This window comes from Molossus molossus, unplaced genomic scaffold (assembly GCF_014108415.1).
Source record: "Molossus molossus isolate mMolMol1 unplaced genomic scaffold, mMolMol1.p scaffold_m16_p_14, whole genome shotgun sequence".
Taxonomy (NCBI): domain Eukaryota; kingdom Metazoa; phylum Chordata; class Mammalia; order Chiroptera; family Molossidae; genus Molossus; species Molossus molossus.
Genome location: NW_023425349.1, coordinates 57,907,860 through 57,979,948, shown reverse-complemented (window position 1 = coordinate 57,979,948; position 72,089 = coordinate 57,907,860). Strand labels below are relative to the sequence as shown.

General features: G+C 39.2%; 1 pseudogene; it reads right to left on the bottom strand.

Moving 5' to 3' along the window:
- Positions 1–46,875: 46,875 nt before the first annotated feature.
- Positions 46,876–48,082, bottom strand: LOC118630191 (annotated as a pseudogene).
- Positions 48,083–72,089: the final 24,007 nt, after the last annotated feature.

Genomic DNA, 72,089 nt, shown 5'->3' with positions numbered 1-72,089 from the left:
TCTGCATTCCCACCAGCAGTGTATTAGAGTCCCCTTTTCTCCACACCCTCGCCAACACTTGTTGTTTGATGATTTGTTGATGGTGGCCATTCTGACAGGTGTGAGGTGATACCTCGTTGTTTTAATTTGCATCTCTCTGATGATTAGTGATGTTGAGCATTTCTTCATATGTCTCTTGGCCATTTGTATGTCCTGTTTGGAGAGGTGTCTATTCAGCTCCTCTGCCCATTTTTTAATTGGGTTCTTTGTCTTCCTTTTGTGGAGTTGTATGAGCACTCTATATATATTGGAAATTAACCCCTTATCTGATACATCATTGGCAATGATGTTCTCCCATACAGTGGGTTGCCTTTCCATTTTGATGATTGTTTCTTTTGCTGTGAAGAAGCTTTTGAGTTTGATGTAGTCCCATGTGTTCATTTTCTCCTTTGTTTCTGTTGCCTTAGGTGATGTATCAGTGAAAATTCTGCTCCGTATGATGTCTGAAATTTTGTTGCCTACATTTTCTTCTAGAATTTTTATGGATTCATGGGTCACATTTAAGTCTTTTATCCATTTTGAGTTTATTTGTGTGTATGGTGTAAGTTGATGGTCTAGTTTCATTTTTTTGCATGTAGCTGTCCAATTTTCCCAACACCATTTATTAAAGAGGCTGTCTTTACTCCACTGTATGCTCTTGCCACCTTTGGTCAAATATTAATTGAGCGTATTGCCTTGGGTCCATTTCTGGGTTTTCAGTTCTGTTCCACTGGTCTATATGCCTGTTCTTGTGCCAGTACCAGGCTGTTTTGGTTACAGTCGCTTTGTAGTATAACCTGATATCTGGTATTGTGATCCCACCTACTTTGTTCTTCTTTTTCAAGATTGCTGTGGCTATTCGGGGTCTTTTTTGGTTCCATATGAACTTTTGAAGTATTTGTTCTAGTTCTATGAAATATGTCGTTGGTATTTTGATGGGGATTGCATTGAATCTATAGATTGCTTTGGGTAGTATGGACATTTTAATGATGTTAATTCTTCCAATCCATGAACAGGGTATGTGCTTCCACTTTTTTATATCTTCCTCTATTTCTTTTTTCAATGACCTGTAGTTTTCTGCAAATAGGTCCTTTACTTCTTTGGTTAAGTTTATTCCTAGGTATCGTAATTTTTTTGGCGCGATGGTAAATGGGATTGTTTTTTCAGTTTCTCTTTCTGTGAGTTCATCATTGATGTACAAGAATGCCGTCGATTTATTGACGTTAATTTTGTATCCTGCTACTTTGCCAAATTCATTTATTAAGTCTTATAGATTTTTGATGGAGTCTTTAGGGTTTTCTAGGTACAATATCATGTCATCTGCAAATAAGGACAGTTTCACTTCCTCTTTTCCAATTTGGATCCCTTTTATTTTTTCTTCATGTCTGATTGCTGTGGCTAAGACTTCCAGTACAATGTTATGTTCCCTTCTTCTTAAAGAAGACCCTTGCCCTGGCCGGTTTGTCTCAGCAGTTAGAGCATTGGCCCGTGGACCAGAGAGTCCCAGGGTTTGGTTCGGGCTAAGGACATGTACCTCGGTTGCAGTTTGTCCCCGGCCCCGGTTGGGGTTGTGTGGGTGGCAACCACTCAATGTGTCTCTCTCACATTGATGTTTCTCTCTCTCTTCCTCCCTCTCTTTCTCCTGCTCTATTTGAAGATAAATGCATGTGTCCTCAGGCAAGGATAAGAAAAAAGAAATCTCTTTACCATTTCATATAATACTAGTCTGCTGGTGATGAATTCCTTTAGCTTTTTCTTGTCTGGGAAGCTCTTTATATGTCCTTCGATTCTAAATGATAGCTTTGCTGGGTAGAATAATCTTGGGTGTAGGTCCTTACTTCTTATCACTTTGAATATTTCTTGCCACTTTCTTCTGGCCTGCAAAGTTTCTGTTGAGAAATCAACTTCCAGTCTTATGGGAGCTCCCTTGTAGGTAACTAACTGCTTTTCTTTTGCTGCTTTTGTCCTTAACCTTTTGCATTTCAATTATGATGTGCCTTGGTGCAGGCCTCTTTGGGTTCATCTTGTTTGGGACTCTCTGTGCTTCCTGGACTTGTATGTCTGTTTCCTTCACCAAGTTAGGGAAGTTTTCTGTCATTATTTTTTCAAATAGGTTTTTGATTTCTAGTTCTCTCTCTTCTCCTTCTGGCACCCCCATGATGCAAATATTGGTATGCTTGAAGTTCTACCAAAGGTTCTTTATGCTATCTTTATTTATTTTTTATTCTTTTTTGCTGTTCTGATTGGGTGTTTTTTGCTTCCTTATATTCCAAGTTGCTGATTTGATTCTTGGGTTCATCTACTCTACTGTTCATTCCCTTTAAATTATTCTTTATATTAGTTAGTGTATCCTTCATTTCTTTCTTTCTTTTTTTATCCTCACCCAAGGACATTTTTTATCTTTTGTTCTGATAGAGTGGGAGGGAGAGAGAGGAAGAGAGAGAGAGAGAGAGCGAGAGAGAGAGAGGCATTGATGTGAAAGAGACACATTGAGTGGCTGCCACCCACACAACCAACCAGGGCCGGGGACAAACTGCAACTGAGGTACGTGCCCTTAGTGGGAACAGAACCCAGGTCTCTCTGGACCGCAGGTCGATGCTCTAACCGCTGAGCCAAACCGGCCAGGGCTGTATCCTTCATTTTTAATTGTTGTTTTTTTGTTGTTGTTAATCCTCACTTGAGGATATTTTTTCATTGATTTTTAGATAGAGTAGAAGAGAGAGAGGAAGAGAGAGAGAGAGAGAGAGAGAGAGAGAGAGAGAGAGAGAGAAACAGTGATGTGAGAGAGACACATCAATTGGTTGCCTTCCACATGACCCTGACTGGGGCCAGGGATCAAACTTGCAACCCAGGTTTGACCAGAATTGAACCTGTGACCCTTTAATCTGTGGGCCAATGCTCTAACTGCTAAGCCAAACTGGCCAGGGCTTTGATTGGTTCTTTTATATGGTTTTTATATCCTTTTTCATGCTGTTCAAGTTCTCACTAAGTTCCTTGAGCATCCTTATAACCATTGTCTTCAACTTTGTATTTGGTAATTTGCTTGCTTCTATTTCATTTAGTTCTTTTTCTGGAGATTTCTCCTCCTGTTTCATTTGGGACCTGTTTATTTATCTGCATTTTGGCTGCTTCCTTTTGTTTGTTTCTATGTATTAGGTAGAGCTGCTACATCTCCCAGACTTGGTAGAGTGGCCTTGTGTAGTAGGTGTCCTATAGGGCCCAGTGGTGCAGCCTGTCACCTGCACTGGATGCTCCAGGTATGTCTCTGTGTGGGCTGTCTGCACTGTCCTGTTGTAGTTTCGTCTTGATTGCTGTTGACGTCACTGGGAAGGATTGACCCCCAGGCCTATCAGCTGTGAGGACCAGCTGTGACTACAGTGAAGGAGCTGCTATGTAGGAGCTGACCCTGTGGAGCAGGACTTTTTTCAGTGGGGCTTTTGTGCTTTCCCAGTTTTTGCCTTGAGTGTGTAACTCATGGAGGTGGTAGGGTTGTAATCTGGTGTGGTCTGAAGCTATCTGCTGGATGCACTGGCTCTAGACCTCCTGGAAGATGCAAGGTCAGCCACTGCCTGTGTCCTGCCTGGTGCAACTCGGCAGGAGCCACAGAGTGATTTGCAGATGACTGCTACTTGTGCTGGGCTTGGAGGTGCCCCAGAGAGGCCAAGCTGCAAACCAAGGCTGTGCTGGGCCTGTGGCTACTTAGCAAGAGGTACAGGGTACACAGAGGCCAGCTGCTGCTTGTTTGAGAGATTTTAGAAAAGTCCATTGCATGAGCCAAGACAGGCCATTTGTATGGAAATGCCACTGGAAATGGCTGGGTGGGCCTACAAGTTGGGAAGGGAGGGGTCTCAGGGAATCACCAGGGTGGGGTGAACAATGGGAGCCAGGTTGATGGAGACTCAGCTATGGCACCTGCCTGCGTGCTCTTTGGGCAGGGGGCTCTCAGAAAAGGAAAAATAGCTTCTGCCAGCACTTTTGTCTGGCAGAAAGCTTCCCTCTCCCAGCTCTCTCCTTGATGCCAGGCAATTCAGTTCCTCTCCTTATATTCCTGGTTCCTTTCAAGTGCTGGAACTCTGAGGGAGTGAGTCTGAGTAAGTTTGTGTGTGAGCCTTTTATGAGGAACTGCCTGGGACTCTAGCAGCCTTCTGTCTCACTCAGCCACAATCCCTGCTGGTTTTTACAGCCAGAAGTTATGGCGACTTCTCTTCCTGGCTCTGGAGCCCTGGGCTGGGAGGCCTAATGTGGGGCTGAGACCCCTTGCTCCTCAGGGGGTACATCAGTAGCTGAGATATTCCTCTCAATTTTTATCTGCCACTTGTGGGTGTGGGACCAGCCCATTTTGATTCTCTGCCCCTCCTACCAGGCTTGATGTGTTTTTTTCTTTAAATCTCTAGTTGTAGGACTTCCATTCAGATAGATTTCAGGTGGTTCTGATTGATGGTTGTTCTGTAGTTTAGTTGTAATTCTGACGTGATTGCGAGGGGATTCAAGTGCTGCATTGACCTATGCTGTCATCTTGACTGGGAGTCAAAGCTTTTGATTTCTGAATTGTTTTAGATTTATATGAAAGTCGCAAAGACAGTACAGAGAGTTCCTATATCTTCACACCCAGTTTCCCTTCTTATTAACATTTTATATTCTCATGATACATTTGTCACATCTAAGGAACAAACATCGGTATATTCTGTCAAAATTCTACAATTTGCATTTCCTGGTTGCTTTTTCTCCTCTTAATGTCCTTTTTTTTTTTTTTTTTTCCAGAATCTAATCCACAATACCACATTACATTTGGTCCTAATGTCTTCTTAGCTTCCTCTATCCTGTGACAGGTTTTTGGACTTACCTTGTTTTTGATCACCTGGACAGTTTTGGGTAGTGTTGGTCAAGTATTTTGTGGAATGTCTATCAGTTTGAGCCGTCTGATGTTTTTCTCATGGTTAGACAGGGATTATGTATTTGGAGAAGGATGACCAAGAGAAGAGTGCCATTCTCATCACATTATATCAAGGATATATGCTAAACTCCTCACTGAGTTTACATACTTTTTAAATATTGTTAGTTAAATAGCTGGGTGGTGAGAGCAGAGATGTTGTAGTTCAAAGACTGAATTAAAATTGTAACTGTCACTTACTAGTGTGTGACTTGGGATAGTTACTCAGTGTCTCTATTTCTTAGTTTCTTCATCTGTATAGTGAGAATAATAATAGTATCTGCCTCATTAAATTAGTAAATAACATGAAAAGCACTTAGAGCAGTGTCTGCACAGAGGAAGTAGGAAGTGTCTGCACAAAGTAAGTTTTAACTACTACTGGCTAACATGAGATTTGTATATTTCTATTATGGATGTCTTCCTGTCTCTCTTTACCTCAGAAAATTAAACTATTGGTGTTTAGTGATAAAAATGAAATTACAAACAACTTAGGTTTTAAACTTTGAACATGGGAAGATCTTTGTCTTACTGTTTCTTAGAGTTTTGAAGTATCCCTAAAATACTGTATTTTCCATTAAAATTTATATTGTCTGTCAATGAGAATCTTTTGCAGGAGACTCCTTTGGTATTTTCATTTTCATTTTGTTTATATAATTCAGTCATTAAACTAGTGCTATATTCACTTACAATTTCAAAATTCTCTTCATAGTAATGGTTCTTTTAGCCATTGATCCACTGATATATTTCTAGTTTCCTAGGCCAGGAGTATAATTTTGATTAATAATCTATAAAATAGAGTTATTACTGTTTTCTTCCCTTTGACCTAAGCAAAAGGATCCCATGTGTTTCAGCATTTATCAGTATTACAAATGAAGATTTAATATTGTTCACTGCATAAGTTAATTGTTGATTTTAACACTTACAAAAGAGGAAGACAACTGTATTTACAAATCTGTATGTCAGTTTTCTGGTGCTTTTTCCAGTTTTCTATTTGCAATTTTGTAATACTTTTGAATACTGAATCTGAGTATTAAAATATATTCTTTTGCAGTTGGGATTTCTAAAAATTTCATTGGAAACTTCACAAAATCTTTTATTCAAACCTAAATATACATATTTTAAAATATTTTTCTCTATTTCTTTTTTTTTTTTTCTGGAAATCTTATCACCCTTGTTGTTAGTTTCTTTTCTTTTTACTTTGTTTCTTGGACAGTAAAGTAGAGGCATTTACAAATGAGAATCTGTATGTGTACGTATCTATATGTGAGTGCATACATGCATGTGTGTGCAAGTGAGTGTCCATACATAGGCATGCTCATGTGTTGGGTCAACAAAGAGAACTGCATTTACCTTTAGCAGCAGAAGACATTTTTACTGAATATCACTCACATACTCTTTTAAGCACTTCACATATTGTTATCTCATTTGATGCTGACCATAATCCTATGAAGTTGTTACCATTATTGTTTCCATTTCTACAGATGAGTAAACTGAGACATAGGTTAAGTAAACCATCCAAATTCACAGAGCTAATAGTGGCAGGGCTGGAATTCAAACCTAGGTCTAGGTCTATTTGACTCCATCTTTACCATTTCATGTTTCTTGGAACATCCCCATTATTCTTTTTTCTCTTGAGATATGGCATATATAACTCTTATAATATCTTTATGTGTATATTGTAGAAATATATCCCTCTAGACTTAATTTAAAAAATAGAGATAAACATACATAAAGTGGCCGAATCTTGCAAATATAACTCAAGGTACTTATACATATGTACACACCCATATAACCCCCCTCAGATCAAGATAGAGTATTTCTGTCACTCCAGAAAACTATCTCATACCCCTTTCCAATCATAGCCACACCTCCCTAGACATACAGGTAGTTGCTGATCTGGCCTCTATAAATATAAATTTTGTCTGTTTTTGAACAGTGTATACATTGAATCATATAATAAGCACTCTTTTTATGTGTGGCTTCTTTTATTTAAAATTATGTCTGAGATTCATTTATGTTATGTGTTTATTTTGTTATGTTTTTTATTGCTATGTATAATATCCTTTTAAAGCTAACATTTCCTTCTAGCTACAAAAGTAATACATTTTCAAAGCAGAGAATTTGGAAAATAGGAAAAAGCACAGAAAGGAAAATAAAAATGACTAGTAACTCCACTACCCAGAGAAAATTATTGCTAATGCTTTTGTTTTTACCCTGCATGCCTTTTATTTTTCTGTGCACAGAGGTTTACTAGATTTGGATTATATATACATTTTTGTTTTTATAACCTGTTATTTTCTCTTAACAGTTTATCATGAACATTTTCCATGTTATTAAAAACATATTTTTTAATGATTAAAATTTTTTAAACCAATTTTATTATGTATTTATTTATTTATTTTTATTTCTTTATTTTTTATCCTCACCTGAGGACATTTTTCCATTTTTTGTTCAGATAGAGTGGAAGGGAGAGAGAGGGAGAGAAAGAGAGAGAGAGAAACATCGACGTGAAAGGGACACATCGATTGGCTGCCACCCACTCGACCAACCAGGGCCAGGGACAAACTGCAACCGAGGTACACGCCCTTAGCGGGAACCAAACCCGGGTCTCTCCAGACCGCAGGCCAACACTCTGACCGCTGAGCAAAATCGGCCAGGGCCAATTTTATTTTTTAAATTGTGGACTTTCTTTTTGGCGATAAGGGAATATGTGAAGCATTCAGAAGACAAAATTCAAAAGGTGCAAAAATGTGTGTAATAAAAAATCTCTCCTATACTTATCCTGGTTCCCCCGCACCCTGCTCTCCCATCCCCTACCCCAGGATCCAGTGTTACCATTTTCCAGTGTAGCCTTCTGGAGCTATTCTGTGCACATAGAAAAAAAATATATATATACATGTTATTTTTTACCCTTCTTATGCACAAATGTTTTGTGCACTATTTGCCCCATGCTTTCTTTACTTAATAAGGTTTCTTAGCGATGACTCCACATCAGTATCAAGAACATCTTTGTCCTTTAACATATGATAAAATGCTTATTTTACTCATAATAAGTGAAATACAAATTACAGCTACACTGCAAGATCATTTTTCATCTGGTTGGCAAAAATAAAATGGCAATGCCCTGGCTGGTTTGGCTCAGCAGTTAGAGTTTTGGCCTGCAGACCAATGAGTCTGGGTTAGGTTCTGGTCAAAGGCATGTACCTCAGTTGCGGTATGTCCCCTGCCCTGGTCGGGTTGCGTGGGGGAGGGGGGCGGGAGGCAACCGGTCGATGTGTCTCTCTCACATTGGTGTTTCTCTCTCTCCCTCTCTCTTTCTCTCTCTCTCTCTCTCTCTCCCACTCTATCTGATGATAAATAGAAAAGTATCCTTAGGTGAGGATTAAAAATAATAATAATAAAATAAAATGGCATTATTTATTGTCAAGGGTATAGGAAATAATAACAATAACCCTCACAGTAATTTTGTGAAGTAGGTTCTATTTTTATGCCCATTTTATAGAAGAGGAAGCTAATGCACAAAAAGTTTAAATAACTTACCCAGGGCACTTTTATACAATACTGGGGCGGAAGCATAAAGCAAAGTGTCAAGAGCTGAGCTGGAGAGAGCTGAGCTGCTAAAATGAAAGTAACAGTCAAGGCTTTCATTAGTTACTGCTCTAGTATAAAGCAAGAGACCAACTAAGAAAAAGCGCAGGTTCCCCTAGTGTTTCATTCTTCCCCATGGAACAACACCTGGTGAGGGTCAGGTGGATCAGTGCAGGTGTGAGGCTCTGCCAAGGGAGCCCTGAACAAAAGGCTCCTGCCATTTTATGAACCCAGGGGCTGGGAGGAGAGATTGGGGAAGGGGGAAGGAATGGAAAAATAGTACTCACTGAGTCCTGAGTCAGAGTGGAGAAAAATGTCTTCAAAGTTCCTCTTCCTCCCTCTCATAATGAGGTCTCAGCAGAGATGCCTTGGAAGATCCCTGATAAAGAGGCTTCCAAATGGAGGTGCCTGAGTTAGGAATGCAGATATGTGTAAGAGCATGGTTGGCTGGGGGGCCTGAGTCCTTGACTACAACTCTCTCTGAGACTGTAGTACACTGTCTGTGCCCCAAGTCTGACACGGGAGGGCAGCTTTTCCTGAGAAACCTGCCAGGTAAAGCCTTTGTAATTGCCTGTGGTCAGACCTGAGAGATCACACATTGGTTTTTGGCCAGGGGTCAGATTCCTCACTAAGATTAGAAACAATTTAAATATTCTTCAGTGAGGTATTGGTTGAACAGTGAAACATGAGTTTCAGCGACAGCAGAGTCAGAATCTTAGTCAGAAATAGATGATTTACCTAAAATGAATAAGTGAAGAGAATTTACAATGGGTTGAGGTATAGTGTAGCACTCAGAGCTAGCAACAGGGGAAGCACTTACTACCCCTAAGCCTTAATGGGTATAAGAGGGAATGGGTATAGGAGGGAATTGTTACAGAAACCACTTGAGAGCTCAGGCCTATGGTAGAGGCAAATAAAACTATAGCCCTGCAGGGCGGGAGCAGGAGGAATAAGTACCCTGACCTCTTTCCTTCCCTGCTTTGATCACAATAGTCATCTCTTGCTGATACGTTCTGTTTGCTAAACAAAACCTGAAGCCAGAAAGCAAGGGAACCTGTTTGATGCAGTCTATAAAGATGAACTTTTCAGGGCACAAAATAGGAAGGAAAAGAGTAGAGAAAGTGAGATTGAAGCTGCAGAGGCAAACAAAACATCTAGCTCAATGATATTGTACAAATATGTAATTGTTTATCATCTGTTGTTGAGCATTTAGTTTGCTTCCAGATTTGCTTTTATAAGCTTTCTTTCTTTCTTTTTTTTTTAAATTTTATTTTTGTTACAGATGTTTCTCCTTTTTTACCCCATTGACACCCTTTGCCCCATCCCCCCCACTCCGTTCCCGGTTTTGTTGTCCATGTCCATTGGTTTTGCGTACATGCATATAAGTTCTGTGGTTTATCTCTTCCCTCCCTCTACCACCCCCTCTTCTGAGGGTTGTCAGTCTGTACCCTACTTCCACGTATCTGGATCTACCCTATTCCTCAGACTGTTATGTTCATTATATTTCACAAATAAGTGAGATCATGTGGTATTTGTCTTTTTATGCTTGGTTTGTTTCACTTAGGATAATACTTTCCAGGTCCCTCCATGTCGTCTCGAAGGATAAGAGATCTTTCTTTCTTACAGCTACATAGTACTCCATTGTGTATATGTACCACTGCTTTTCTATCCATTCGTCTACTGATGGACACTTGGGCTGTTTCCAGATCTTAGCTATTGTAAATAGTGCTGCTATGAACATGGGGGTACATATATTCTTTCTGATTGGTGTTTCAGGCCTCTTAGGGTATATTCCTAGAAGTGGAATTACTGGATCAAATGGCAGTTCAGTTTTTAATTTTTTGAGGAAACACCATATTGTTTTCCATAGTGTTTGCACCAGTCTGCATTCCCACCAACAGTGTACTAGAGTCCCCTTTTCTCCACACGCTCGCCAACACTTGTTTGATGATTTGTTGATGACAGGTGTGAGGTGATACATCATAGTTGTATTAATTTGCATCTCTCTGATGATTAGTGACCTTGAGCATTTCTTCCTATGTCTCTCCGCCATTTATATGTCTTGTCTGGAGAGGTCTCTATTCAGCTCTTCTGCCCATTTTTTAATTGGGTTCTTTGTCTTCCTTTGTTGAGTTGTGTGAGTACTCTATATATTTGAGAAATTAACCCCTTATCTGATGTGTCATTGGCAATTATGCTCTCCCATACAGTGGAGTGCCTTTTCATTTTGATGGTTGTCGTTTTTCCGTGCAGAAGCTTTTTAGTTTGATGTAGTCCCATGTGTTCATTTTCTCCTTTGTTTCTGTTGCCTTAGGTGATGTATCAGTGACAATTCTGCTACGTATGATGTCTGAAATTTTGTTGCCTACATTTTCTTCTAGAATTTTTATGGATTCATGAGTCACATTTAAGTCTTTTATCCATTTTGAGTTTATTTTTGTGTATCGTGTAAGCTGATGGTCTAGTTTCATTTTTTTGCATGTAGCTGTCAAATTTTCCCAACATCATTTATTAAGGACGCTGTCTTTACTCCACTGTATGCTCTTGCCACCTTTGTCAAATATTAATTGAGCATATTGACTTGGGTCCATTTCCGGGTTCTCTGCTCTCTTCCACTGGTCTGTCTGCCTGTTCTTGTGCCAGTACCAGGCTGTTTTGATTACAGTGGCTATGTAGTATAACCTGAATTCTGGTAATGTGATTTCTCCAACTTTGTTCTTTTTCAAGACTGCTGTGGCTATTTGAGGTCTTTTTGGGTTCCATATGAACTTCTGAAGTATTTGTTCTAGTTCTGTGAAATATGTCGTTGGTATTTTGATGGGGATTGAATTGAATCCATAGATTGCATGGGTAGTATGGACATTTTAATGATGTTAATTCTTCCAATCCATGAACAAGGTATGTGCTTCCACTTTTATATATCTTCCTCTATTTCTTTTTTCAATGACCTGTAGTTTTCTGCGAATAGGTACTTTATTTCTTTGGTTAAGTTTATTCCTAGGTATCTTAATTTTTTTGCCGCGATGGTAAATGGGATTGTTCTTTTAGTTTCTTTTTCTGTAAGTTCTTCATTGGTGTATAAGAATGCTGTCGATTTCTTGACATTAATTTTGTATCCTACTGCTTTGCCAAATTCATTTATTAAGTCTAGTAAATTTCTGATGGAATCTTTGGGGTTTTCTACGTATAGTATCATGTCATCTGTGAATAATGACAGTTTCACTTCCTCCTTTCCATTTGGATCTGTTTTATTTTTTCTTCCTGTCTGATTGCTGTGGCTAAGGCTTCCAGTACTATATTAAATAGGAGTGGTGAAAGTGGGCATCCTTGTCTTGTTCCTGTTCTTAAGGGAAATGCTTTTAATTTTTGCCCATTGAGTATGATGTTGGCTGTGGGTCTTTCATATATGGCCTTTCTGCTTCTTTTTTTTTAATCTTCACCCAAGGACATTTTTCCATTTTTTTGTTCAGACAGAGTGTGAGGGCTGACAGGGCTGGGGACAAACTGCAACTGAGGTACGTGCCCTTAGCAGGAACCGAACCCGCGTCTCTCTGGATAACAGGCCAATGCTTTAACCACTGAGGCAAACTGGTCAGGGCTATATATGGCCTTTCTTATGTCAAGATATGATCCCTCTATTCCCAGATTGCTGAGTGTTTTTTATCAGAAATGGGTGCTGGATTTTGTTGAATGCTTTTTCAGCATCTGTTTATATGGTCATATGGTTTTTATCTTTCATTTTCTTTATGTGGTGTATCACATTTATTGATTTGCAAATATTGTACTAGCCTTGCATCGCTGGGATGAATCTCACTTGGTCATGGTGAATAATTTTTTTGATGTTTTGCTGTATTCGATTTGCTAGTATTTTATTCAGAATTTTGGCATCTATGTTCATCAGGGATATTGGCCTGTGGTGTTCTTTCTTTGTAGTGTCTTTTTCTGCTTTTGGAATTAGAATTATGCTGGCCTCATAAAATGAGTTTGGAAGTCTTCCTTCTTGAATTTTTTGAAATAGTTTGAGGAGAATGGGTATTAGTTCTTCTTTGAATGTTCAGTAAAATTACCCCATAAAGCCATCCGGGCCTGGGCTTTTGTTTGTGGGAGAGTCTTGATTACATCTTCAATTTCTTTTGTTGTTATCGCTCTGTTCAAGTTTTCTATCTTTTCCAGGTTCAATTTTGGGAGACTATGTGTTTCTAGAAATCTGTCCATTTCGCTTAGATTGTCGAATTTGTTGCCGTATAATTGTTCATAATATTTGTTAACAATCCTTTGTATTTCTGTGGTGTCAGTTATTACTTTTCCTGTTTCATTTCTGATTTTGTGTATTTGGGTTCTCTCTTTGTTTCTTGGTGAGTCTAGCTAAGGGTCCATCAATCTTGTTTACCTTTTCAAAGAACCAGCTCTTTGTTTCATTGATCCTTTGAATTGTTTTTTTTTGGTCTCCATGTCATTCATTTCTGCTCTGATCTTTACTATTTTCTTCCTTCTACTTGCTCTGGGGTTTTCTTTTTGTTTGATTTCTAGTTCTTTAAGTTGTGAGGTTAAATAGTCTGTTAGAAATTTTTCTTGTTTCTTGAGGTAGGCCTGTAGTGCTATGAACTTCCCTCTCAGAACTGCTTTCGCTGCATCCCATAGATTGTGTGTTGTTTTGTGTCCATTTGCATTGGTTTCTAGGAAGTTTTTAATTTCTTCCTTGATCTCCATGGTAACCCATTCATTGTTCAATAACATGCTATTTAGCTTACATGTGTTCAAATGTCCTTGCATGTTTTTGTTGCAATTGATTTCTAGTTTCATGCCATTGTGATCTGAGAAGATGCTTGATATGCTTTCAATCTTCTTGAACTTGTAGAGAGTTAGTTTGTGCCCTAACATTTGATCTATCTTTGAGAATGTCCCATGTGCACTTGAGAAGAATGTGAATTCTGCAGTTTTGGGATGTAATTCTCTGTAGATATCTATTAAATCCATTTGTTCTAGCACTTCATTTAGAATCTGTGTTTCCTTGTTAATTTTTTGTCTAGAAGATCTATCCAGTGATTTCAGTGGGGTATTGAAGTCCCCTGTTATAATTGTATTGCTGTTGATTTCTCCTTTGAAGTCCTCCAGACGATTTTATTATATGTTGGTGCTCCTATATTGGGTGCATATGTTTACCAAGGTTATATCATCCTGTTGGATAGATCCTTTCAATATTATGTAATGGCCTTCTTTGTCTCTAGATAAATCTACTTTATCAGATATCAGTATTGCTACCCAGTGGTTTTTGCTTTCTGATTGGTTGAAAGGTTTTTGCCATCCCTTCACTTTCAACCTATGAGTCTTTTCTTGTGAGGTGGGTCTCTTGTAAACAACAGATATATGAGTCATGCTTTGTTACTCAGTCAGCTACTCTGTGTCTTTTTATTGGAGCATTCAAACCATTCACATTTAAGGTGATAATTGATATGTACTTATTTATTGCCATTTTTGTTTAGTGTGGTTCTATTTTTCTTCCTATTTCTTCTACTAATTACAGCAGTCCTTTTAGCATTATCTTGCAGTGCTGGTTTGGTGTTACTATATTCTCTTAGCCTTTTTTTGTCTGGAAAGTCTTTATTTGACCTCCTATTTTGAATGATAGCCTTGCTGGATAGAGTAGTCTTGGATTCATATCCTTGTTTTTCATGACCTTGATTACTTTATGCCACTTCCTTCTGGCCTATAGTGTTTCTGTTGAGAAGTCAGCTGAGAGCCTTATGGGGTTTCCTTTGTAGATAACCTGTTGCTTATCTCTTGCTGCCTTCAGGATTCTCTCTTTGTCTTTAAATTTTGGCATGTTAATTACTATGTGTCTTGGTGTGGGCCTCTTTGGGTTCTTCTTACTTGGGGCTCTCTGTGCTTCTTGAACTTGAATGCCTTCTTTCTTCACCAAGTTAGGAAAGTTTTCTGTCGCTATTTCTTCAAATATATTCTCTCACCCTTGTCCATTTTATTCCTCTTTGGGAACTCCTATGATGCGAATGTTATTACGTTTCCAGTTGTCCCACAGTTCTCTTAGGCTCTCTTCCTGTTTTTAAATTGTTTTTTCCTTTTAGTTTTCTGATTGGTTGATTTTTTCTATCCTGCCTTCTAATTCACTGATCTGGTCCTCAACTTTCTTTACTCTGCTGGTTATTCCTTCCAATGTGTTCTTAATTTCTGCTATGTCATTCTTCATTTCCACTTGGTTGTTTTTTAATGTGTCTGTATCTTTAATCATGGTGCTGTTCTTATTCATGCTGATGAGCTTCCTCAAGTGTATAGCTCTGAACTCTACCTCTGATAATTTACTTAGGTGCATCTCATTGATCTCATCTTCGATAGAGTTCTCTTGTTCTTTCATTTGGGATTTGTTTCTTGGTTTCACCATTTTGGCTACCTCAGTGGGTTTTGGGGCCTGCCTAATTTTCCCTGTGGGTGTTGGTGTTCTGCTATTTGTGGCTTCCTCTACCAGGATTAGATGAACCTGGGTGGGCCCACGTTAAAAACCACTGTCAAGTCTTACTCTTCTTGGCAGATTTGCAAGCCTAGGGAAGGTTCAGTTATCCTCTAGCTTTCTCCTGGTGTTAGTTACTCATTGCCTTGGAATATAGCCCTGGTGTTCTGCATAAGAGGATATCCAGAGGATGGGATAGATGCCGGTTGTTAATGAGCCTCAATTTGCATTTCTTTGCCTCACCTGGGAAAGGCTTAATCTCCAAAGGGTGGGGCTGCTGCTTTTCCCCACAGCTCTGTGAAGGAGCACAATGGTCACCATCCTTTGTGGCTGCAACTCAGGAAAAACTCTCAGTGCCCTCCAAATCCTGGGTGTCCCCACAGAGTTCCAGCTCAGTCTGCCCTCCCTCTGTCGTAGCCCCTAGGTGAGTGGCTGTGGCTATATTAGTGCTCTGTCAGGGCTCTGAGCTGTGGAGTGAGCTTGGTCTTTATTCCCCAAGGGCGCTGCTCATAGCTAAGACTGCTGCTGTTCGTGGGCTCACAATCCGCCACCCTCTTGCACCTCCGCATATCCTACCAGTGTCCCTGGTTATATGGTCCTGTGCTGCTACTTTTCTGTTGCTTTTTTCTGAGGATTTGTCTTTATTTTAGTTGTAATTCCTGTTTGGTCCTGGGAGATCATCTTTGTAGCTTCTATTCACTCTGCCTCCATTTTCACATCCTCTATGTCTATCTTGTGCACAGCTGGGTTGCACAGGCCTTCATGGTGCCCCAGCACCTATAGGTCCCACAGGTAACTAGATCGCACTGTCCCTTTGGGGTCCTGGCTCTATGCCTATGTTATGGGCTGTTGGGTTGCACAGGCCTCTCTGGTGCTTCAGTACCCCACAGGCCCCATTGGTGACTAGATTGCGCGGTCCTTGCTGTGTTGCGCACATTCCTCTCTGGTGCTTCAGCACCCTGCAGGTCCCGCAGGTAATTGGATGGCACAGTCCCTGATGGGTTGCACAGGCCTCTCTGGTGTCCCCGCACCCAGCAGTTCCCGAGGGTGGGCAGCTGGATTGTACCAGTCTCTCTCTGGGTCTGGCTTTCCAGTGCACTTGTGAGCTGCTGGACTGCACAGGCTTCTGTGGAGCCCCAGGTCCCGCTGCTGGAGCCTGGGGAGTGCAGCTGCCCCGTGGGGTTCAACTCCTGCTCAGCTTTTGCTGTAGTTTTTTGGGGATGGGTCTTAGCTGCTGGTCTGTGCTTCTGTTGCCTGGGGATGGATGTCTGCTCCCCAGCCTCTGTTGCTGGGGGTATATCTGGACTCTAATTGGGCTGCTATTATGGGGGATGGTGCTGGGCTCTGGGCTGTCTGTGGCTTCCATGACCAGCACCTTGGGAGCTCCACTACTGTGCACCGGTTGTGTTGACACAGAGTGTCCACTGGTCTGATGGTTCCAGGTGTGCTGGTGGGCTCAGGTTGCTGGGCCCTAGCTGCTCCCACTGCCTCCTCCCCGGGAAGACCCGGGATTTTCTAAAATGGTGGAACCTCCCTGCAGCTCAGGGAGAAGCGCCCTGAAGGGCTGCTTATTGGAGTAGCTGGCTGCTCTGTTCACAGCACAGTAACTTTCTGCTCCGTGGTTCTGCACTGCTCGGATTTGGTCGTCCACCTTCACGTCTACTCACACTCTCTCACACACTTGCTCACTCTCTCACGCACTCACCCTCCCTCTGATCCTGCCCACCACCATCTTCTGACCCTCAATTAGAGTCTTTAAGTTACTGTAAGAGACATATATGCATAACCAATGAACATAAACAACAATGCAATGGGCGGTGGTGGGTGGGGGATCCAGAAGAGGGTGTCAATGGGGGAAATATAGAAACATCTGTAACAAAAATAATTTAATTAATAAAAAAAGGAAATATTGTTTTAGTCTTTCATCATCTTATAATTTTATTTTTGTCCATCCTTTTAAATTTTTTCCATGTATACATTATTTTATACTTTCAACTTATCTTACTATGTTCATAAAGTTAATCTTTAATTTTGTAGTTCAGTCCATATTCAGAAATTATGTCAGAATAGAATTCACTTCATGTGAACTGAATAAAGAAAGATAAAATATGTCTAAATAGAGATGGCCAAATAGTATAAAATGTTGACATTCATAATCATTATAAATTTGTTCACATTCAATGTTGTACTAAATAATACCCAATATGACTATGGGGTAATTAACTTGATAAATGGACCTTAAAGTGTAACCTGGAATAAAAATGAGTTTAGTAGTATAAAGAAAATATAAAAATAGAGAAGCAAGGAGTCTATGAAAGAACAGACTATCTAGCTAATCAATGGTATAGAATAAGTCATTCAGAAATAAGCCTTAGAATGTATGGTAATTTAATGTGTGGAAAAGGAGGTACTTTTTTTTTTTTTTATCCTCACCTGAGGACATTTTTGCATTTATCTTCAAATAGAGCGGGAGGGAGAGAGGGAGGAAGAGAGAGAGAAAGATCGATGTGAGAGAGACACATGGAGTAGTTGCCACCCGCACTATCCCAATCAGGCTGGGGACAAACTGCAACTGAGGTACATGTCCTTAGTGGGAACTGAACCCGGGACTCTAAGGTCCATGGGCTGACGCTCTAACCACTTAGCCAAACCAGCCAGGACAAGGAGGTACTTTTTATTAGCAGGGAAATATATAATTAGTCAATAAATGATAATGAGATTATTAGAAAGCTACATGAGAAGAAAAGTCCATTTAGATACTTATCACACAACAGACAACAAAATAATTTGAGATAGAATTAAATGTAAAAACTAGAACCAGGACTTTTGTTTTCACACATGCAGGATTTCATCACCACTAAGATCTCTCTAATGTTATCCCTATATAGTCACCCCTTCCCCCTTGCTCTATCATTCATAACCCCTGGAAATCACTAATTTGTTTTTCATTTCTGTAATTTTGTCATTTCAGGAATGTTATATAAAAGAAATTATACAGTGTGGTGTTTTATTTTGTTTGTTTGTTTGCTTTTTTGATCCTCACCTGAGTATATTTTTCTGTTTATCATCAGATACAGTGGGAGAGAGGGAGAGGAAGGGAGAGAGAGAGACAGAGCCAGAGAGACAGAGCCAGAGAGAGAAACATTGATGTGAAAGAGAGACATTGTCTGGTTGCCTCCCACACGACCCCGACCAGGGCCAGGGACAAACCACAACCGAGGTACGTGCCCTTGACCAGAATCGAACCCAAGACTCATTGGTCCTCGGGCTGATACTCTATCTGCTGAGCCAAACTGGCCAGGACTACAGTGTGATGTTTTTTTAAAAAGTTACTGTAAAAGAGAAACAAAGATATTCGCTGGTCAGCAGACGGGTCTATCAGATATCTAACTGTAAATTAAGCAGGCTCAAACCCTGTATTGGAATCCTGAGTTAGGACTGATGGCCACAAGTCATAGGAACATGGAATTTAGAGCTGATAGGAATCTTAGAGGCTTTCCAACATTTTGTCTGTGATCCATAGTAACAGATACATTTTATATTGTGTTCCTGAAAACATACATACAGAGACACACACTCATGCAACGCATATGTGTACATTTATTTATTTTATCAAATAACCTCTGATACAGTTTCTTGTTATATTTAAATTTGTGTGTGTGTGTGTGTGTGTGTGTGTGTGTGTGGGGTACATGCCCCTAGCAGGAACCAAACCTGGGACTCTCTGGTCCGCAGGCCGATGCTCAACTGCTGAGTCAAACTGGCCAGGGCTATATTTAAATTTTTAAAAATTTTTGTCATGACCCATTAATCTATTGTATAACTACTGTGTTATAACTTGCCACTTGAGAAACACCAATCTAGTGCAGTCACTTTACAAATAAGAAAAACAAACTTGGGGAGGTAAAACTTGTCCAAAATCACAAAGCTATAAAGAATGGACCTCAGAGCTAGAACTCAGATCTCAGACTTTTAATCTAAGGATCTGTTCATCATTGCCTACTGTATAAATATGGGTTTGTTCTATTGCTCTTAGCCAGTTTTCTCTCAGGACAAATGACCTATTTGTATATACTGAATCACCAATCCAGTTGAAACATCTTGAAGGGCACAAATGTCTTTTCCCTAAACGAACCACTAGATGGAAGTGTAAACTCTTCTGATGGCGGACTGTTCAACTTGAGCCAAGGTGAATTCAGATTTGTATATTTGCATCCCTAACTTATACTGCTTTATAGATTGGCATTTCTCTGTGGATAAGCTGAGTTTTATGCCCATCCTGAAGAAAATGTTTTACACGATTTTACAAGCAGAATATATTTTGTTATTTGGTATTTCTTTTTTTCATTTGTGTGGAAGAGAGATGTAGAAAAACAAACACAGACATATGTTTCCAGAATCCCCAAAAGGACCCTCTTGTTTTGTATTCAATATGCTTTTCTTTTCCATATTTTTATTTTATAGGACTTTAAATAATCATTATATGTTATTTCTATTAATCCAAATTGAAGAGTAAATTTCTTTTAATGTAGGAAATCTATGTGAGTCCTTTTGGGTTTGAAATAAGTGAACAAAACCCCCAAACAACTTAATATGTATCATCTCCTAAGAAAGAAAGTCAGTACTCTGCTTCACACATTTGTCTTTCCTTAGCTGCAGCAAGGTTGGCAGACTGATCCATGCATGTATTAGGAACTTCTAAGGGAGGTCAGCATGAAAACATTGCTGTTTGTTGGGGTTTGGGGTTTAATCGGCGGAATAATTGAGCCCTTCCTCAACCACACCTTCCTCACAGCTTAAGCTGGGAAAAAAAGAGGGAATCAGATGTCTATCTTTACACTGATTTTTTCCCATCCCTCTTTCCTTGTCCTACTCAAGTTCTTAAAAAAAAAATAATTAAGGATGTCGGAAAGAGAGAAAAGAGTAAGAAATATGATGGTTAATTTTATATCATTGTGGCTGGGCCATGGTGGTCAAACATTATTCTGGATGTTTTTGTGAGGGTATTTTTTTGGATGAGATTAACATTTAAATTGGTAGACTAAGAATCAGAGGTTACCCTCTATAATGTGTGTGGGTGAGCCTCATCCAATCAGTTGAAAGCCCTAATAGAACAAAGATGGACAACTCGCCCTCATTCTCCCCCAGATAAGAAGGAATTCTGCCAGCAGACTACCTTTGGACTCAAACTGCAACCCTTCCCTGAGTCTCCAGCATGCTGGACTACCCATCATATTTTTGGATTTGCCAAGCCTTCACAATCACATGAGCCAAGAGTTAATTATGTAAAAAATATATAGATATAGATATAGATATAGATATAGATATAGATATAGATATAGATATAGATATAGATATAGATATAGATATAGATATAGATATATTGGTTCTGTTTCTTTGGAGAATTCTGACTAATATAAGAGATAAAGGGATAGGTAAGATAGGGCACTTCACAGCTTACAAATTAATAACTCAAAGCAAATGGAAAGACAAATAGAACATTGTCTATTATTTCCTCTATTTCTCTCTCACAATTTCCTCTTCTCTGAATCCTTGACAAATGAATGGACTAATTCTATTTTCTGTGCCATTATATTCTCAGTGCTTAAATATTTGTTGATTGACTGAATGAATGGTTAGGAGTTTTAATTGTATAACAGGGGGAAGGACTGAATATTCAATGTCATAGTGGCAAGAAAATATATGACAAGTTTTGGGAGTGATGCAGGGTTGAAGGTGTTTGGGGATTGGATGGATAGAAATAGATCTAGAATGGTAGCCTACTGAGAATTAAGGCTTTATCCTTATGAGCAGCAAAGAGCTATGAGACAGTTTTAAAAAAAGATCATATCCATGTTTGTCCCTGAGAATGATTCCCAGGATTTTATGAAGTTTTAGCAAAGCTCAAAGGCTTTTATTTTTATTGTATTTTAGGTCATCTTAAATCCAAATGTACTCTTTTGCCTCTGCCTGTTTTAAGTCTTACTAGTTAACTTTTTGGTCCCCTGGCACAAATTGATCAGAAAAACATGGGTCTGGGATCTATATTGAATCCTGGGTTTATCACTTGGAGACCTTATGATATTGAGCAACTGCTTTACTTCTCAGCAGCACAGTTTCTTCAACTTAAATATTGGCAAACCCCATTTTGAAATGTTGAAAGCATTTCCTTTAAGATCAAGAACAAGAGGAGAGAGTCTATCATCTCCTTTCTTTCAATATTTTACTGAAGGTTCTAGCCATTGTGATATGGCAAGAAAAAAAGAATAAAGTATATCAAGGTGGAAAAATTAGTCAATAGGTAATTTATTTGAATTAATAAGAAAATGTAGCATGCCTATTGGGCACAATATAAATATACTAAAAAGTCATTACATTTCCATACAATAGCAACAGATAGTATAATTTAATAACATTTACAATAGCATTAATAAATAGTAAGTTCTTTCACCTCTCCAAACAGGACATACAAATGGCCAAGAGACATATGAAGAAATGCTCAACATCACTAATCATCAGAGAGATGCAAATTAAAACAACAATGAGTTATCACCTTACACCTGTCAGAATGGCCACCATCAACAAATCATCAAACAACAAGTGTTGGTGAGCGTGTGGAGAAAAGGGGACTCTAGTACACTGCTGGTGGGAATGCAGACTGGTGCAGCCACTATGGAAAACACTATGGTGTTACCTCAAAAAATTAAAAATTGAACTTTCATTTGACTCAGTGACCCCACTTCTAGGAATATACCCTAAGAAGCCTGAAACACCATTCAGAGAGAATATATGTATCCCCATGTTCATAGCAGCACTGTTTACACTAACTAAGATCTGGAAACAGCCCAAGTGTCCATCAGTAGACGAATGGATAAAAAAGCAGTGGTACATATACAGAATGGAGTACTATGCAGCGGTAAGAAAGAAAGATCTCTTATCCTTTAAGACTACATGGAGGGACCTGGAAAGTATCATCCTAAGTGAAACAAGCCAAACAGAGAAAAACAAGTATCATATGATCTCACTTATTTGTGGAATATAATGAACATAACAGTTTGAGGAATGGGGTAGTCCCAGAGACGTGGAAGTGGGGTACAGACTGACAATCCCCAGAAGAGGGGCTGGTGGGGGAGAGATAAACCACAGAACTTATATGCATGTATGCATGAACAATGGACATGGACAACAAAGCTGGTGACAGGGCATGGAGGGAGGGGGAGGGGGGAATCAGTAGGGGAAAAAGGAGAAACATCTGTAACAAAAATTAAATAATAATAAAAAAAATTGCTGTAAAAATAAATAAATAAATAGTAAGTTCTAGGAAGAAACCTAAGAGGTGTCCACTTTATGGCAGAAATTATAAAACTTTATTGAAGTCTTTTGAAAATACCTAAATAGAGAAATGTAGCACATTCATGGGTTAAATGACATATAATAAAGAATTCACTCTCCCCAAGTGATCTATAGATTCAGTGCAATTCCAATGAAAATTCCAGTTGTATATTTAAACCTAATGAGCCAATTCTAAAATTAGGTGGAAATGCAAAGGACTAACAATAGATAAGCAAATCCTGAAGAAGTGTAAGACTGGAGAACTTGTTTTATAAAAAACAAACAAACAAAAAAAACTACAAGATTTATAAAGCTGTTAGTTCAAAGACAGACAAAAATGGAACAGAATAGAGAGATAAGAAGTAGATCCATACATGGTACATAGAAACTTAAAGCAAATCAGTGGGGGAAAGAATGAATGTGTGATGCTGGGAAAATTGATTATTCATGTGATAAAAGTAAATTCTAGATGCAGTAAGATTCAAACTGAAAAGCAAATTTATGAAATTGTTAGAAGCAATATAGAAAAATATCTTGGAGTATGGAAGGATTTCTTCAATAAGATACATAAAGAATAAACCATAAAGGAAAATATTTATAAGTTCAACTATATTAAAATTTCTGTTTACTAAAAATAAAGAGTGAGCATACAAGACACAGATTAGGAGAAGCCATTTGCAACGGAAAAACTGACAGGATATATATTACTTCTACACATCAGTTAGAAAAAAATTCAATAGAAAAATGGAAAAAAAAAAACTTGAGCAGGCATTTCACAGAAAAATAAAGCTGCAGAGCCAATTAAGCTATTTAAAAATGTTCTACCTCATTAGCAGTTTAGGAAATGCATATTAAAATCATAACATAATACCATGTCACCGTACCCATGAGCCTGACAAAAATCCAAAACTCTAACAATAAATAGTATGAAGCAGGAGGAGCAAATAATATGAAGCAGGAGGAACACATATACTGTGGGTGGGAATGTAACTTGGTATAACCACTTTGTTTTGTGTGTGTGTGTGTTTTAAAGGTTAAGTTTATTTTATTTTATTTTAATTTTTTTATGTAATTAATTTATTTTTGTTACAGATGTTTCTCCTTTTTCCCCTACTGATTCCCCCCTTCCCCACCCTCCCCGTCCTGTCCCCAGCTTTGTTGTCCATGTCCATTGTTCATGCATACATACACATAAGTTCTGTGGTTTATCTCTCTCCCCCAACTCCTTTTCTGGGGATTGTCAGTCTGTACTTCACTTCCACATGTTTGGGACTACCCCATTCCAACACTGGTATATTCATTATATTCCACAAATAAGTGAGATCATATGATACTTGTTCTTCTCTGTTTGGCTTGTTTCGCTTAGGATGATACTTTCCAGGTCCCTCCATGTAGTCTCAAAGGATAAGAGCTCTTTCTTTCTTACAGCTGCATAGTACTCATTGTGTGTGTGTGTGTGTGTGTGTGTGTGTGTGTGTGTGTATGTATATATATATATATATATATATATATATATATATATATATATCTCACTGCTTTTTTATCCATTCGTCTGATGGACACTTGGGCTGTTTCCAGATCTTAGCTATTGTAAATAGTGCTGCTACAAACATGGGGGTACATATATTCTTTCTGACTGGTGTTTCAGGCTTCTTAGGGTATATTCCTAGAAGTGGGATCACTGGGTCAAACTCAAAAGCTTCTGCACAGCAAATGATACAATCATCAAAATGGAAAGGCAGCCCATGGAATGGGAGAGCATAATTGCCAATGATATATCAGATAAGGGGTTAATATCTAAAATATATAGAGTACTCATACAACTCAAACAAAAGGAAGACAAGGAACCCAATTAAAAAGTGGGCAGAGGAACTAAATAGACACCTCTCCAAACAGGACATACAAATGGCTGATAGGCATATGAAGAAATGCTCAACATCACTAATCATCAGAGAGATGCAAACTAAAACAACAATGAGGTATCACCTTATACCTGTCAGAATGGCCGCCATCAACAAATCATCAAACAACAAGTGTTGGCGAGGGTGTGGAGAAAAGGGGACTCTAGTACACTGCTGGTGGGAGTGCAGACTGGTGCAGCCACTATGGAAAACACTATGGTGTTACCTCAAAAAATTAAAAATTGAACTTTCATTTGACCCAGTGATCCCACTTCTAAGTATAACCACTTTGGAATAAAAATAATAATAATACGTTTGATTCATCAGTCCCACTACTAAAGAAATTCTGGCACCTCTGTACTAGAAGACATGTGAAGGAAGTATAGGAATGTTCATAGCAGTGCAGTTTGTAATAGCAAAAAACAGAAAATTACTATTCATGAACAAGGTGGAAGATGGTGTGTATGACTGTCCCAAGTGTTATATAGTTCATGAACAGTATTTGCTATACCATCTAAAAGGAAGATTCAAAATAACTCAGATTGTTTCTTTTTTCTTTTTTTTATTGAATTTATTGGGGTAACACTGGTTAATAAAATTATACAGGCTTCAGGTGCACAGTTCCACACATATCATCTATACACTGTATTGTGTGTTCACCACCCCATGTCAAATCTCTATCACCATTTATCCCCTCTTTATCCTCCTCCACCCGCTCTGTGTGATTACTGCACTATTGTTTTCTTTTTCTCAATCCCTCCACCCTCACCTCAAATTATTTCTTAAACCTAACAAATAGCTACATGGTCCATTATGTCCTTCCCCCACCCCCACCTTTCACATTAAAAATAATTCACAGTTCTTTAGGGATAAAGAGTATAGTGTCAACAATTGGCTAAAGAGAGGAATAATTTGCTGACTTAAATTTCTGCATGCTGGAAAGTCTAGAGTGGGTGTATAAAAGAAAAGACTTTAGCCCAGCCCAGCCGGTGTGGCTCAGTGGTTGAGTGTTGACCCATGCACCAAGATGTCACCAGTTCGATTCCTGGTCAGGGCACATGCCCAGGTTGTAGGCCCAATCTTCAGTGGGGGGCATGCAGGAGGTGGTCAGTTGATGTTCTCTCTCATGGGTGTTTCTATCTCTCTCTCCCTCTCCCTTCGTCTCTCTCTAAAAAATCAATAAAGAAAAGAAAGTCTTTTAAAAAAGAAAAGACTTTAAAAACAATTTGAAGACCAACATTGAAATTGATTTGGCAGTCTCTAAGTTGCACATCTACTTTATATTAATTATGAAGCTGACATACACCCTAATAAAACGAGAGCTATGCAGAGGGTGTGGTCATTTGTTTTTGCAGTGATAACAGACTGAATGTCTGAAAAGACTGCCTTTTTCTCATAGCTAAGCCTGCAGGAGTAATTAATGAAAACAGCTGCTGCTGTAGGAGTTGTTCATTCCCCATCTATTAAATCATAATGGTGTTTTAAGTGAAGGTAGCAATGCCAGGGTGAATGTTTTCTCTCTGGTGCATGGGTCGATGCTCAACCACTACACAACACTGGCTGGGCTAAATGTTTTCTCTTTCTAGCTCGCAGTTTTAGCATAGTTAATAGTACTTTTTAAAAGCCTGTTTTTTTTGTTTGTTTGTTTTTTTTGTGTTTTGTTTTTTTTTTACCAGCATCATTGGAATATTTACATTTTACCCAGTTTTTCTCATCCATCACTCAGGTAGAAACTACTTTTCTGTTTTTTGTTTGTTTTATCCAAGAGAAAGAAAAAAAGTAAAGGAAACCCTGATGGGGGCTGGGGGGAAAAGAGACTTGGGGAGGGGGAGAAGAGTTTGTTTCATATTCCAGGGAGAGAAAATACTGCTGAAGTTTTAGGTTGTGTTATGCAAAACAACAACCCCAAGAAAACAACAGTGAAAACCTGAACATGTCAGACATGCCTGGCCTCTGTCACTAACTAGGCTCTGATGCTATACAACATTGAGAAAGCTGCTTAATCTTTCTACGGCTTGGTTTCTTCATTTGTGAACTAGGCAGAGTAATAGAGCTACCTTGCAGGATTGTTGTGAGAATATGATAATGCTTGTAAAGCTTGTAGCCTAGCACATGGTAGGTACACAATAAACCTTAGATTGGGGGTCCCTAGGTCCTGAGTTCAGCAATCCATTTTATTTGTCAAAAGGTTGCTCTGAATTTTTAATAGGTTATGAATCTGTTGCTCAGCATTCCAAAGCACATGGTTTTGGAAAACATTTGCAGCTAGGTTGAGCTTGCTAGTGACTTATTTTCAAAACTAAAGTGAGATGAATATGCTAAAGGTGCAATTTCAAATGGCAATATCAAAGTGGTATAAGTAGTAGGAAATGTATCGGAAGAGCTTCTTTTCTAGTAGAATTGTTTGTTTAAATTGAACAATTTTCTGGAAACCAAATATGAAATCCTACCCTTTGTATGATATTTTCACGAAACACTTTATACAGTTAGACAAGCACCTTCACATTGTTGACATAAGTGGAGCCATATAAAAATAGAACTAGAACAACCATTTCAGAGGAATTGCCTTGTATATCTTACTCTTTGAACCTTAGGAATGTTTGAAATGGGCAGAATAACTTTTGGACTGGACCAAATTAACACTGTCTTATAAACAAACTAGCAGGAAAGCAGACATCCTGACCACGAGCACTGATAATGTGGATGTGCTGTAGAATCAGTAAACAGCCATGTATAGCTAAAGAGTAACTCAGCCTGTTAACACGAATAGAAATTTCCTTTTTTATATTATGTAATTCTTTCCCTTTCCTAGCTCATAAAAACCCCTTGATACAGCCTGAAACAGGAATGCTATTTGGGTTTCAGCCTGAATCAGAGCTTCCTGGATTACAGTCCTTTGATCCCAAATAAATGCTTGTTGTCTCTCACTGTGGACTTTTCTTTTTCACAGTGGCTATTTATTTATTTACTTTTAATTCTTACTCAAGGATATTTTTATTTATTTTAAAGAGAGAAAGTGCGGGGGCGGGGGGGAGAGAAGAGAGAAACATCAATTGGTTGTCTCCCAGATGTGTCCCAGCTGGGGATGGGACCCACAACCTTTTTTTAGTTGTATAGGATGATGCTCCAGCCAACTGAGACAACTGGCCAAGGGTACATTTTTTTCAAAAACTGCAATAATAGTCCTGACTGGTTTGGCTAAGTGGTTAGAGCGTTGGCCTGTGGACCAAGGAGTCGCAGGTTCAATTCTGGTCAAGGGCACATACCTCAGTTGCAGTTCGATCCCCAGCCCTGATTAGGGTCATGCAGGAGGCAACCAATCGATGTGTCTCTCTCATATCAATGTTTCTCTCTCTCTCCCTCCCTCTCTCCCACTCTATCTGAAAATCAATGAAAAATATCCTTGGGTGAGGACTAAAAAAAAAAAAAGACCCTATCCAGCTATTTATATATCTGACTGTGCCATACCCTACAGCATTAATGGGACAATGAACTTCTGAAGTAATATATCTTGAATGGATTTTTCTCCCAGCTACCCTGTCTAAAACAATAACTCCCTTTATCAAACAATTGGCAAATCTAATTGCCAAAGGTAGAAAAAGTACACAAGAATTAACAGGGTATGACCCTCAGATTTTACATTTACTTCTTATTCAGGAACAATTTGATTTCCCAGGCAATAGATTTTCACGTAGCTCTAGCAGATTTTATTGGGGGAAATTAACTATTTTCTTCCAGCAAATAAATTCTTACAAAATATTCCTCAATTACACCTTAGCATGGTGCAAAAAATCAGTCATACCCCATTACTTGGGGCTAACACTGTATTTATTGATAGATCAGGTAAGTCCCCAAAGCAGGTGTAGCCTGTAAAAAACATGAGGAATGGAGAAATATGAACTGCTTTGAGCCTGGGTCAACTCAGTGTGTTAAATTATGGGCTGCAATATTAGCAATTTACAGAAGAGCCCTTAAATATAGTTAGTGATTCACAATGTGTAAAGTGTTACAAAGAATAGAGCAAGCCTTTATAAGCCTTTAGCTGATCAGCATCTATTGATCTTATTCTTATCTCTCCAAACTTTGATAGACCAACATAATCATCTTATTTTTATAACCCATATTTGATCTCATTCTACACTTTCTGGACCTTTAACACAAGGAAATCAGCAGGTAGATGCCATCGTAGCAGCAACTCTTGCATTTCATCAAGCACAAATTTTGCATGCCTTTTTTCACCAGAGTACTCGAGCACTCCTGAAAACCTTTCATTTGACCCTTTTGCAAGTTAAAGATATCATTAAAGCTTGCCCAGATTGCCAACTCTTGGGAGGGACTGCAACATTGGCAGGAGTCAATCCTTGGGGTTTAACCCCTAATGCCTTATGGCAAACAGATATCACACATATTCCATCCTTTGGTCGTTTCCAGTAGGTACATGTTACCGTTGATACCCATTCCAATTTTCTGCATGCAACCGCCACTACTGGGGGAAAAACCAAAGGCGTTAAGCATCACTGGCTGTCCTGTTTTGCATGTTTGGGGGTGCCACTAGAAATTCAAACAGGTAATGGGCCAGCCTATATATCTCAAAGCATTAAATTATTTCTCCAACAATGGAGCATTGAGCATAAAACTGGCATTTCCTGTAACCCTACAGGACAAGCTATTGTTGAATGTGTTCATGCTACTTTAAAATTACAAATGAAAAAAACAAAAAAGGGAGAATATGGGTGAACCCTCTGTGAATCAGCTTTCTCTGGCAATCTATACTCATAACTTTTTTCATTGAGATCACTTTGGAACCAGAGCTGCGGAGCGACATTTTTTTTTCTTTTTCTTATTCTCATCCGAGGACATTTTTCCATTTTTTGTTCAGATAGAGCGGGAGGGAAAGAGAGGAAGAGAGAGAGAGAAACATCGACGTGAAAGGGACACATCGAGTGGCTGCCACCCGCACGACCAACCAGGGCCGGGGACAAACTGCAACGGAGGTACGTGCCCTTAGCGGGAACCGAACCCGGGTCTCTCTGGACCACAGGCCCATGCTCCAACCGCTGAGCCAAACCGGCCAGGGCCAGAGCGACATTTTTAACAAAAAGCTTCTGCCACAGGGCCCAAACCTTTGGTCCAGCACAGAGATTCACAGCAGGGGCCTGAATGGCAAGGTCCTGCAGAGCTATTGGCATGGGGGCAAGCGTATGCTTGTGTTTTGCCTCCTACAGGTCCTAAGTGATTGGCGGCTCAGTGGATAAGATCTTACCATGAGTTGGAGGGACCTGCCCTTAAACCCAGTTTCTCAAATGGCACAGCTGACCTTGAATGCTAACCGTAACACTCATGCTCGGTCTCGGGTTTCCTCTCAAACCTTTCCTGGGGTTACCTGGGGAAGCTTTAAACAGCTGCAGTGACATTCTGAGGAAATTCTAGCTAGAGTGGGGGCTCTTCCTACCCCAGAGAATACTTTTTTGGCTTCTTATCTGTAATCTCCACACAGTCTGGGGTAGGTATTTTATGCTGCTTGTTTATATTATTGAGTCCTATAGCAGCTGAACAACACGTATATTGGGCTTATATTATTGATCCCCTTTATTCTGCCCTGTCACTTGGTGGGATTCAGAAGCCCTGTTATCTAGCAATGACACTTGCTGGACAGGAGGAACTTGGCTTCTTCCAGATGGGTCGCTACAAGAGAATGAGGTTTGGTTCCAGGCCAATACTACTATTTCATTTTTATCAGAGCAATCCCTCATTTGTTTGTCCATTCATGAAATCCCTGACTGTGTTCCCATACAATTACAGTAGCATTTGTACTATAAGCCAGCCACATCAGGCCAGGCTGCTAACTTGACCTTTATCACAGGCATTGGGGTCAGAGCACAGACTGTCTCTCATAATTCCAAATCCCCTGCGTCTATCCCCATCCGCACTACATTTCAAGGAACCACCCTTGAGTCCCTAGCTCCATATTGGAAGCCTTGTCGCTTGAGAGAAGAATGGTCTACAACTAGTCCTAATTGGAGCATTATTATTGAGGACTGGGGTCCTCAAGGACATTTGTCCAGCAATCATCGTGAGTTAAACTTTTTTGCATCCTCCAGTGCCTCTATTTCATGGTCCAATGGAGGTCTCTTGGGACCTGTTCTCAGGGCTATCTATAAAAACCATTACGGCCCTTGGCACACAGGAATATGGAAACTGGATTTGCCTTTCTTTAAGAGGTATATGTCACATGGAAATTACACCCATAATAGCAATTTTGCTATGACATTGACTACTAATCATATTGATTCTGTAATAATTTGCAGCTCTCATCCATATATGTTTTTGGCTGCTTCTTCTATATCTCTGAAAGTGATAATAGAGTTAACATTTCTGTTAATCAAGCTTATTATCTAAGCTGCATTACTTATGAAAATATTACAACATTTAATATTACTAGCATTATTTTCATTTGCTGAAGAGCAGAGGTATTAATACCAGTAAACCTTACTCGAGCATGGGAAGGTGAATCTGGCTTAACACAATTAACTAAAGCAGTAGGACACCCTCATAAAAAAAAAGGTTCATTGGGTGGCTTATAGCATTCATAATTTCAGCAATAGTCATTGCTGCTACTGCAGCTGTTTCAGTCATGGCCTTGGCAGAATCGGTCCAAACGGCACATACAGAGGCTGAAGTAATGACCAATGTTACTAAAGATATGGTTTCCCAAACAGAGATTGATCAAGGGATTCTAGCTTGATTAGATGCCTTAGAATCAGCTGTATTTTGGCTGGGAGAGTATGAAGCGGCATTGGCCACTCGCTCTATGTTACACTGTGATTGGGAGTTTAGTCATAGTATGTGTGTAACTGCACTATGTTGGAATGCCACCTCCCACAATTGGACAGTGGTCAAGCAACACCTACAAAGAGCATTTGTTGGCAACCTTGGAGGGCAAATAACTAATCTGAAAAGAGTTCTGCAGACACAGTTAGTAGATATATATCAGCTTACTCAACAGAATGTTTTGAAGGCAATCTCAGATAATGCCCAATGACTCAATCCAAAGCATTGGTTGAAGGGTTTCAATCTTAGAATCTGGATTTTTACTGCTATTGTTTTCTTATTTGTATTGTCCTCATAGTACTCGGAGGGCTCTGGTGAATGGTGTCCTCTATGCAGAAGACTGAAAAGCGAGTAATGATGCCCCTGACCATCGCAGCTGTGGCAATTCCTCAATTTCAAGAAAACAAAAAAGGGGGAAATGTAGGGTTGGAGGTTTGGTGGATGAACAAAATGTAACCTTGAGATATGCATTCTTGTGGCCCAGCCAGCCAAGGACACAAGTATGTGTAAGAAATATTGGGTTGGAAAGCTGCCCACCAAGGGAGTGGATGTGTGGCCAGAACAGTAAGAAAGCTGGGTCAGCAGAGATGCTATCTCAAGGACATGAGGCACGCCCTGGCCGGTTTGGCTCAGCGGTTAGAGCGTTGGCCTGCGGTCCGGAGAGACCCGGGTTCGGTTCCCGCTAAGGGCACGTACCTCGGTTGCAGTTTGTCCCCGGCCCTGGTTGGTCGTGCGGGTGGCAGCCACTCGATGTGTCCCTTTCACGTCGATGTTTCTCTCTCTCTCTCCCTCTCTCCCCACCTCTCTCTCCCTCCCACTCTATCTGTACAAAAATTGGAAAAATGTCCTCGGGTGAGGATAAAAAAAAAACAAAAAACAAATCAAGGACATGAGGCACAGTGAACCAAGGGAACTGCTTTGCAAATAAATTGGGCTGCATCCAGAGATCGAGAGCATTTGCTCCCTTGTGATGCTCCCCCTCCAAGTTGCTTCTGCTTGTAGTTCATTGCATTGCAGGCCGAGAGTCAGCAGCTGTTGGCATGTCAGTGGGAGGGATTTACTCAGGCTGATCAGCTGAAAGGACTAGCTGTGCCTCTGACCACCTTGGAGAATCAGCTGTGTAGGGCCCACCACACAGAGCAAGACTTACTTCAGCAGGGCTCTGGTACCCACTAAGCCCACCCCTTGAGTGTATTGCTTGTGGAGGTGGTTGCGTGGTGGTGCTTCAATGTGGTCTGAAGCTATCCATTGGGTTTGTTGGCTCTGGAGCCTCCTGGGAGGTGCAGGCCAATGTCAGCTACTGCCTGTGTTCTACTTGGGGCCACCAGGCATAAGTTACAAAGCTATATGCAGATGGCTGCTTCTTGTGCTAAGCTTGAAGGTGCCAAGGCAAGACCAAGCTGTGAACCAAGGCCTGCTGCTGTTAGTTCTGGGCCTGGGGCCACTTATCAAGAGGTATGGGGCTCACTAAGGCCAGATGCTGCTTGTTTGAGAGATTTTAGGACAATCTGAAGCATGAACCCAGACAGGTCATTCCAATGGTAAAGTCGCTGGAAATAGCTTGGGTGGGCCCAAAAGTTGGGTGGAGCAGGCCTCGGGGAATCACCGGGGCAGGGCAAACAGTATGAGCCAGGTTTCTGGAGTCCCAGATATGGCACCCATCTGCCATCCCTGAAAGGGAAGGCTCACCAAAGGAGCAATTGCCTCCACCAGCACTTCCGTCAGGGAGAAAGTTGCCCTCCAGCACTTGCTGTGATGCCAAACAACTCAGATCTTCCCCATATGTCTGTGGTGCCTTTCAAGCTGCCTTCTCAGTGCTGGGGCCCAGAGGGAGCAAGTTCAAGCAAGTCCATGCAAGGGCCCTTTAAGAGGAACTGCCTGGGACTACAGAAACCTCAGCCTCCCTCAATCTCAATTCCCAATGGTTTTTACAGTCAGAAGTTATGGGGAATTGTCTTCCTGGCACTGGAACCCTGAGTTTGGGGGTCTGGTGTGAGACTGGGACCCATTGCTCCTTGGGGAGGACCTTCACAGCCAAGGTATCCTTCCTGATTTTTTTTTTTTTTTTTTTTTTTTATCCTCACCTGAGGATATTTTTCCATTCTTTGTACAGATAGAGTGGGAGGGAGAGAGAGGAAGGGAGAGAGAGAGAGAAACATCGACGTGAAAGGGACACATCGAGTGGCTGCCACCCGCACGACCCAACCAGGGCCGGGGACAAACTGCAACCGAAGTACGTGCCCTTAGCGGGAACCGAACCCGGGTCTCTCCGGACCGCAGGCCGACGCTCTAACCGCTGAGCCAAACCAGCCAGGGCCCTGATTTTTATCCTCTATGTGTGGGTGTGCAACCAGCCCTTCTGAGCATCCACCCCTCCTACCAGTTTTGATGTGGCTTCTTTAATTTTGTAGTTGTAAGACTTCTAATCAGCTAAATTTCAGGTGGTTCTGAATTGTTCTGTATTTTAGTTGTAATTTTTTTGCATGATTTTATTTTATTTTATTTTTTATTAATTAATTTTTGTTACAGATATTTCTCCTTTTCCCCCCACTGATTCTCCTTTCCCCCTCCCTCCCAGCCCTGTCCCCAGCTTTGTTGTCCATGTCCATTGTTCATGCATACATGCATATAAGTTCTGTGGTTTATCTCTCCCCCACCATCCCCTCTTCTGGGGATTGTCAGTCTGTACCCCACTTCCATGTCTCTGGGACTACCCCATTCCTCAGACTATTATGTTCATTATATTCCACAAATAAGTGAGATCATATGATACTTTTGTTTCTCTGTTTGGCTTGTTTCACTTAGGATAATACTTTCCAGATCCCTCCATGTCATCTCAAAGGATAAGAGATCTTTCTTTCTTACAGCTGCATAGTACTCCATTCTGTATATGTACCACTGTTTTTTTATCTATTCGTCTACTGATGGACACTTGGGCTGTTTCCAGATCTTAGCTATTGTAAATAGTGCTGCTACAAACATGGGGGTACATATATTCTTTCTGAATGGTGTTTCAGGCTTCTTAGGGTATATTCCTAGAAGTGGGATCACTGGGTCAAATGGAAGTTCAATTTTTAATTTTTTGAGGTAACACCATATTGTTTTCCAGAGTGGCTGCACCAGTCTGCATTCCCACCAGCAGTGTACTAGAGTCCCTTTTTCTCCACACCCTCGCCAACACTTGTTGTTTGATGATTTGTTGATGGCGGCCATTCTGACAGGTTGTTTTAATTTGCATCTTTCTGATGATTAGTGATGCTGAGCATTTCTTCGTATGTCTCTTAGCCATTTGTATGTCCTGTTTGCAGAGGTGTCTATTTAGTTCCTCTGCCCATTTTTAATTGGTTTTTTTGTCTTCCTTTTGTTGAGTTGTATGAGTTTTCTATATATATTGGAAATTAACCCCTTATCTGATATTTCATTGGCAATTATGCTCTCCCATACAGTGGGTAGCCTTTCCATTTTGATGATTGTATCTTTCGCTGTGCAGAAGCTTTTTAGTTTGATGTAGTCCCATGTGTTCATTTTTTCCTTTGTTTCTGTTGCCTTAGGTGATGTATCAGTGCAAATTCTGCTGCGTATGATGTCTGAAATTTTGTTGCCTACAGTTTCTTCTAGAATTTTTATGGATTCATGAGTCACATTTAAGTCTTTTATCCATTTTGAGTTTATCCTTGCGTTGGGTGTAAGTTGATGGTCTAGTTTCATTTTTCTGCATGTAGCTGTCCAATTTTCCCAGCACCATTTATTAAAGAGGCTGTCCTTACTCCACTGTATGCTCTTGCCACCTTTGTCAAATAGTAATTGAGCATATTGCCTTGGGTCTATTTCTGGGTTCTCTGTTCTGTTCCACTGGTCTATATGCCTGTTCTTGTGCCAGTACCAGGCTGTTTTGATTACAGTGGCTTTGTAGTATAACCTGAAATCTGGTAATGTGATCCACCCAACTTTGTTCTTCTTTTTCAAGATTGCTGTGGCTATTCGAGGTCTTTTTTGGTTCCATATGAACTTTTGAAGTACTTGTTGTAATTCTGTGAAGTATGCCGTTGGTATTTTGATGGGGATTGCATTGAATCTATAGATTGCTTTGGGTAATATGGACATTTTAATTATGTTAATTCTTCCAATCCATGAACAGGGAATATGCTTCCATGTGGCATATTCTTTTTTCAATGACCTGTAGTTTTCTGAGAATAGGTCCTTTATTTCTTTGGTTAAGTTTATTCCTAGGTATCTTAATTTTTTTGCTGCAATGGTAAATGGGATTGTTTTCTTAGTTTCTCTTTCTGTGAGTTCATCATTGGTGTATAAGAATGCCATCGATTTCTTGATGTTAATTTTGTATCCTGCTACTTTGCCAAATTCATTTATTAAGTCTAGTAAATTTTTGATGGAGTCTTTGGGGTTTTCTACATATAATATCATGTCTTCTGCAAATAATGATAGTTTTACTTTCTTCTTTCCAATTTGGGTCTCTTTTATATTTTCTTCCTGTCTGATTGCTGTGGCTAAGATTTCCAGTACTATGTTAAATAAGAGTGGTGAAAGTGGGCATCCTTGCCTTGTTCTAGTTGTAATTTTGATATGGTTGTGAGTGCCATGTTAACCTACACTGCTACCTTGACTGGAAGTCAGCCTGTTTTACTAATTGATTTTTATATATTTAATCTGACCAAGAGGTCCAGGGGTCCCAGGGCCTGAATTCTTTATAAATCTAAACATGGTGAAGGTGGAAGAGGAGGGCTTATGATTAATAACCATTATTGTAACTACTTCTTTGTACTATGGGTAGAACCAGCTCCACGTAAGGCTTCCAACTTCATCATTCTTATGCCATTTTTTAGGGTGCAGAGCAATACATGTGCCGGTCCCTTGAAAGTTTTCATTGGTTGAGGGAAAAAATTGTAAAACTTTTATTTGGGCAATAAAACCACCAAAGTTTTGTTGGGTCATATTCTAGAAAATAAATATTTGTTTTAAATCTAAAATAGTAGGACAGAAATGGCAATTCATAAAGTTTGGTTAATCTCCCCCCAGGCTCCTGAGAAGATCAAATATAATTTTTGTGCCAAGAGTCAGAGTTGTGAAGTTGCCATCAGACCCAAGTATCTACAGATCATGGACTTAATATGGATTGTAGAATTTTCAGAATTCTCTAGTTTAACTTTTTTGTTTTTCAGGTGAGGAAATCATCCCATTGTCTAACATATTGTTTACACTTATTAAGTATATGTTGAGTGAATGAATTAAGTGACTTACCTAAGGTGTCAGAGTCAGAGTCAGAGTCAGCATCAGAACTCAGTGGCACACTGAGCCTGACAATCATTCCTCTGTGCAGATACCTATCAATCCTGAGAGTGTGTACTTGTTTGCACACTGAGGTTAGAGATCTCTAAGGACATAGGGGCATCCAATGTCACTGAAGAAGACTCAGTCAGAGAAAGTTACTCAAAATAGGAAGTAGATCTATTTATTCCTGGTCTGTCAAAATCACTCACAAGACCCCATGAAAAGTAGATCATTTGCTCGAGAGGTTTAGTAAAATTTTTAAGATGGTCTGAACTGTGAAGCATGAAAAGCTAGCAGATGATTTCTAACAGTAGGAACTTTGGCTTATCTTGAATTTTCGCTAAAAACAAAAATGTTTTAATGAGGGGGGTGTATGCCAGAGTCCCTGCAGAAAGTGAGAGCTGAAGGGGATCAGGAAACTGGCATCTGGGTTCTTGCATGGATTTGGGGATTGAACCATTGGGTTCTTTGTGCAGTCTGCAATGCAAGGGGCCGGTCCCCCAGGGCAGGCTGGATTCTGGGAGGGAGATTTTTACAGTAGACTCATGACAAGCTACTTGAAAGTCTCCTGTCTAATACCCCAGTGGCAGTCTGGCTGCCCCCACCTGTCCAGAGGATTGGGTGGTTCCAATTCCAAATTTCTGCCTTTCTCCCTGGTTGCTAGGAGCAACATCTTCATCTTGGTGGAGCAGAGTATATGGCAACCTTCCCTGATTCTGGGCATTACCCCTTTCCAGAGGTAAGGGGAGGCAGAATCTGCCCTGGACACACCATCTACTTCCCTGATGTTTTCTGTACAATCGAGGCTCCTTCCTTCCACCAACATACCTGAGTTCTCTTTTTCAGTATTTAGAAAAATCTACTGCTATTGTAACCCAGGGGGCAATGGGTGAATGCCTGAGTTCCTGGGGAGCAGGAGCAAAAGATGAAAATATTGGGGCTCTATGCCTTTATCTAGAAGGGATCAGGAATGGAGGCCTTGTCTTAAGCTGTCACTTTTTCTGCAAAGCATTGTCATATCAGCCCCACCATGCCCCTCCTAGAGAATAGGGAACCCAGGTTTCTGAGCACCAAGTCAACCAGTATTGGAGAAAGGTGATCAGAGGGACGATTTTCCCCCCTGGATTACGGGTTAAGCATCCCAGAGAAAGAAGAAGTCACTGACTTGAGGGAGGGTGATTTCTGTAATGTGGTTCAGGGACGGGGATTGATGGACCAAAGGGGAACTGCTGACATGGTGCAATTCTCCCCACTCCCATCAAATTCTGGGCCATAGGAAATGGAGAGAATAGAAGGAAGTGTGAGGCTGATCTTGAATATTCATTGAGAAAAATTTATCAATAACTAATATTCAAGCTCAGAATGACATTGGGGTTAGTAGAGGTGAGTAATGGGTATCAGGGAAGAAATTCAGGTTTCATATACTCTCTAGCTAAATCTAGTTATGTTCCCTTGAAACTCACCTACTCTGTCCAGATGAATGTGGTCAGGTGATGTAGAATCCCATTGGGAGAATGTTAATATCTAGGTTTCCTTGGAAAGTAACCTTTAGGGTTCTTGTTTTTATCCTCATCCAAGGATATCTTCCCATTTATCTTCAGATAGAGTGGGAGGAAGAGAGAGAGAGAAACATCAACGTGAGAGGGACACATTTATTCGTTGCCTCCTACACGATCCTGACCAGGGCCGGGACAAACCACAACTGAGGTACGTGCCCTTGACTGGAATTGAACCTGTGGACTCATTGGTCCACAGGCCGACACTCTATTGCTGAGCCAAACCGGCAAGGGTTAGGGTTCTTTTTGAAAAATTAACATGGTTAGAAGAAATGGCATCCTAGTAGCAATAAGCATACCCAGATCTTGGTTTCTAACCCCACTCTCCAACAAAAGTAAACAGGACTCCCTGGAGAAGTCTGATTTTATGACTGGCACAGAAATATACATGATGATCTTGAATCATCTTGTCATACAGGGAAGTAAGAAAGTGAGGGGAAAAAACCCACTCCCAAGATCCAAAACCTTCATAATGATGAGGGTATGTCAAAGGGATACAAGAGCCTAGTTAAAGAGTTCTCAATGGCCCAAACTGGAACAATCTAAGCAACAAAATAAAGTAATATTGAGTTGTAACTCAAAGCATAAGTAAATATCCATGAGTCATATTGCTATAAATGGGTGAATAAATTAATGAATGGGGAGAATAGACAAATTCTCTCATGTAGAAGTATTCCAAGTAAATTATGTAGATATTTCATCGTAAAAAAGGTGGAGCATAATTTCCCATTCCTTAAGTGTGGCCTGTGCACAATGACTTCCTTTCAAAGAGTACAGTATGAAAAGGGGGGGAAATAAAGAGTAACTTCACAGCAGAAAAACCTGACAAACACTACCTCAGCCTAGTGATCAAAGTCGTATTTCATGTTGATAGTATAATATGAAATTAAGAAAATGGTACCTAACTCTGTGGTCTTTTAACAGAGATCAATAACCCTGGGTTATTTACAAGAAAAACACCAATAGAGGGACATCCTACTACAATATATTTGACTAGTATTCCTCAAAACAGTCAAGGTTATAAAAAACAAGGAAAATCTGAGAAACTATTACAGCCAAGAGGAACCTGAGAAGATATGACAACTAAGTATAATGTAGTATCCTGGATAAAATCCTGGAACATAAAAATAACATTAGGTGAAAACTAAGAAAATCTAACCAGGCTGGGTGACTCAGTTGGTTGGAGCATTGTTTCATGCACCAAAAGTTGCGGGTTCAACCCCAGTGAGGTCACATACCTAGGTTGAAGGTTTGATCCCTGGTTGGGACACATACTGGAGACAAGCAGATGGATGTTTTTTTCTCTCCCTTCTTCTCTCTCTAAAATCAATAAAAACATGTTCTCGGGTGAGGATTAAAAACAAAAACAAAAAACTAAGAAAATCTGAATAAGTTATAGACTTAGTTAATAATTTGTCAACATTGATTCATTAACTATACAAAATATATCATACTGATATAAGATGTAAAGACTGGAGAAACTGGGTCTGAGTTATTAAAAACTCTGTGTACTATCTTCTCAGTTTTTTGTTTTTGTTTTTTTTTGTAAATCTAAAATGGTTCTAAAAAATAAAGTCTATTAATTAGAAGAAATTAAAATGGTTCCAAACCTGGGACAGAACCTATCTGCATGATATAATTCACAGACTCTTTCTGGAAAGAAATGAATGTTACTAAGATTCTTAGTAAAGTTTTCTGGCAAACTTTAAGGTGGTGAAAACTTGTTCTGGGAAACTAGCTATTCACTTAGGCAGTAACTGTCAATCAAAAGTCCAGTGACCTTTCTTTAACCAGACATTCCTTTTTGGGGGGAGTACATACTATAACAATGTTTATCTTAGTCATTCTCTTTTCTTAGAAGTTTTTATAACCAAAAATGAAAATTTTGAATTGGTACAGTAGGATTTTTTCATAAAATTTTGGAATCTGCTCATTTTCTGATTGTCTAAAAACTTGTTTTTAAAACTCCTGAATCTTAGACCCCATTATTTTAGAGACATTATAATGAATTGTTTTTCACTAGCCACTAGTAGTTCCTCTTCTTTTTTTCCCTTTCTCATATTGTAAAATAAAAACAACAACAAAAAAAAACACAAGTTAAAACCATGGGAAGGAAAATTAAAAATCAACACAGTGTCAGATTTATTTTGAATTGAATAAAAGGAAGCATCTGTTGAATTTTTCTCTGGGAAACATAATATTCTCCTCAAAGGCATGAGGCCTTTTGAAAATAACTGTAAGGGAGGTCCCTTTTGATAAATTAGGCTTTACTTTAAGTATGAGAGGAAGGATAAAATATTTAAATTTTGTTTTTTTAGAATTACAGGAAAGCAATCTGGATGATTCCTCTAAAGTTGTGGTTTTTATGTGGAGCAAGGAGAAGGGACTGAAAATTGCCCTCAGCAAGAACTGATCATCTTGCTTCTCTGCTGGAAGTTGTGCGGGGAGTGGAGTGAGTGTCACTGGTCAGGATGCTGATTTTGGTGACTGATATATGGTCTAAAGAGGCCAAGAATCAAACAGACCTAGGAGGGAGAGAGGGTCCCTGTGTGAGCCTTAGCCACAGAAATACAATCTCTCCAAGTTCTGTACATGGGCTGGGCAGTGTTTCAGATTCTTCTGGGTGAAACTGAAGCCATAGTATCTGGATTTTTTAACCAAGCATTAATTTAAAAAAATGAACTATTTTCACTGAAGATAGAAAAACAAAACAAAACTCCCCAACCACTCCAGAATGGCATCTTTTTTTTTTGGTACATGCCCCTAGCGGGAACCAAACCCGGGACTCTCTGGTCCGAAGGCCAACACTCCAACTGCTGAGCCAAACCGGCCAGGGCAAGAATGGTATCCTTTTATGGACTAAAGATGAATGAAGCTAGAACGGTATAAAAAGCTCGTTTGGTGGTATGGTTGGATTGTCAGTTTGGGGTCTGGAAGTCAAGACTAGACCCACATTAAGTATCCCAGTTCAAAGAAGCTGATGGGATTGTCTTTCAGTCATTCTGTCATGTAACATCCTGCATTTGAATTTTTTTCCCCTCATTTTTAATAATTAAGTTTTATTTTCTAGAGTTTTACAGACTTATCAGATATTTAGAAAACACATGTGAAGAAAATTAAAGCTACCAGAAATATTACTACTTACCTAATGTTTTTGCAGCAGAATATTTTTCAGGACTCTGCCCTTTGATTTTTGTATATAGACTCATAGTGATCTTTGAAGCGCGTTTTATAATCTCCACCTCTCAGATGAGCACACTGCCCTCTGGGAGCTCTTTCCTGACTTCCCGGATGGTACAGAAACACCTCTGTGTACCACAGCCCTTGCCATTCTATAATCACCACACTGTTCTGTGACTATCATTTCTGTGTCTGCTTTCCCAGCAAAGCAGCATACATTTTGAACAGAGAATATTCAGGTCTGTCCATGTGTCCTTTTCGATCTGTTGTTCCTGCCTATTGCCATGAAGCTTGTGTCATATAAAAGCAGATACTATTGCACTTCCCCTCCATCCTGAATCATCTGCTCCTGTCATCTCACACTCTGCAAGTGCCCTTTCTATCTGCTGTTCCTTAAATTATTTTCTTGTCTACAGCCTTTCATAAACAACATGATGTACAGTATTGTTTTCTTGGCTCCGACTTCTGGTTGTCTCCTCCATCACAACTGGTCACCAGCCCTAATCTGCTAATGTAGATTTTGACCATTCTGAATGTAGCCTATTCTCAGGACCCTACACCTTTTTACAAGCCTCTTGGTCATAGAGTTCTAAATTACTGAAGCTCTGTGAGGACAGAATCATGGGAGTGACGTGATGAAATCAGTAGTTTAAAAGGCTTATTCTAGATGATGAGAACAGAGACAGATGGGAGATAAAAAGACAGATTCATCCAGGTTGATGGTGCCCTACAAGTTGGGTTAGTCTAATTATTCTATCTTCTGCCTGGTACATGGTTAATATTCAAAATATGCAAATAGGTTGAATTCCCCTCCAAACATTCCTTTTCTGCCTCTCTTTTAACTTTTGCCTCTCACATTAAATCCTCTTCCTCTCTTCTCTAGTCATTTAGTTGTGTTTTTTTTTTTTTTCCTTAATCCCTCTTTATCCTGTTCTAACTTTATCCGTTACTAGGTCTTATCCTATCAGCACTTATTATGAGCCTATCTTTTTAGCAATGCAGAGCTTGTCCTCTGGTGCCATTTGTTTTACTAGATGTTCCAAATCCATGGCATTATTGTTGGAGCCCTTAGGAGAGTGACTTTTTAAATCCTCCTCCTTTCCCTAAAAAGGGACCAAAAGTGGATCTTTCTCAAATTGATGTTCACCGTATGCTTGTTGATAGATTGAAACGTATTGTAGTAATTTGAGTGTGAGGGGTGGTGGCATGGATTAGGGTTGAGGTTATAGTGTGATTGTGAAGGGGATTACATTGGTACAAAAAAAGTTCAGAGTTCGTTTCTGTGATGATGGGCCCAGAGCTGTCAACAAAGAGGGAAGAGGACTCTTCCCTGGTGAGGTCATTTCTTAGTCTGCTGTAGTCAAGGTGGGCTTTTGGATGAGTTCAATATACTACCCTGAAGGCTACATACCATGAATCTCAAGAGAGACACAGAACAGCTGCATACATGCCAGGTGTGAGAAATAAAGTGATTGGGGATTTACCCTTCCTTCCACCACCTCCCCCCTTTCTCTTTCTCACCCGCTTCCTTCCTTCACAATGCTTCTGTGACTATATCTCCCTAAAGCATAAATGATGCTCCTCCAACATCAGTGATAGCATGGGAGTTTTAAAAATTAAATTGGTTTTTTTAAAGGGAACAGTTTTTAAGTAGTTAAATTGCTTTGTAATATATAAAAGAAATATATATAATAGTATTTGTAATATATACAAATAAAATGATTTATTTAACCTCTTTCTTTCCTGTGAATTGCATCAAATTTCAAATAATTATGTGGAAATTACATGATAAGTGACTATTTGAAAAGTTTAAATGGCCACTAGTTTGTTTCCATTTGGAAACCATCATCAGTAAGATGAAAAGTTTGCAAAGAAAGTCAACAGGTTTTAATGTTAAACAGTTAGTTTAAGAAGAGACTGCTGGTGGAAACGCAGACTGGTGCAGCCACTGTGGAAACACTATGTTATTACCTCAGAAAGTTAAAAATTGAACTGCCATTTGACCCAGTGATCTCACTTCTAGGAATATACCCTGAGACACCTGAAACACCAATCAGAAAGAATATATGTACTCCCATGTTCATAGCAGCACTATTTACAATAGCTAAGATCTGGAAACAACCCAGTGCCCATAAGTAAATGAGTGGATTAAAAAGTTGTGGTGCATGTACACAATGGAATACTATGCAGCTGTAAGAAAGAAAGATCTCTTATCCTTTGAGATGGCATGGAAGGACCTGGAGAGTATTATGCTAAGTGAAACAAGCCAAGCAGAGAAAGACAAATATCACATGATCTCACTTATTTAATAAACTAACCAAATTGCTGAACAAAATTAACCTAGAGACATAGAGGTGGGGTACAGACTGACAAACCTCAGAGGAGGGGGGGTTGGGGGGAAAGAGATAAACCACAGCACTTACATGCATGTATGCATGACCAATGAACGTAGACAACAAAGCTGGGGATGGGGTGGGGGAGGGGAGGGGAGGAGGGTGTCAATGGGGGGAAAATGAGAAACATCTGTAACAAAAACAAATTAATAAATAAAAAATAAATTAATTAACTTTTTTAAAAAAAGAAGAGATTTGATCTGTAACCTGAATGTACTTCCCAACCTTTAGGTTGTTTTCTAAGAGAGATTGCTGGAAACATGAGATGCAGTACAGTGTAGTGGGTCAGAGTTCATACTGTGGCTTCAAATCCCTGTTTAACCCCTTACTATCAGTATGATCATAGGCAAATCATTGAACATCTCTCTGTGCCTCATATTTCTGTTATGGTTTCTTAATCTGTGAAAGAGGGGCATGTTACAGTTATCTATTGCTGCCTAACTGGCCTTTCAGATTAAATGGTTTTCCACAGCGATCATTTCCTTTTCTCACAAATCTTTGATTTGGGTTGGAATTGGTGAGGAATTCTATGATCTCCTTAGGGGTGACTTGAAGACTAGGGGTGACTTGATGGCCAGGAGTTTGCTAACTAACGCGTAGGAATTGATGTTGGCTGCTGGCGAGGACCTCAGTGTAATTATAAGCTGTAACGCCCACACTTAGTCTCTCCATATGGCTGCTTAGTACTGTGGCTGTGCTCCAAGTGTAAGCATGTCGAGAAAGAAATGCTTGCTGTTTTAACAACCTAGCCTTGGGAGTCACATAGCATTCTTTTATTATACTTTCTGTCCAAGCAGTCACAGAGGTCTTCCCAGTCTCAAGGAAAGAGGAGAAAGATCCCGCCATTTCACAGGATAAATATCAATGGCACATTATAAGAAGAGGATGTGGCATGAGAAATATTGATGTGGTCATCTTTAGAAGATACAATCTGCTATAGTCTGTCTTAGAAGGCGTATTGTCTATATGAAAGGGCCTATGAAACATCACTTAGGCCGAGGAAGCTTGGGCATAATTTAACACCCAGGTTCATATTGAAAATCCAATATATGTTAAAATATTTTTCAAAATGCTTGTTGTTAAGGACCTTATTTTATTTTATATATATATATATTTTTTTTATCCTCACCCGAGGATATTTTTCCATTTTTTGTACAGATAGAGTGGGAGGGAGAGAGAGGAAGGGAGAGAGAGAGAGAAACATCGACGTGAAGGGACACATCGAGTGGCTGCCACCCACACGACCAACCAGGGCCAGGGACAAACTGCAACCGAAGTACGTGCCCTTAGCGGGAACCGAACCCAGGTCTCTCCAGACCGCAGGCCGATGCTCTAACCGCTGAGCCAAACTGGCCAGGGCTTATTTAATATTTTTTAGCTAGTGGCTTAAAGGACCTAACCTATGGATAGAGCAGTATACCTCAGGACATCAGTATCCTAAAAGGAATAGTTTTTGCCTTTGTAAATGTTATGAGACACATGCCCTTTATATGCCATTTGGTTATTTTTTGTCTGTAGGGTCAACAACAGCAAAAAATGTGCCCACCTGAAAACTTTCCTTGGGTGCTGTTTGGGTTTAACTGTGTTTGGAACCATGTACTAAGATGTACCCTGGCATTCTTTTCTTTTTTTTTTAGATATGTTATTTATTTTATTTACAGATGTCCCCCATTTTAATCCCACCCACCCAGCCCCCGCCCCACCCCAGGCCTTCCCCACACTTTTCTCTGTGTCCATGGGTTTGCATATGTGAATATACGTTCTTTGCTTAATCTTTTTCCATCCCTTCTCCCCCTCACCCCCACTGAGATCTGTCATTCTGTTCCATGCATCCTTGCCTCTGGACCTATTTTGTTCATCAGTTTATTTTGTTCCTTAGACTCCACATATAAGTGAGATCATGTGATATTTGTCTTTCTCTAACTGGCTTATTTCCCTTAGCATAACAGTTTCCAGATCCATCCATGCTGTTGCAAAAGATAAGATTGCCTTCTTTTATTTTATTTTATTTTTATTGTTGAAAGTATTACAGATGTCCCCCTCTTTTCTCCATTGACCCTCTCCTTCCTGCTCCCACCTCTGTCCTGCCTTCCCCAGCCTAGTGTCTGTGTTGATTGGTTGTGCATATATGCATATAAGTTATTTGGTTTATCTCTTCCCTCCCTTCTACCCCCCATCCCTCTGAGGTTTGTCAGTCTGTTTCCTACTTCTATGATTCTGGATCTCTTGGTCAACAGCATATTTTGTTCATTATGTGTTCTCCTTCTTTTATACAGCTGCATAGTATTCCATCGTGTAAATGTACCACAGCTTTTTTAATCTACTCATCTACTGATAGACACTTGGGCTGTTTCCAGATATTACTACTATAAATAAGGCTGCTATGAACATAGGGGTGCATATACTCTTCCTGATTGGTGTTTCATTCTTAGGATATATTCCCAGACATGGGATTGCTGGGTCAAAAGCAATTCCATTTTTCATTTTATTGAGGAAACTCCATGCTGTTTTTCATAGTGGCTGCACCAGTCTGCATTCCCATCAGTAATATATTAAGTACCCTTTTCTCCACATCCTTGCCAGCACTTGTCTTTTGTTAATTTATTGATGGTAGCCATTCTGGCAGGTGTGAGGTGAAACCTCATTATAGTTTCAATTTGCATCTTTCTGATGACTAGTGACATTGACCATTTTTTCATATGCCTATTTGCCTTCTGTATGTTCTCTTTGGAGAAGTGTCTATTTAGGTTCTTTGTCCGTATTTTAATTGCATTGTTTGTCTTTCTGGTGTTGAGTTGTATGATTTCTTTGTATATTTTGGAAATTAACCCCTTATCGGATGTATCATTGGGAAATATGTTCTCCTTTACAGTGGGTTCCCTTTTCATTTTGTTGATGGTTTCTTTTGCGGTGCAGAAGCTTTTTAGTTTGGTGTAGTCTCATTTGTTTTTCCTTTATTTCCATTATCCTGGGAGATGTATTGATGACCTGGTATTTGAGATGTCTGAGATTTTACTTCCTATGTTTTCCTCTAGTATTTTTATGGTTTTGTGACTTATATTTGTCTTTTTTTTTTTTTTTAGCTTGTAAATGTATTTTATTTTGTAAGCAACAATAAAAATATATTTGTGTTACTTATTTCTTTAAATATTAAATGGATCTTAACAAAATTTGTCCACTTTGATGTATTCTTATACAACTTTGGAATCTGCAAAGACCCTGACTGAAGAAACAGAAGTAACTGCACAACTGAGATGGAAGGTTTTAAGTGCTGCAAATGATGCCAGATGTCTTAATTTAACCAAATACACTTTCAGAGTTCCCTTGATTTGGAGCATTAGGAACAATAGAGTAATATACACTGAAGGTATCACTAAAAGCTTTCTGCATTGCTTTATTTCAATATGACAGTATTCAACATTGCTGCTAAACACTGGACAATATTTGAAGTCATAAGTACATCCACGTGTTCCTCTAAATCAGTGGTTCTCAACCTTCCTAATGCTGCGACCCTTTAATACAGTTCCTCATGTTGTGGTGACCCCAACCATAAAATTATTTTTGTTGCTACTTCTTAACTGTAATTTTGCTACTGTTATGAATTGCCATCAGAAATATATGTTTTCCGACGGTCTTAGACGACCCTTGTGAAAGGATTGTTTGACCCCCAAAGGGGACGTGACCTGCAAGTTGAGAACCGCTGCTCTAAATGACGTTTGGGGTCCTGCTTGCCAAAGTTCTTTATAGCCAGCTGTTTCATGTGTCATCTTCTTCTACAGCCTTATTGTAAGTCTTGGCTAATTCCAACATCTCTTACCACTGATTCATTGTGTTTACAGTGTTCATTGTAGTCCTGAAATGCCAAACCTTCCATCCAACTATTCTTATGCAAATTTAGTAACATCTTCTGTTCCAGTTCATTTCTCTGATAGTTAATAGTAATAGAGTAATAATGTCTGTTTAGTCCATGAATTAACGCCTGGATAGATGGCTTAAGTGACCCAGATTTGAGGTTGTTTGCCTTGGTTCATATCCTAGAGCTATCATATTAGCATTGATCAAATGGAAGGCATCAATAACAACCTTTCCTTTTACACTCTGAATGGGATCTACAACCACTGCCACAGCTCTCTATGACAAGGCTTCAAAGCTCTGCTGAGTGTTGATATCCATACCAGGAAACCAACAACCAAAACCAGGGTGACTGTGATACCAGCCAACAACCATCTCTAGCCTTCCTGTCTGCTTCAGCATATTCAACATTTTGTCTTGGAATACTGGATCAACTGCCTCTACACTGACACCTATTCCTGACTGTAGCATAGCAAACACATCAATCACTCTGACAGTATAATCATCAACAAATTCTCCAAGCATTAGGCCCATAACTTCCATTAGAACTCTGGCACAACCATGCTTTAACATTTTTAACAGTGCCAGGGAAGAGGTATAGACTTGTTCTGCTGTGTCCACTGCAGAAGGAAGCATCCATAGGTGGCACCTGGGTCTGCCCAGGCATACCTCCTCCAAGTCTAAGAAGTCTGTCCATATTTCTGGTCAGTAACTACAAGTCCTGTGGCGTTAAGTCTCAATTCATTGACTTTGACAAGTTTCTTCTTAAGTCAAGCTCTCACTAATACTGATAGGTATGAATTTTTCCAAGCATCTTTTTCCTCTCCTGAAGGTGTGCCAGGGTCCATGGTCTGTACCCTGGTCTTCCAGCTGTGGTGATATGGGGGCAGCAGCAGGGGATCAGATTTGGTCAGGATCTGGCTCTGTAAACCAGCAATGAATCAGCCCAATTCCATTCAAAGGAGTCAATCAGGCCCTATATTTGTTTTTTATTGATTTGAATTTATTGTTGTGAATTGTGTAAGTTAGTGGTCTAGTTTTATTTTTTTACATATATCTGCCCAATTTTCCCAACGCCGTTCACTGAAGAGACTATCTTTATTCCATTGCATGCTGTTGCCTCCTTTGTCAAATATTAATTGACCATATTTGTGTGGATCAATTTCTTGGGTCTCTGTTCCACTAGTCTATATGCCTGTTCTTATGCCAGTACCAGGCTGTTTTGATTACAATGGCTTTGTATCATAGTTTGATATCCAGTATTGTGATTCCTTAAACTTTGTTCTTCCTTCCCAAGATTGCTGAGGTTATTTGGGGTCTATTTTGGTTCCATATAAATTGTTGAAATATTTTTTTCTAGATCTGTGAAATATGCTGTTGGTATTTTAACAGGGATTGCATTGAATATATAGGTTGCTTTGGGTGGTGTTGATATTTTAATGATGTTAATTCTTCCAATCCATGAACATGGTATATGCTTCCACTTGTTTGTATCTTCCTCTATTTCCTTTCTCATGTTATATAGTTTTCTGAGTATAGATCTTTAACCTTCTTGGTTAAGTTTATTCCCAGGTATCTTATTTTTGTTATTGCTGTTGCAATGGTAAATGGAATTGGTTTTTTTGTTGTTGTTGTTTGTTTGTTTGTTTTTAGTTTCTCTTTCTAAGAGTTCATTTTTGGTGTATAAAAATGCTATTACTTTCTGGATGTTAACTTTGTATTCTGCTACTTTGCTGAATTTATTTATTAAATCTAGCAGTTTTTGGTTGAGTCTTTAGGGTTTTCTATGTACAAGATCATGTCATCTGTGAATAATGACAATTTTACTTACTCCTTTCCAAATACATTTTATGTCTTCTTTTCTGATTGCTATAGCTAAGACTTCCAGTACTATGTTGAATAAGAGTGGTGAAAGCAGACATATCTGTCCTGTTTCTGATCTTAAGGGAAACACTCTTAGTTTTTGTCCATTGAGTATGATGTTGGCTGTAGGTTTGTGATATATGGCTTTAATTATGTTGAGGTATGATCCCTCTATTCCCACTTTGCTGATTGTTTGTTTGTTTGTTTGTTTGTTTGTTTTTTTCAGCCTTGTCGAAACAAGGCCACCAAAAATTTGGTTGCCTCCCCACTAAAAAAAATGGGAGAGAGAGAGAATATTGCTGAGAGTTGTTATCCTAAATGGGTACTGGATTTTATCAAATGCTTTTTCTGCATTTATGAACATGATCATATGATTTTTATCCTTCATTTTGTTTATGTGATGTATCATGCTTATTGATTTGGGAATATTGAGCCAACCTTGCATCCTGGAATAAATCCCACTTGGTCATGGTGTATGATTTTTGTTGTTGTTGTTAATCCTTACCTGAGGATATTTTTCCATTGATTTTTAGACAGAGTGTAAGATGGGTGGTGGAGAAGAGAGAGAGAGAGAGTGAAATATCAGTGTGAGAGAGATACATTGATTGGTTGCCTCCCATACGATTCCAACCAGGGCTAGGGATTGATTCTGCAACCCAGGTATATGCCCTAGACTAGGAATCAAACCTGCAACCCTTCAGTCTGTAGGCCTACACTCTAAGCTCTGAGCCAAACCAACCAGGGTTGATTTTTTAAATGTATTGTTGGATCCTATTTACTAATAGTTTGTTGATGACTTTAGCATCTATGTTCATCAAGGATATTGACCTGTAATTTTCTTCTTTTGTAATGTTTTAATATGGTTTTGGAATTAGGATAATGCTGGCCTCATAAAAAGAGCTTGGAAGTCTTCCTTTCTCTTGAATTTTGGGGAGGATAGGTGTTCTTCTTTGTATGCTTGGTAAAACTCAACTGTGGAGCCATCTGGTGCAGGACTTTGTTTGCTGGGAGTTTTTTATTACTGTTTCTATTTCATTAGTTGTTATCAGCCTGTGTAGGTTTTCTGATTCTTCCTGACTGAGTTTTGGAAGATTGTATGTTTTTAGGAATTTGTCCATTTTGCCCAGGTTATCCAGTTTGTTAGCTTATAGTTTTTCATAGTATTTTCTTATAATTCTTTGTATTTTTGTGATGTCAGTTGTTACTTTACCTCTTTCATTTCTGGTTTTATTTATTTGTGTCCTTTCTCTTTGTTTCTTGATAAGTCTGACTAAAGGTTCATCAATCTTGTTTGTCTTTTCAATGAACCAGCTCTTGGTTTCACTAATCTTTTGTTGTTCTTGTTTGTTTGTTTGTTTGTTTGTTTTGTTTTTTTGTCATTTAGTCACCATGTCACTTATTTCTACTCTGATTTTTATTATTTCACTCCTCCTACTTCTCTGGGCTTTTCTTGTGTTCTCTTTCGAATTCTCCTAGTTGTAGGGTTAAATGGCCTATTTGAGCTTTTTTTTGTTTCTTGAGGTAGGCCTGTAATGCTATGAACTTTCTTCTCAGGACTGCTTTCCCTGTATCCCATAGAGTTTGGGTTGATGTGTGTTCAATTTGTTTGTTTCCAGGAAGTTTTTGATTTCTTCCTTGACCTTATTGGTAATCCACTTATTGTTTAGTGACATGCTATTTAGCCTCCGTGTGTTTGAATGTTTTTGAGTTTTTTTAGTTGATTTTTAATTTCATGCTATTGTGATCCAAGGAGATGCTTGATATGATTTCAATCTTCTTGAATTTGTTAAGATTTATTTTGTGTTCTAACATGTGTTTTAGCTTTGTGAATATTCCATGTGCACTTCAGGAGAATATATATTCTGCCGCTTTGAGATGCAATGTTCTGTAAATATCAATCAAATCCATCTGTTCTAATGTGTCATTTTTTTGTTGTTAATTTTTTTATCTGGAAGATCCATTCAGTGATGTCAGTGGGGTGTTAAAATCCCCTACTATGACTGTGTTGCTATCTCTCTCTCCCTTAAACTCTTCCAAGAGTTTTTAAATATATTTAGTTGCTTCTATCTTAGGTGCATATATGTTTATAAGGGTTATATTTTCTTGTTGTATTGATCCTTTTAGTATTATGTAATGATCTTTTTTTGTCTCTTGTTATGGCCTTGGTTTTGAAGTCTATTTTGTCAGATATGAGTATTGCTACCCCAGCTATTTTTTGTTTGTTTGTTTCTATTTGCATCGAATATTTTTTTTTCCATCTTTTCACTTTCAATCTGTGTGAATCTTTTGTTCTGAGGTGGATCTCCTGTAGACAGCATATATATGTGTCATGTTTTCTTATCCATTCAGTTGCCCTCTGTCTTTTTATTGAAGCATTATGCCCATTTACATTTAAGATTATTATTAATAAGTACTTATTTAATGCCATTTTTTTCTTTATACCTATGTTTCTTTCTCAATTTCTTCTTCTTCTTAAAGCAGTCCCTTTAACTTTTCTTGCAATACTGGTTTGGTGGTAATGTACTCCTTTAGCCTTTTTTTGTCTGGGAAGCTCTTTATTTTGCCTTCTATTTTAAATGATAGTCTTACTAGATAGAGTAATCTTGGATTCTGGTCCTTGCTTTTCATTACTTTGAATACTTCATGCCAGTCCCTTCTGGCCTGAAATGTTTCTGTTGAGAAATTAGCTGACAGTCTAATGGGAACTCCCTTGTAGGTAACTTTCTGTCTCTCTTGCTGCCTTTATAATCCTTTCTTTGACTTTAATGTTTGTCATTTTAATTATGATGTGTCTTGGAGTGGGTCTTTTTGAGTTTATCTTGATTGGGACTCTCTGTGCTTCCTGAACTTGTGTGACTTTTTCCTTCACCGGTTGTTTCTGTTATTATTTCTTTTTCTTTTTAATTAATTAATTAATTAATTAATTAATTTTTGTTACAGATGTTTCTCCTTTTCCCCCCATTTACACCCTTCTCCCCCTCCCTCCTCACCCTCTCCCAAGCTTTGTTGTCCATGTCCATTGGTCATGCATACATGCACAAAAGTTCTGTGGTTTATCTCTCCCCTACCACCCCCTCCTCTGGGGATTATCAGTCTGTACTCTACTTCTACGTCTGTTATTATTTCTTTATACAGGTTCCCTATTCCTTGCTCATGTTCTTTTTCTGATACCCCCTATGATGTGGATGTTGTTATAGTTTATGTTGTCCCAAAGTTTTCTTAAACTTATCCTCCTGCTTTTTAATTTTTTTTCTTCTTTGCTGCTCTAATTGGTTGTTTTTTTCTTCCAAGTCACTGATTCAATCCTCTGCTTCATTCAATCTACTTTTTTTTTTTTTTTAAATCTTCACCCGAGGACATATTTTCTATTTTTTGTTCAGATAGAGTGGGAGGGGGAGAGAGAGAGAGAGAGAAAGAAAGATCAATGTGAAAGGGACACATCGAGTGGTTTCCACCCACACAACCCAACCAGGGCTGGGGACAAACTGCAACCCCTTAGTGGGAACGGAACCTGGAACCTGGGTCTCTCTGGACCGCAGGCTGATGCTCTAACTGCTGAGCCAAACTGGCCAGGGCCCTTCAATCTACTTTTGATTTATTCTAGTATGTTCTCTTTTTTAAAAATAAATTATGGGTTTTTAAATTTTTTTAATGCAATTAATTAATTATTATTTTTAATCCTTACCCAAGGGCATGCTTAGAGAGAGGAAGGGTAGAAGGACAGGAAGGAAGGGGGGGGGGAGAGAGAGAGAGAGAGAGAGAGAGAGAGAGAGAGAGAGAAAGAGAGAGAGAAATATTGATTGGTTGCCTTTGTATGTGCCCTGACCGGGAATTGAACTGGCAACATTTTGGTTCACAGGATGATGCTCAACCACTGAGCCACTCCAGCCAGGTTTCCAGTGTGTTCTTTTTCTTTTCTTTATTTTTTTCTTTAATCCTTACCTGAGAATATTTTTCCATTGGTTTTCAGATAGAGTGGGAGGGAGAGAAAAAACATTGATGTAAGAGAGACACATCGACTGGTTGCCTCCTGCATGACCCTAACCAGGGCTAGGGATTGAACTTGTACTTGAGGTATGTGTCCTTGACCGGGAATCAAACCCACAACTCTTTGCTCCACAGGCTGATTCTCCAATCATTGAGCCAAATCAGCCAGGGCATTCCAGTGTATTCTTTTTTTATTTTCCTTTTTTTTTTTTGTTCAGGTAGAGTGGGAGGGAGAGAGAGGAACAGAGAGACAGAGAGAAACATCGATGTGAAAGGAACACATCGAGTGGCTGCCACCCACACAACCGACCAGGGCCAGGGACAAACTGCAACCGAGGTACGTGCCCCTAGCAGGAGCCGAACCTGGGTCTCTCAGGACCGCAGGCCAATGCTCTAACCGCTGAACCAAACCAGCCAGGGCCCAGTGTATTCTTGATGTCAGATATGGCATTCTTCATTTCCAACTATTTCTTTTCATGGTTTCTTTTTTTTTTTTTTTTTCATGCTGTTGTAATTCCCACTAAGTTCCTTGTAATTCTCACTAAATTTCTTGAGCATCCTTATAATCATTACTTTGAATGCTATATCTGATAAATTGCTTGCCTCCATTGTATTTAGCTCTTTTTCTGGAATTTCCTTCTTTTCTTTCATTTGGGGGTTGTTTCTTTGTCTCCTCATTTTTGCTGTCCCTTTGTATTTGTTTTTATGTATTAGATAGAACTTCTATGCTTCCCAATCTTCATGGGGTGGCCTAATGTAGTAAGTGTCCTTAGGAACCAATGGTGCAGTCTCTTTGATTTCCTGAGTTGGGTGCTCTAGGAATGGCCCTTGTGTGGGCTCTTCTGTTATAATTGCGTCTTGATTGTTGTCCTATTTGTGGGTGGGATCTCCTCTCAGGCTGGTTGACTCTGAGGCTCAACCCCAACCACATCTTGCGAGCTGTTGTGCAGGTGCTGACAGAAAAAAACAAAACACAAGAAAACAAGACAAGAAACAAAACAAGAACATACAAGCAACCCCTACAACAACAAAAAGAACCGCAAAAGAAAAGAGGATTATTAAAGAGAAAAGAGAACAAAAATAATAAAAGAAAAAAATATACAAGAAGAAAAATGGGGAAGGAAAAGGAATATAAAAGGAAAGAAGGGAAAGAAAAATATAAGAATAAAGAATAGGAAAAGGAAAATGGGATAAAAGAAAAGAGGAAGGGAAAAATTATGAGAAGAAAAAAGGAGAAAGAAGAAAGAAAAAGTAGGTAAAGGAAAATAAAGAAGGAGAAAGAAGAAGAAAAAGTAGAGTAAGAAACAGAAAGAGAAAAATAAGAGAAATGAAAGAAAAAAGAGAGACAAAAATCATAAAGCAATAAATAAATAAGAAGAAAATAATGCAAACAAAGAAAAAAAGTGAAGTGAAATTTGTCTCGGGAGAGTTTAGTGTCTCTTGGGAGCTCTCTTTTGATCTTGCTCTTATGTTAACCGAGACTATTTTGTCTGCCATTTATGGGCCTCCTGGAAGGTACTTTGGTGCCAGCCACTGTCAGAAGCTATCCACATTTGGCTCTCAGCAATCTCTCAGCTACCCCTTTTAAGCGTTAAGTATCCATAGTTTGTGGCTGCCTCCACAGGGCTTGGCTGCGTGTGGGAGGGGCTAAGTTGCACTCCAGTCCAGCTTTTAGCAGCAGGTGGCCCAAGGACAGGTCAGCCAATGTCCCAAGACTCCTCAAGCTCTGCCTTGGCTCTCTCTGCCTGCCGACTGGCTGTCAGATTTAGTCACTGAAAAGACTATTTCTGAAAGGTGTTTTGGTGGAATGGGGAGTATGAGTCCTATGGGTCTCCAGTGGGGGGGAAGTGCCATTCACATTTCAGGGAAGAGGGTGGGTCTGTTTCTCCATCCCAGAGCCACTCATCTGAGACTTTCTCAGAATATTTCACTTACCTCAGCAGGGTGGAGTGCCTTGTATACAGTCCATTGGGATCTGCTGAAAGCTGGGAGTTCCTATCAAGTCTCTGTGAGGGAAAAGCACCAGTCAGGTTCCCCAGACAGTGGAGGAGATGGCCTCACCCAACACCATTCACTGACAGCCCCTGAGTCTGTTCAAACCTGTAGGCTTGGCCTCTGCTGCTGCTATCTTCTCGGGAGGGGTTGAGATGCAGGGTGAGACAAGTGGGTTTCCTGAAGGTAGCTGTGTTCCCGAGGTTGGAGTATTTGCCTTTTCCCAAGCTGTTAATGGTGAGAGGAGCCTGTGCCTCACAGGAAAAATGGCCACTGTGGAAGGACGTCCGATTGCAGGTATCCTGGCTGCTGCTTTACCGCATCTCCACCCAGTGCTTCCCACCCCAGCCTCTCAGGCAACTCTAGTCTACACTGCCCTACCCCCACCAAAGCCTTGGGTGAATGGCTGCAAACTTAAATCCTGTGCTCTGGGTTTTGTTTTTGTTGTTGTTGTTTGTTTTTAATCCTCACCCAAGGATACTTTTCAAGGATACTTTTCCACTGATTATTTTTAGATAGAGTGGGAGAGAGAGATAGAGAGAGAGAAACATCAATGTGAGAGAGACACATTGATTTGTTGCCTCTGGCATGATTCTGACCAGAGCTGGGGATCAACCACTAAGCCAAATTTTTCAGGGATCTTTTTTATTTTTGAGTGATTTTATCTCCAGTTGGCTCTGGCTCTCCCTAGTGGCCAGAAGCCCCGCCACCTTTCACAGATGTATGTTAGGTGGATTGCTGTTTTCGGCTCTGATGCTTCTGCCTGGGAGCCCAGCCTGAGGTGTGGGCCTCACTGCTCTCAGGGACATCCCTCCTCACTCTTAGCCTACCACTTGTAGAAGCTGGGCCAGCTTCTCTTGCAACCCTGCCTTTCCTCACCAATCTGCAGGTGGTTTCAGCATTTCCTTGTTAAAAGTCTCCTCTTCAGCTAGTCCTCAGTTGGTAATTCTGGGTGAATGTAACCCAGTTTAGTTTTATTTCCAGTCCAGCCCTGGGAGGAGGTGGAATTAAGATCTACCTACTCTATTGCCATCTTGAAACCCTCCTTGTGTCCTGGAATTCTTTATAAAAATAGTAAGTTTAGCCAAAGTGAGTTAACACCTGTTGAGGCTTAATATCAACAAAGAAAAGAGACTAATGCTAAATGTGTATGGATTCCAAACTTTGTTTTATTTTATTATGTTTTTTAAAAAATTGTATTGAATATATTGGGTTGATATTGGTTAATAAAGTTATATAGGTTTCAGGTGTACAATTCCATAATACATTATCTGTATTGTGTTCACTACTCAAAATGAAGTCTCCTTTCATCACCATTATCCCCCCTTTACCCTCTTCTACCTCCCGACATCCCCCTTTCCCTCTAGTAATCATTATATTGTTGTCTGTGTCTATGAGCTGTTGTTGTTTTTTCTTTTTGCTTAAACTTTTCATCCTTTTCACCCACCTCCCCCATTCCCTCCCCTCTAACAACTGTCAGTCTATTTTCTGTATCTATGTATCTGTTTTTATTTTGTTTGTTTGTTTTGTTCATTCAATGCCAAATATAAATGAAATATATTTGTCTTTCTCTGACTGGCTTATTTCACTTAGCAGATCTATCCATTGCTGTTGCCAAAGGTAAGCTTTCCTTCATATTTATGGCCAAGTAGTATTCCATTGTGTAAATAGACCACAGCTTTTTTATTCACTCATATGCTGATGGGCACTTGGGCTACTTCCAAATTTGGCTATTGTAAATAATGCCACAATGAACATAGGTGTGCACATATTCTTTTGAATTAGTGTTTTGTGTTTTTCTGGATATGTTCCCAGAAGTGGAATCGCTGGGTCATGGGCATTTTTATTTTTTGAGTACACTCCATACTGCTTTCCACAGTAGGTACACTAATCTCCACTCCCACCAACAGTGCAAGTATACTTCAAGAGTCTAAGAACAAAAGTTTTCTGGGGGGCCCTGGCCGGTTTGGCTCAGGGGTTAGAGCATCAGCCTGCGGTCCAGAGAGACCCGGGTTCGGTTCCCGCTAAGGGCACATACCTCGGTTGCAGTTTGTCCCCAGCCCTGGTTGGGTCGTGTGGGTGGCGACCACTCGATGTGTCCCTTTCACATCGATGTTTCTCTCTCAGTCTCTCTCTCCCTCCCACTCTATCTGAACAAAATATTGAAAAATGTCCTCAGGTGAGGATAAAAAAAAAAAAAAAGTTTTCTGGGGGAAGTAGAGTTCTAAAGATCTCTGGGAGCCCTTACCAGTTTGGCTCAGCAGTTAGAGTGTTGGCCCAAGGACCAGAGTCTCGGGTTCAATTCTGGTCAAGGGCATGTACCTTGGTTGCGGTTTGGTTCCCAGCCCTGGTCGGGGCTGTGTGGGAGGCAACCAATCAATATGTCTCTCTCACATCGATGTTTCTCTCTCTCTCTCTCCTTCCCTCCCTCCCACTTTATCTGGAGATAAATGGAAAAACATCCTCGGGTGAGGATTAAAATAAATAAATAAAGATCTCTGGGAGAGTATAATGAAGCCCCAATTTTATCAAGCTTTCCTCAGAGGCCCTGTGTTGCATGACCCTAGAGAGAACCATTCACACGAAACAGTGCATTAACACATGTATAAGTAATCAGGGCATCTTATTAAAATGCAGATTCAGATTCTATAAATGAGGTATGAAATTCTCTCTTTCTAACTTGCTCCCAGGTGAATGTGGATGCTGCTGGTCTAAGAACCATACTTTGAATAGCACATTTCAAAGGGAATTATGAATAGTAACTTATTATATCCTTAAAACAATCCTATGATACAGTTATTACAGTCTCCCCAGTTTATAGACAGAAAGCAGAGAGTAAATCATTAGCTTAATTCACACAGCTATGTAAGGGACAGAGCCAGGATTTGAAGTCAGATAGTCTGTGTCTGTCATCCATGTTTTCTTTCTTTTTTAAAAAATAATATGCTTTATTTATTAGAGAAGTTTTAGATTCATAGAAAAATTGAGTGGAAAGTACAGTTTCCATACACTCACCCCAGTTTCCCACAGCTTCCCCTCTTATTCGCATCTTGCATTGATATGTTACATTTTTTATAATTGATAAACAAATATTGAAACATTATGATTAACTTAGATCTATAGTTGACATTAGAATTCACTCTTTGTGTTGCATAGTACTATGAGTTTTTATAAATGCGTGTGTACAGAGCAAGAGCAAAGCAAACTTCTTGGACACTTTTTGAGAATCCAATGTGCAGTCACTGTTAGCCATGACAATTAGGTCAAGTGGCAACATGCCCGAGACTAAAGTAATAGGGCGTAACGGGAACTCCCTTGGCATGGGCCCAAAATGCCCCAAACAGCAAGTGTGGACTCTCAGCTAAGGACTTCATCGGGATACTGATGTAAGTGGGATTTCTTATAGCATTTTGGGCTATAATAGTATCATACAGAATCACTGCTCTAAAAATCTGCTATGTACCACCTATTCATATCTCTCTGTTGTGTTCCCCTCTGAGGACCTGTCTTTTTTAGTCAGATTTATTAAGGGATAATTTTCATACAGTAAAAAAATCATCCTTATTAAGTGTGTAGTTTGATGAGTTTTGTCAAAGTATAAAGATGTATAATCACCATCTCAATCAAAATATGAACATTTCACTACTGCAAAAAGAGCCCCATGTTCTTTTGTAACCTATCTCCATCCTAGACAACCACAAATATGATGTCTATGTTGTGTTTGACTTTTCAGAATGTGATATACATAGAATCATACAGAATGTGCTCTTATATGTACTGCTTCTTTCATTTAGCATAGTGCTAAATGAGATTCAGCCATGGCTGAGATTCAGCCATGTTTTTCCATGTATTAGTAGTTTGTTCCTTTTTATTGCAGAGTAATATTCTGTTGTATGGATATATCACATTTTGTTTGTCCATTTGCCAGTTGATAGACTTTTTGGTTGTTTCCAGTTTGGGACTATTACAAATAAAGCTGCTGTAAACATTTACATACCAGTCTTTATGTGGAAATATATTTTCATTTCTCTTAGGTAAACATTTAGGACTGGAGTTTCTGGGTTGTATAAGTGTACGTTATAAGAAACTGCCAAACTATTTTTTCAAAGTGGCTGAATAATTTTGTATCCCCTCTAGCAATGTGACAGAGTTCTAGTTACTTGCTCTTCATCCTTGACAGCATTTTATATTGTTAGTGTTTAAAATTTTATCTATTATAGTACTTGTATAGTTTTATATTAGTTTTGTTTTAATTTGCATTTTTTCAGGTGCTTGTTACTATTCATATATCTTTTAATGTGTCTGTTCAAATCTTTTGTCCATTTTTATTGGGTTATTTATATTGTTGTTGTGCTATAAGAATTCTTTATATGTTATTCTGAGTGCAAGTCCTTTATTAGATAGATGTTTTATAAATATTTTCTCCTGGTCAGAGTCTTATCTTTTCATTTTCTTAGTGTCTTTTGAGGAACAGAGGTTTTTAATTTTTATAATGTGCAATAATTTTTCTTTCATGGTTTGAACTTTTTGTGTTCTATCTAAGCAATCTTTGCCTAACCTAAAGTCAGAAAGGTTTTCCACCCTATATTTTCTTAGAGAAGTTTTATATTTTTAGCTCTTACATTTAGGTCTACAGTCTTTTCAAATTAATTTGTGTATGTGGTGTGAGATCCGGGCAGAGGTCCCTTCCTTCCTTCCTTCCTTCCTTCCTTCCTTCCTTCCTTCCTTCCTCCCTCCCTTCCCTCCCTCCTTCCTCCCTCCCTCCCTCCCTTCCTTCCTTCCTTCCTTCCTTCCTTCCTTCCTTCCTCCCTCCTCCTCCCTCCCTCCCTTCCTTCCACATATGAATACCCAATTGTTCAAGCACCATTTTTCTTGCCTTATTGTGCTGGTTAGTGTTTTCAGTGCAATGTTAAATAGAGGTGGTGAGAACAGATGTCCTTGCTGATCTTATTCCTGATATTAGAGGGAAAGCATTACATCTTTCAGAATTAAAGATGAGGTTAAATATATGTTTTGTGTAGATACTTTTTATCAGGTTGAGAAAGTTCCCTTCTATGTCTAGTTTGCTGAGAGTTTTAAATCCTGAATAAAGTTTGAATTTTGCAAATGCTTCTCTGTATCTACTGAGATTATGATATGATTTTCTTTTTTATTATGTTGACATGATAAGTTATAATGATCGATTTTCAAATATGAAACTGACATTGCATACCTGGGATAAATTCCACTCTGTGATGTATTATGCTTTTATGTATTATTGATTTCAATTTACCAATATTTTATTAAAGATTTCTAAGTTGAGATCCAGGAGGGTATATTTTCTTGTAATGATTTTGTCTGATTTTGCTACTGGGGGTAATGTTATCATAAACTAATTGTTAAGTATTACCTCCTCTGGAAGAATTTGTATAAAATTGGTATCATTTCTTCCTTACTTGTTTGGTAGAATTCACTAGTGAAGCCATCTGGGCCAGAATTTTTTTGTGGCAATGTTTTTTACTATAAATTCAATTATTATTTTTTCTTTAATAGAAATATGGCTATTCAGGTTATATATTTTTCTTGAGTGACCTTTGGCAATTAAGTTATTTCAAGGAATGTGTCAATCTTATCTAAGCTATCAGGTGTTCCATATGTTCATCTAAGATATAAAAATATCTTATCTGATAAGATCTATAGTGATGTTCCTTCTTTCATTCCTAATATTGATAATTTGTATCTTATTTTCTTGATCAGTCTGGTGGCAGATTTATCAGTTTTACTGAGCTATTCAAAGAAACAGTTTTTAGTTTTTAAAATTTTTTTCTATTTTCTATTTTACCAATTTATCCCCTTTATTATATCTTTCCTTCTGCTTGCTTGTTTCTCTTGTTTAAGTTGTTTTCAAGGTAGAGATTTAGAGCATTGATTTGAAATTTTTTAAAAATAAGTATTTAATGTTGTAAATTTCCCTCTAAGCATTGTTTTGGCCATGTGCTACTAATTTTGATATATTATATTTTTATTTTTATTCAAATAAAGTATTTTCTAATTGATTTCTTATTTAACTAGTATGTTTAAAAGTGTAATAATTAATTTTCAAATATTTGGGGATTATGTTTCTCTCTTGTTGATTTTAATTTAATTCCAATGTGGTTAGAGAATATACTTGTATGATTTCAATCCTTTTGTATTTCCTTATTAGTGAATGTTCTATATGCCTTGAAGATAATGTATATTCTGCTATTATTGGGTGGAGTGTTCTGTAAATAGTTACCTTAAAGTTTCCAACTGTGATTGTGACCATTCTTCTTTCCCAAGTGTGCTTCTCTGGCTCAATCGTACCAAGGCAGGGCCCGTAGGAGATTAAGCATCAGCCAAGCAATCAAATGGGTTCTTCTTCTCTGGCTGGCTTCCAAAATTTATCGGTGATTTTATAGGAAATGTTCACTTTTGGTTTCTGCTGAGCCAAACCGGCAGGGCAACTTTTGGTTTCTAAGTGATGAAAGAAGAGGTTGTTTCTCTTCATAAACTTAGCATTCCTCATAAAGATGACTTTTTCATCACCTCCTAGTCCTCTTTTGCATTGAAGAGTAAAAGCATGTTGTGAGTGATATAGCTTGCTCAAATAGCTGTATTTCAAATACTGGGTAGTTACTGTTTATGTTTTCAGCAATGAGACCTTGGTGACAATTCTGAAGAAAACAGGAAAAATCCTGTTAAATAAGTTGTACCTGCATAGAACTGAATTACTAAATCAGTTTATACTGTTCTTCAAGTTCTTTACTATAATTACTTAAGACTCTTTCCCTGGCCGGTTTGCCTCAGTGGTTAGAATATGGGCCCATGGACCAAAGAGTCATGGGTTCCATTCCAGCCAAGGGCACGTACCTCGGTTGTGGTCGTGCGGGAGGCAGTCTCTTTCACATTGATGTTTCACTCTCTCTCTCCTCCTCCCTCTCTTCCTCCCTTCCTCCCACTCTATCTGAAGATAAATGGAAAAATATCCTAGGGTGAGGATTTTAAAAAAAGGGCTCTTACCCGAGAAAAGACTTTTTAGGGCAAACAGGTGGTGTGTCAGTTGAGGCTTACTCCCAAATTCCTAAGTGTTTGCTTAGAAAACATTGCAGAGTAATTGCTCTTTAAATGAAAACAAAGCCAATACTGTGCAAAGGAAGTATATCATGTTGTCAGCAGCAAGATTAGATTTTCTCTTCCTTGTATTTCACTTTGCAAAGTGTTTCTGTTTGAAGATTCTATTCAGTTGCAGTGTTTTGATCTGAAAGAGCATCTGCCAGTTCCTTTGAATCTCAGCAACACTAGCTTAGCCATTTTTGTTTGTTTTCCTTGAGTGTGGTTCTTTAAGAAATAGGCTTCTATTGATGAAAAAGAAAAGGCTCTATTGGGTATTAAATTACAAATGCTTCTGAGGAGAGAGATAGGATTAATTTTGGTTGATCCTAATATAGACCAGGCACTGTGCTAAGTGTTTACAATCATTTCCTTATTCCATCCTCTCAAGAGCCCAATCTAGGATATGTATTAGCCCCATTTCACAGGCAGTGAGACTGAGGTAGAGAGCAGTATGAGGTACCGTACTCAGCATAAATTAATATTAGAACTAGGATCTCTCTAGTACCAAAATTTATGCTCTTTGCTGTTTATCATGCTGCCATTAATATGGAGATCTGACTCAAAAATAAGACAGAGTCTATGGCTATTTTTAATTATTAGTTCTGTAGTTTCTGTGATGGTCTTGCAAAAATACAGAGTGGAGCAAAAATCGGTTTACAGTTGTTTGTGTGGAAACAATACAATAATTAATAAATAAGAATACAAGAATAAACTCTGTGATACACACACTCACAACTGTAAATCTACTTTTTTCCCACCCTATATGGTTGGCAGTTGAGTCCCTACAATGCCATTTTTCTCTTTAGATTAATTGTGTTAGAAAAGCTTTGATCATACTGTCTACCTTAAGCAGAACCTGGAGATTACTTTAAATATATATATATATTTGATAGTATTACAGGTATCTCCCATTTTTCTCCCTTTTTGCCCTCTCCAACCAACACTCACCCCACCCCCAGGCCTTCAAAATACTATTGTCTCTGTCCATGGGATATTCATATATTCATATATGTTCTTTGGCAAATCTATTCCCATCCCCTCCTACCCCTCAACTCCCACTGAGATCTGTTATTCTGTTCCATGCATCCATACCTCTGGACTTATTTTGTTCTTCAGTTAATTTTGTCCATTGGATTCTATATATAAGTGAGACCATGTGATATTTGTCTTTTTCTTACTGGCTTATTTCCCTTAGCATAATAGTCTCCAGGTTCATTCATGCTGTATCAGGGGGTTAGAGATTCTTTCTTTTATACAGTTGCATAGCATTCCATCATGTAAATGTACAACTTTTTTTTTTATCCTCACCCGAGGACATTTTTCCATTTTTTTGTTCAGATAGAGCGGGAGGGAGAGAGAGGAAGAGAGAGAGAGAGAAACATCGACGTGAAGGGACACATCAAGTGGCTGCCACCCGCACGACCAACCAGGGCCGGGGACAAACTGCAACCGAAGTACGTGCCCTTAGTGGGAACCGAACCCCAGTCTCTCTGTACCACAGGCCGACGCTCCAACCGCTGAGCCAAACCGGCCAGGGCCAACTTTTTTTTTATTAATTCATTTTTGTTACAGATGTTTCTCCTATTTTCCCCACTGACACCCTCCTCCCCATCCCCCCAACACCGTCCCGAGCTTTGGTGTCTATGTCCATCAGTTATACATACAAGTTCTTTGGTTTATCTCCCCCCCAAACCTCCTCTTCTGAGGATTGTCAGTCTGGACCCTACTTCCACGTCTCAGGGTCTACCCTGTACCTCAGACTGTTATCTTCATTATATTCCACAAATAAGTGAGATCGTGTGGTATTTGTCTTTTTCTGCTTGGCTTGTTTCGCTTAGGATAATACTTTCCAGGTCTCTCCATGTCATCTCAAAGGATAAGAGATCTTTCCTTCTTACAGCTGCATAGTACTCCATTGTGTATATGTACCACTGCTTTTTTATCCATTCGTCTACTGAAGGACACTTGGGCTGTTTCCAGATCTTAGCTATTGTAAATAGGGCTGCTATGAACATGGGGGTACATATATTCATTTTGATTGGTGTTTCAGGCTTTTTAAAAATTTTTAATTAATTAATTTGTTTTTGTTACAGGTGTTTCTCCTTTTTGCCCCACTGATTCCCCCTTCTGTCCCACCCTGTCCCCAGCTTTGTTGTCCATGACCTTTGTTCATGCATACATGCATATAAGTTCTGTGGTTTATCTCTCTCCCACAACCCCCTCTTCTGGGGATTGTCAGTCTGTACTCCACTTCCACGTCTCTGGGACTACCCCATTCCTCAGACTGTTATGTTCATTATATTCCACAAATAAGTGAGATCAAATGATACTTGTCTTTCTCTGTTTGGCTTGTTTTGCTAAGGATAATACTTTCCAGCTCCCTCCATGTCATCTTTCTGATTGGTGTTTCAGGCTTCTTAGGGTATATTCCTAAAAGTGGGATCACTGGGTCAAGTGGCAGTTCAATTTTTAATTTTTTGAGGTAACACCATAGTGTTTTCCATAGTGGCTGCACCAGTCTGCATTCCCACCAGCAGTGTATTAGAGTCCCCTTTTCTCCACACCCTCGCCAACACTTGTAGTTTGATGATTTGTTGATGGCAGCCATTCTGACAGGTGTGAGGTGATACCTCAATGTTGGTTTAATTTGCATCTCTCTGATGATTAGTGATATTGAGCATTTCTTCATATGTCTCTTGGCCATTTGTATGTCCTGTTTGGAAAGGTGTCTATTCAGCTCCTCTGCCCATTTTTTAATTGGGTTCTTTGTCTTCCTTTTGTTGAGTTGTATGAGTATTCTATACATTTGGGAAATTAACCCCTTATCTGATAAATCATTGGCAATGATGTTCTCCCATACAGTGGGTTGCCTTTCCATTTTGATGATTGTTTCTTTTGCTGTGCAGAAGCTTTTTAGTTTGATGTAGTCCCATGTGTTCATTGTTTCCTTTGTTTCTGTTGCCTTAGGTGATGTATCAGTGAAAATTCTGCTCCGTATGATGTCCGAAATTTTATTGCCTACATTTTCTTCTAGAATTTTTATGGATTCACGGGTCACATTTAAGTCTTTTATCCATTTTGAGTTTATTTTTGTGTATGGTGTAAGTTGATGGTCTAGTTTCATTTTTTTGTATGTAGCTGTCCAATTTTCCCAACACCATTTATTAAAGAGGCTGTCTTTACTCCACTGTATGCTCTTGCCACCTTTGTCAAATATTAATTGAGCGTATTGCCTTGGGTCTATTTCTGGGTTTTCAGTTCTGTTCCACTGGTCTATATGCCTGTTCTTATGCCAGTACCAGGCTGTTTTGGTTACAGTCGCTTTGTAGTATAACCTGATATCTGGTATTGTGATCCCACCTACTTTGTTCTTTTTTTTCAAGATTGCTGTGGCTATTCAGGGTCTTTTTTGGTTCCATATGAACTTTTGAAGTATTTGTTCTAGTTCTATGAAATATGTTGTTGGTATTTTGATGGGGATTGCATTGAATCTATAGATTGCTTTGGGTAGTATGGACATTTTAATGATGTTAATTCTTCCAATCCATGAACAGGGTATGTGCTTCCACTTTTTTATACCTTCGTCTATTTCTTTTTTCAATAACCTGTAGTTTTCTGCAAATAGATCCTTTATTTCTTTGGTTAAGTTTATTCCTAGGTATCGTAATTTTTTTGGCGCGATGGTAAATGGGATTGTTTTTTCATTTCTCTTTCTGTGAGTTCATCATTGGTGTACAAGAATGCCGTCGATTTCCTGATGTTAATTTGTATCCTGCTACTTTGCCAAATTCATTTATTAAGTCTAGTAGATTTTTGATGGAGTCTTTAGGGTTTTCTATGTATAATATCATGTCATCTGCAAATAATGACAGTTTCACTTCCTCCTTTCCAATTTGGATCCCTTTTATTTTTTCTTCCTGTCTGATTGCTGTGGCTAAGACTTCCAGTACAATGTTAAATAAGAGTGGCGAAAGTGGACATCCCTGTCTTGTTCCTGTTCTTAATGGAAATGTTTTTAGTTTCTGTCCATTGAGTATGATGTTGGCTGTAGGTCTTTCATATATGGCCTTTATTATGTCGAGATATGATCCCTCTATTCCTACATTGCTGAGCGTTTTTATCAGAAATGGATGCTGGATTTTGTCGAATGGTTTTTCAGCATCTATTGATATGATCATGTGGTTTTTATTCTTCATTTTGTTCATGTGGTGTATCACGTTTATTGATTTGCGAATATTGTACCAGACTTGCATCCCTGGAATGAATCCCACTTGGTCATGGTGAATAATTTTTTTGATGTATTTCTGGATCCGATTTGCTAATATTTTGTTCAGCATTTTGGCATCTATGTTCATCAGGGATATTGGCCTGTAGTTTTCTTTCTTCGTAGTGTCTTTTTCTGGTTTTGGAATTAGAATTATGCTGGCCTCATAGAACGTGTTTGGAAGTATTCCTTCTTCTTGAATTTTTTGAAATAGTTTGAGGAGAATGGGTGTTAGTTCCTTTTTGAATGTTCGGTAAAACTTCCCCGTGAGGCCATCTGGGCCTGGGCTTTTGTTTGTGGGAGATTCTTGATTACCTCTTCAATTTTCTTAGTTGTTATTGGTCTGTTCAAGTTTTCTATCTCTTCCGGGAATAGTTTTGGGAGACTGCGTGTTTCTAGAAATTTGTCCATTTCGCTTAGATTGTCGAATTTGTTGCCATATAGTTGTTCATAGTAGTTGTTAACGATCTTTTGTATTTCCGTGGTGTTGGTTGTTACTTCTCCTCTTTCATTTCTGATTTTGTGTATTTGGGTTCTCTCTCTTTGTTTCCTGGTGAGTCTAGCTAAGGGTCCATCAATCTTGTTTATCTTTTCAAGAAACCAGCTCTTTGTTTCATTGATCCTTTGAATTGTTTTTTTGGCTCTATGTCATTTATTTCTACTCTGATCTTTATTATTTCCTTCCTTCTAGTTACTCTGGGGTTTTCTTTTTGTTTGCTCTCTAATTCTTTAAGTTGTGAGGTTAGACAGTCAATTAGACATTTTTCTTGTTTTTTGAGGTAGGCCTGTAGTGCTATGAACTTCCCTCTCAGAACTGCTTTAGCTGCATCCCATAGATTTTGTGTTGTTGTGTGTTCATTTTCATTGGTTTCCAGGGAGTTTTTAATTTCTTCCTTGATCTCCTCAGTGACCCATTCATGGTTTAATCACATGCTATTTAGCCTCCATGTGTTGAAATATCTTTGCATGTTCTTGTTGCAATTGATTTCTAGTTTCATGCCATTGTGATCTGAGAAGATGCTTGATATGATTTCAATCTTCTTGAACTTGTAGAGATTTAGTTTGTGTCCTATCATGTGGTCTATCTTTGAGAATGTCCCATGTGCACTTGAGAAGAATGTGTATTCTGTAGTTTTGGGGTGTAATTCTCTGTAGCTATCTATTAAATCCATTTGGTCTAGTGCTTCACTTAGAGTCTCTGTTTCCTTGCTAATTTTTTGTCTAGAGGATTTATCCAGTGCTGTCAACGGGGTGTTGAAGTCCCCTGCTATGATTGTATTGTTGTCGATTTCTCCTTGGAAGACCTCCAGAAGATTTTTAATATATTTTGGTGCTCCTATATTGGGTGCATATATGTTTATCAAGGTTATATCTTCCTGTTGGATGGATCCTTTCAATATTATATAGTGTCCTTCTTTGTCTCTTGTTATGGTCTTCATTTTGAAATCTATTTGATCAGATATGAGAATTGCTACCCCAGCTTTTTTTTGCTTTCCATTTGCTTGGAAAATTTTTTTCCATCCCTTCACTTTCAACCTATGTGAGTCTTTTGTTGAGAGGTGGGTCTCTTGTAAACAACAAATAGATGGGTCATGCTTTCTTATCCAATCAGCTACTCTGTGTCTTTTTATGGGAGCATTCACGTTTAAGGTGATTATTGATTTGTACTTATTTATTGCCATTTTTGTTTAGTGTGGTTCTATTTTTCTTCCCATTTCTACTGCTAATTATAGCAGTCCTTTTAACATTTCTTGCCGTGCTGGTTTGGTGCTAATATATTCTCTTAGTCTTTTTTTGTCTGGGAAGCTCTTTATTTGACCTTCTATTTTGAATGATAGCCTTGCTGGGTAGAGTAGTCTTGGATTCAGATTCTTGTTTTTCATGATTTTGATTACTTCATGCCATTCTCTTCTGGCCTGTAGTGTTTCTTGTAAGAAGTCAGCTGAGAGCCTTATGGGGTTCCCTTTGTAGGTAACCTGTTGCTTATCTCTTGCTGCTTTTAGGATTCTCTCTTTGTCTTTAATTTGTGGCATTTTAATTACTATGTGTCTTGGTGTGGGCCTGTTTGGGTTCTTCTTACTTGGGACTCTCTGTGCTTCTTGAACTTGAATGCCTTCTTCCTTCACCAAATTAGGGAAGTTTTCTCTCACTATTTTTTTGAATATATTCTCTATCCCTTGCTCCTTTTCTTCTTCTTCGGGGACTCCTATGATGCGAATATTATTACGTTTCCAGTTGTCCCATAGTTCTCTTAAGCTGTCTTCCTGTTTTTTAATAGTTTTTTCCTTTTGTTTTTCTGATTGGTTGATTTTTTTCTAGCCTGTCTTCTAATTCACTGATCCGGTCTTCAGCCTCCTCTACTCTGCTTTTTAAACCTTCCAATGTGTTTTTCATTTCTGATATGTCATTTTTTATCTCTTCTTGATGGTTTTTAATTTCCAATTGGCTTATTTTCAGTGTCTCTATGTCCTTACTCATGCTGTTCAGCTTCCTCAAGATCATGGCTCTGAATTCTAGCTCTGTTAACATGCATAATTGCTCCACATTGATCTCATCTTCAGTGGAGGTGTCTTGCTCTTTTATTTGGCTTCTGTTTCTGTGTTTCACCATTTTGGCTATCACTGTGGGCTTTGGAGCCTGTCAAGTTCTCCCTGTGGATGTTGTTGTTCTGCTGTTTGTGGCTCCCTCTCCTGTGTTTAGATGAGCGAGGGAGGACCCACGTTGAACACCACTGTCAAGTCTTACTTTCCTGGTTAAAGTTGCCAGCCCAGGAAAGTTACTGTTATCCTCCAGCTTTTTGCCTGGAGGCTAGCAGTCTAGGTTACTTGAAGAGTTTTGGGTTGTCAGTTGATTGAAAAGCTCCCTCAGGTGCTTAGCACAAGGGCCTTTCACGAGGGTGGGGCAGATGCTGGTTGTTAGTGAGCCTCAATTAGCACTCAATGGCCCATAGGGTGGGGTTGGATCTCCGAGGGAGGGGCTGCTGCCTCTCTCCAGAGACCTGGGAAGGAGCAATATGCCCACCTTCCTGCGTGGCTGCACTCAGCCAAAGCTCTGAGCGCCCTCCAAATCCCGAGTGTCCCAACACAGTTCCAGTCCTGTGCCCTCCCTCTGCCAGAGCTCAAGGTGAGTGGCTGTGGCTGTTTTAGCCTCTGTCCCAGCTCTGCTCTGTGGAGCTGCCTGGGAGTGTAACCCAAGGGCGCTGCTCACAGCTAAGGCTGCTGCAGAGCTGCGGACCGTGGGCTCCCAGCCCCCGTCTCTCGCCTTCACAAGCCTACCAGGATCAAGTCAGTGTCTCTCGTTGTATGGTCCTTGCAAGCTGCTTTTCTGTTGGTTTTCCCCCTCGATTTGTCTGTGTTATAGTTGTAATTCCAGTTTGGTTCTGGGAGACGGTCTGGGTAGCTTTCATTCACTCCGCCGCCATTTTCCTTCCGGGTTTTCTATGTATAATATCATGTCATCTGTGAATAATAACTGTTTCCTTTCCTCCTTTCCAATTTGGATTCCTTTTTTTTTTTCTTTATGGCTGATTGCTGTGGCTGAGACTTCCAGTACTATGTTAAATAAGAGTGGCAAAAGTGGGCATCCCTGTCTTTTTCCTGTTCTTAAGGGAAATGCTTCTACTGTCTGCCCATTGAGTATGATGTTGGCAGTAGGTCTTTCATATATGGGCTTTATTATGTCAAGATATGATACCTCTATTCCCACATTGCTGAGATAATACCCACATTATCAGAAATGGGTGCTGGATTTTGTCAAGTGTTTTTTCAGCATCTATTGATATGATCATATGATTTTTATCTTTAATATTTTTATGTGGTGTATCACATTTATTGATTTGCGAATATTGTACCAGCCTTGCATCCCTGGGATTAATCCCACTTGGTCATGGTGAATAATTTTTTAAATATATTCTGGATCTGATTGGGTAGTATTTTGTTAAGGATATTGGCATCTACGATCATCAGGGATATTGGCCTGTAGTGTTCTTTCTTGTAGTCTCTTTTTCTGGTTCTGGAATTAGAATTATACTGGGCTCATAAAACAAGTTTGGATGTCTTCCTTTTTCTTCTATTTTTTAAAATAGTTTAAGCAGAATGGGTGTTAGTTCTTTAAATGTTCTGTAAAACTTTCCCATGAAGCCATCTTGGGCCTGGACTTTTGTTTGCTGGGAGAGTCTTGATTACCTCTTCAATTTCCTTAGTTGTTATTGGTCTGTTCAAGTTTTCTATCTCTTCCTGGTCCAGTTTTGGGGACTATGTGTTTCTAGAAATTTGTCCATTTTGCTTAGATTGTCGAATGTTTAGCCATATAATTGTTCATAGTATTTGTTAACAATCCTTTGCATTTCTGTGATGTCTGTTGTTACTTCTCCTCTTTTATTTCTGATTTTAGGTATTTGGGTTCTCTCTCTGTGTTTCTTTGTGAGTCTAGCTAAAGGTCCATCAATCTTGTTTATCTTTCAAAAAACTAGCTCTTTGTTTCATTGATCCTTTGAATTGTTTTTGGACTCTATGTCATTTATTTCTGCTCTGATCTTTGCTATTTTCTTCTTTCTACTTTCTCTGGGGTTTTCTTTTTGTTTGCTTTCTAGTTCTTTAAGTTGTGAGGTTAGATAGTCTATTGGAAAATTTTCTTGTTTCTTGAGGTAGGCCTGTAGTGCTATGAACTTCCCTCTCAGAACTGCTTTAGCTGCATCCCATAGATTGTGTGTTGTGCCCTGGCCGGATTGGCTCAGCGGTTAGAGTGTCAGCCTGCAGTCCTGAGAGACCTGGGTTCGGTTCCCGCTAAGGGCATGTACCTCGGTTGCAGTTTGTCCCCGGCCCTGGTCAGTTGTGCGGGTGGCAGCCACTCGATGTGTTCCTTTCACATCGATGTTTCTCTCTCTCTCTGTTCCTCTCTCTCCCTCCCACTCTACCTGAACAAAAAGTGGAAAAATGTCCTCGGGTGAGGATAAAAAAAAAAAAAATACTAGATTGTGTGTTCCTTTTCATTGGTTTCCAGGAAGTTTTTAATTTCTTCCTTGATTTCCTCGGTAACCCATTCATTGTTTAATAACATGCTATTTAGCCTTCATGTCTTGAAATATCTTTGCATGTTCTTATTGCAATTGATTTCTAGTTTCATGCCATTGTGATCTGATAAGATGCTTGATAATGATTTCAATCTTCTTGAACTTGTAGAGACTAAGTTTATGTTCTAACATGTGGTCTATCTTTTAGAATGTCCTATGTGCACTTGAGAAGAATGTGAATTCTACAGTTTTGGGGTGTAATTTTCTGTAGATATCTATTAAAGCCATTTGACCTAGTGCTTCACTTAGAGTCTCTGTTTTCTTGTTAATTTTTTTGTCCAGGGCAGTGGTTCTCAACCTTCCTAATACCACAGCCACCCCCCCCCCTTTTTTCAATCCTCACCCGAGGACATTTTTCCATTTTTGTTCAGATAGAGTGGGAGGGAGAGAGAGGAAGAGAGAGAGAGAGAGAAACATTGATGTGAAAGGGATACATCGAGTGGCTGCCACCCACACGATCAACCAG